A 72,089-nucleotide genomic window follows, 5' to 3' on the forward strand; every position below is an offset into this window, starting at 1 on the left:
GGCTTATGCAATGTAGAAGAAAAGATATTTATGATAACACCATACTTAGCTCACAGTAGGAATTCAAAAAGATTGGCTACAAGGGTATGTTTTTTAGCAAATGTCTGTTAGTTTATGTTTTAAATTTTCTCTCCAACATTGTGATTATCATAATCCCATGTTTTACAAAAAGAGGAAAATGCTTATGTGTGGAAGGACACACTGTGGAGGCCAGACACTGGTGACAAGTGTCTTCCTTGGTGAACTCCTTAGATTTTGATGCAATGTCTCTCATTAAATCCAGGCCTCTTGGGTTTAGTTAGTCTGAGTGGCCTGTAGGTCCCTGGGATTATTCTATCTTTACCTCCATAGTATTGGAATTACAAAGCAGGCAAGTATGAATATGCTTAGTTTATTTTTTAACAGGAGTGCTAGGGATCCAAATTCACTCCCTCACTGGTACATAGGAAAGAAACAATTCACTGAACTGACAGAACCATCTCACCAGCCCTAAAAATGCTTCTTTATGTGCTACTATATAGAAGGCTGACCTGAAGCTTTTTTTCTTTTTCATTTAAAAAGCCTGTTGTAAAACCTGCAGTGGAACAATACATAGGCCTTTGGTTCAATTTGCACCACTGCAGAAACAATTGTTTTCAAATAATTTTAGACAGAGAAAACGTGCAAAGTGGAGTTCATGTGCCCTTGACAGGGTTTTCCCTTATGTTAACATCCTGAAGAACCATAAGCAACCATCAAAGCAGAGATATCAATTCCCTACAATATTCTTCATTGACATTCCTCTAGATTTATGCTAATGTTCTTGTTCTGCCTCCGGATCTAATAACGTAAGATCACTTCTTGGATTCAGCGGTCACGTCTTGTTAGAATCTTCCCATCTATACCAATTTCTCCTTTCCTTCATGACACTCACACACTGTGGAATACAGCATTCCTTCTCGACTCCAGGGAATACATTCCAAGGTGTTCTACAGATGTCTAAAATCACTAATCTGTTTATATATGCTCATCTCACCTACTCACACCTGTGATAAGGTTTTTTTTTTTTTTTCTGAGACAGTGTTTCTCTGTAGCTTTGGAGCCTGTCCTAGAACTAGCTCTTGTAGATCAGGCTGGGCTTGAACTCACAGAGATCTGCCTGTCTCTGCCTCCTGAGTGCTAGGGTTAAAGGCATGTGCCACCAATGCCTGGCAAGGTTTTTTTTTTTTTAATAAATAAAGGCACACTAAGAAGTAACAACCAAACTTAGCAATGAAATAGAATAATAATAGTATATACCATAATCAAAGGACTTAAAACTTGTAAATTTTGTGTTTTCTAGAATTTATGCTTAATATTTTTGTACTGTGGCTGCCAATGGGTAATTGAATCCAGAAATAGCTCTATGACAGAAAAGGGAGGACTTTGTCACGGTAAGTTGTTGTATAGAAAACTCCCTCATTAGTGTTTCCAGATGCTTGCCAATTCTTACATTGAAGAGATACAGCATCAGAAAAGACCATGGAGGTACCACATGTATTTCCTGATGTCTGATCAATGGTACCTATTGCCTTCCAGTGATTTATGTAATGTGGTATCTGCCAGGGTACTCTACTACAGTGTCATTATTTTCCCTTTGTAATGATAAAATCTTTCGGGGGAGACCTTTGAAACTATGCAAATATTGCTTCTGCTTTAAAGTTTAAACTTGCACTCACTAATTGTAGCATCCATTAGGGTTTTTAGCTGATAGCAAGCAGCTGTGTGCACGCTAAATGTGACTTGTTAGCCCTCCGCCTTGTTTTTATACTGATTAACTGGATTTCTTTTCTGAAGAGAGGGTGACATTTTTGTGTTTGTCTGCACATGTTCATGTATGTGCCTCTATGTATAGAGAGCAGAAGACAGTCTCAACGTCCCTCAGAACACCTGCCATCATTTTTATTAGATGGTTCTCGCATTGGCCTGGAACTTAATAAGCAAGCAAAGCAGGCTGGCAGCGAGCCCCAACCTCTTTCCAATCCCCCAGCAATGGTATTAGAGGTGCATTTCACTATGTACAGGGCCTTTATTTGTTATTTTTGGGGAGACCAAAATTGGGTTCCATGGTTCATAAGACAAGCTCTGTACCAACTGAACCATCACCCCAGTTCCTATTTTTCCAGTTTTCTTCATTTTCTTATGTGGATCAGTTAGGGCTAATGAATACATATTCTTCTCCCTGACTGATGGTCTAGTAGTGTCTCCTATGATTGTTTATTATTTTGTTAGAAAGGATCCAACTTTAGGCTCTCTTATCCAGGTGGACCGGTCTCTGGTACCCTCAGTGCATCCCCCATTCTTTTTTTTTTTTTTTACTTTTTGAGGTGATGACTACTACTTTACTCCCTGGCATTTCAAAACCCTCCAGATTCATCCTGCTTTTTTGCTGTCTGGGTCCTGGGATGCAGTAAATTGCCAATGTGCCCTCTACTGGAGAACATTGTTTAGAAAGGTACCCCTAAAGTGTCCCAAACTTATTGTTTTAATTTTTTTCTTTACTGAATCATGACATCAGTAGTCTCCAATCCTAATAACCACCCTCTCACTTGTCAAACCAAACCAGATGTGAGCCCCAAGCAGCAATAACACATTGACATGTAGTCCTGCTTTAGGGGCCTAATTCTTTTAATTGGGAATCATTAGCAAATAGATAACAAGCTGTCAAATTAAGTGCTATTCTTTAACCATCGGCCAGGGTCCTCAACAGGCACTGACAATCAGGAGATACCAAGGAAGAACAAGTGTAAAAAGGAAGGAGGGTCTGATGAGGGAAGCTATGGTGTCCTGGGTAAGTATAAGGAGGAAGGAGGGTCTGATGAGGGAGGCTATGGTGCCCTGGGCCCTTGAGACAGGCACTCAGGAGTGTGAAACAAAACTGTAATTCCTCACAGAAAGGACATTGGCTGCAAGCACTGAGAGACACACATGTACCTTCCCGCAGAACCTCAGACCAGTTCTTGCTACTTTATATCACCCATTTACTATAGTAGAGCTGGTTCTACTCCTTAGTTACAGCCGATTTATGTGATTTGACCTTCCACTAGAACACCAGGATGGTAGAGTCACTGGAAGAGCCTCTGAATCCTATTTCCCCAGGATTGAATAATACTTGCTCAGAGAGTTCACCTCCTAGAAGCTGTTTCCTGATTTGAGAAGGAAAGTGGAAGTAGATGCTACATCACAAACGTCATATACAGTGCAAAACACTCAGCATCACTCCTGGTGCATGGTAGATATTCATAAAATGACAGCTAATCTGCAGCTAAAAGTAATACAAAAGGTTAAAATAAATGCTAGCTGTTATTTACCTATCTTTGCAATTTTCTCCCCTGCCTTCCATTGAGCTGGCACGCTTTCACAGAAATCAGTCTATGAAAGGGGAGAGTTCCTGGTATTTTGAAAAATGAGAGTCGCACAATAAGATGGAGAATTCCTCTTCAGTTATTAATTACCAGGTATATTTGACATAACTAATCAACTTTGCATGGGGTGCTAAGATAATGACATTTTCTGTTCTGTCTTTATGAAACCAGCAATAGTAATGGCGTAGGGAAAATTCAATCTCTGTTAGCATGAATAAGTAGGGTATTATTTATTTTTAAGGCTCCAGACACCTTTGGGACCACGTTTAGACTTGCATCACCTGTAATTAGATGCATAAACTACTGGGACTAAAACTAATCTTGGTGACAATTTAGCTTAATAAATTTGATTTGCATAAAAGAAAGCCAAAGAAAATCAACTGTTTTTCAATAAATTATCTCCTCACAGATAGTTAACTTTCATTTCTTAGAAGCAAAAATTTTGCCTCAATTACTCTGGTCATTTTTATACTAAAAAATTGATTAAAATTTTATTATAAAGAATGTCCAAATAAAATAGAAAAACATCATGGACAAAATTAACTAGACCAAAGTACATACATCTCAGTGAACTTCTATTCATTTAAAATAGCCATGCTAAAGCTGTAGGGTTTCACATTCACCTTTATAATTTTATTATTAAATATATTTTATGCATTTATCCACCAACAGAAAAAATACTCATAACATAGTTGAAACAGAAAAACCCAACAGCTTTACACCTGCCCTTGTGACTTGTGTTCACTGTTTTAAAAAGATTACTTTATTTTTATTTTATGAGTATGACTGTTTGGCCTGCACATATGTTTCTGTGTCAGGTAAATGTCTGGCTCCCTCAAAGGCCAGAAGAAGCTGTCCAATACCCTGGAACTGTACTTACTCCCTATGGATATTGGGAACTCTCTGAATGAGTAAGCAAATATTGTTAACTGTGGAGTCACATCTCTAGCTCCAATGACAGTATCCTTTAAGCTTTAAGCAGCTTCTAGATTGCCAGATACCAGGTGGTTGTATAATAAAAAGAAGTCAAGAAAAACTATAGAAGGGGAGGAGAAAGGCAGGGAGGGGAGCAGAGAAAAATGTAGATCTCAATAAAAAAAAGAAAAAGAAAAGAAAAATATAGCGACTCAAAAAGAATAAAAAAAGAGGAAAAGCTATATGTAAGTACCGGTATGTGTGAATGTTCGTATGTGCTACAGTATGCATGTGAAAGTCAGAGGACAACTTTAAGCACTGGTACTCACTTTCCACCTTTTTGGACAGAGGGACTTTGGTTTTGCTGCTGTGCACCTCAGACTAGCTGACCTGAGAGTTTCTGGGGTGTGGTGAGGGGCTCACCTGCCTCCATCTCCCATCCCACTGCAGGAGGGCCAGGGTTAAAACCATGTACTGCGAAGTCTGGCTTTTCATGGGTTTTTGACAATTTGTACTCAGATCCTCCCACTTGTGCAACAAGCCCTTTCCCTCACTAAACCCTTTCCCCACATAGATTCCTAACCATGGTCACAATGCCCTTGGAGTTTTCAGAAACACTCACTGTCTCCAGTCGCTGTGCATGGCCACTGGGAAGAGAAGAAAACTTTGGCTCTAGGTTATGAGTCTAAAGTGGTTGGATCCTTTAGTAGCAGTCAAGGAAGACATAGTGAAAGAAGTGATGTCCAAGCCAGGAGTCAAAAAACAATGTACTTTACTCATTGGTCCAGACCAAGAAGGGTAGAGATCCTAGATGACAGAGGTGACAAGACAAAACCCACCGGTTCTGTTTATTGGGGTGCTCATTATTACTCTCCCTACTTGTCCTTTGACTTTGTAGATTAAACTCTGCAAAAGGGAGCCCACGGAAGAGACACTTTCGAGGACTTACCACATGGCTAATGAGCAAGGATAGTATACATTTTGTGGTTATAGCCTTAACTAATTGGCAGAAGAGGAAATCAAATTTTATCTCCAAGTGACCATAAAACAGCATCGCCATACTGTAATGATTAGCATAATCATTAAAAAAACAGTTTAGTTAAGTTTAAGAAAACCTAGGCACATGAATATACAGCACCTTCATCAAAGCAAGTCAAGTCTAGATCAAACAACCCTCCACAATGCACTCTGATGCTTCGAAATAAAATCCTTGAAGCACCAATTACCACGGACTCTGAAAAGCAATTATTATCAGCCGCTCCTTTTCCTCCGTGAATTCTAATTTAATTACAGCTTCTAGGTTTAAAATGGAGCTCTGCGCTGTGAGAGAGGGAGAAAGGAGTGCATGTTCATGGGGAAATAGTGGTTTTTTTTTTTAACATATTGAGGGTAGTTAGTCATGGCCATTCTGTTTCTAAGAGAGACATAGGATTATGAATTCATCAGCTGTTAGTGGCCATCAGGACAAAGTAATTCTAGTTTTTGTTTGGGGGGAATATGCACCTAGATAGACTGGAAAGAAGAAAGACCTGAGTTCTTATGTTCACCATCCCCCCTTCTCAGCTCCTTAGTGCATTCCTGGGAGCCTGTTCTGTTCCCAGCTAGATCAAGTTTACAGATTTGTTTTATCGATTGTGAATATTTAACCGTGATGTTTGGCTTGAGTGCCTGTTGATGAAGCAGCCATTCACACAGTTTCTCAAGACCTTTCTGTGTCTGTAGTACAAAAGTGGACACGTCTGTGTCTGGCAGGAAGCCAAGCTGTATTGACTTCTTACAGAAAAGGCCTTTCCTGTCATTCTCACACCATGTCATTTATCCGGCAGCACGAAGATTCCTTCTGTTTCTAAACATGCTGTCCCTGTGGATATGCCTGACAGATTGACCAGGGCCTGTCCCAGTGGTTAGTGTCCTGTGTTCATAGGTCTTCTGGCTTATTTTACAAGATGAGGAGATCCACGGGAACAATTTTAAAAAGACTCCCTCAGGGCCACCAAGATTTCAGGAAGAGCAGGGGCAAAATTGAAGACCACCTGCCTTCCACTTCCACGGAGACAAGGAATATTCCAAAAAATCAGGGTTATCTCCATCCCACATCATTTATTTCTGTAATTATTCATTATTTACTCATCAGTGTACTTAATAACCTTGGTCACTCCCTGCTACCCCAAGCCTCCATAAAAATGCATCAAATTATCTTTGTGAATATTCTTTTTAATTTTTTTTAAATTGAAATATAATTACATGATTTTCTCTCTTCCTTCTTCTCCCTCTAACTCCTCCTATGTTCCTTGGCCCTGTCCCTCTTGAACTCATGCCCTCTTTTTTTTTTTTAATCTTTCTCAGCCTGCTTAGCATTACTTGTATGTATTTTAAGTGATGACCACTGGGGATTCAATAAGAATATTGAGGCTCGTCTCTAGAGATCATTCCTGCCACTCTCAGCATTCCTTAGTTGTTGACAATTGTTTGTCTAGGTGTGGAGCCCTGTGACATATGTCCCCCGTGTTAATATGTTTATTGGTGGTGTATTTCTTCAGCTCTCGTTTGGGTAACCATATTGTTGAAGTATCATGGGTGAAACTTCCCTGTCATTTTGGGGAGACAGCAGATTTGGTAAATATTCCTTAATATAGGTTTCACTTATATCTTCTGGACTCTATTCAATGTGTTAGGTCGTAATGTATCGCCTACAGTAAGGATTAAAACAGCTACTCTCCCTCAATAACACTCAGGAGAAGGCTCTAAGACATTAGAGTGTTATCAAGGAATCTTACTTGAACTACAGGATCTTAGCCCTCATCAAAGAAGCAAAGGGTTTTCACCAGGCATCCTATCAGAAGGAACTGCCATTCCCGTGGACTTGTTGTTCTAAAGAGCATTAGAAATATGCTGCACATGGTAACATATGCCTGTAACTGTAGCACTCAAGAAGTAGAGGCAGGCAGATAGTAGCTTTAAGGACAGCCTGGAAAGAATAGGACATTCCAAAGCATAGAGGAAACTTGTGTCATCACAAAAACATCAGGGTAACTACTCTACAGCTGAAATAAATGGCTTGTGTGTACGTATTTTTAGCTACTTCTACTACATGGTGATCTGAAGCGATGATTAGATAAGAAAGAGTAGATCAAATTAGGATGAATAGTGAGTTCTCTTTTAAAGAACAACATGGAAAGCTGAAGTTCCAGAAACCTCCTAAGTCAAAACACATAGCAGATTTCTGAGCTTCCCAGGAGCCAGTGCAAAAGACGATGTGAAGTGTGGTGAGTTCATGGCTGTGTAAAGGAGGCTTAAGGTTTTTTTGATAGGCAGGAAATTTGCGGTGATTTTAATGAGACTTTATGTATTGAACAACACTAGAGCTATATCTATCCCCACGGCCTTGGAGAAGATCTAAAAGGAATGTTTGTATTGTTAATCTAGTCTATGTCAAGTATCCAGACAAAGCAGTAAGATTTGAGCCCTGCATTGTGTGCATTTCATTGTGAGTCATGAGTAAAGGAGAAGCAGAGGAAGAAAGGACATATTGTGGGTGGAATGACACCTAGCAGAGCCTGTGTCACACAGATAAGAATGGTCCAAGGGAATCAGTTGCCAGGCTTTGGAATTGGGGAGCTTCTATGTCACAGCTAGTGATCCTTCTGGGGATCCTGTCCAGGGGGCTTTGTGAAGCCCTTCACCATTGCCACCACAGGAATGGACTGGAGTGTTCAGGGCCATCCCAACTGTGTCAGCATGAAAACCAAACTATACTCCCTTTGTTGAAAACAGAGTGACTTGTGATCCTATCAAAATGCTATAGAATATTTTTTAAAGTTATAAAAGAATAAAACAATATCAACAAAATGACTTATTTACAGGTCACTACTTCTTTGGAGATCACAAAAGATGATTTGGATTTTGTCGTTGATGATTTCAAGGACGTTTTGTGAGAAAGAGTCACAGGTAAGTCCATACTCCTCAAACTCCTCCCCATGGAGAACCTTGAACTTCTGATTTTCTTACTTCCATCTCCCAAGTTCTAGAATCATAGGCCAGCACCACCATGCTTAGTTTTATGAGGAGCTAGGTACTGAATCCAGGGTTTCCCACATGTTAGGCAAGCTCTACTAAGTGAGCTACATCAGAAGCCCTGATTATTGTTGTTTGTTGTAGTTGTAAAGGAAAAGCCTATTTAAAATAGAATCCCTGATCTTAAATAATGTTACACATGTCTTCAATCCCAGCACTTCATAGGCAGAGGCAGAAGCAGGAGCAGGAGCATTTCTATGAGTTCGAGGCCTGCTTGATCCATGAGTTCCAGATCAGTCAGAGCTACCTAGTGAAACCTTATCTCCAAACTAAGTAAATAAATCACATGCCATGGTCTTTAATTTATCCGACATTCTTCAAATGGTATGTAAGAACTCCTAAAAGTAGTCAGATCATCTTCTTGAAGAATTACCTGCCTAAGTGATGTGAGTAAGGGGGTTTTAAGAAAGTTTGCATTCACCAAGACAAATTGGCCTTTTGTAATTTTATCAGAATATAGTGACTTTGCTGTATGTTTTTAGAATCTGTGTGATAACTTGGAACCTGTCACACCAACACTATCAGACATCAATAGCATCACCTCCCAAGGAGGAGGCAGCCTTAGAGACAGCGGATTTGTTTGTGCTGCCTTGAGCTTGAGAAAAGGGAAATGTCAGTCCTTCAGTGAGGGAATTTCCGTTTGTCCCATGACACACATTGCCAACTGCTCCTGTGCCTAATTCTCAAGCCGAGCTTAAAATCATTGAAGGGGAGCTTCAGGAGATTACTCCTCTTTAACCAACTTGCTACTTGAATTAAGGATTAAATATTTTTAGTCCCCATGCTTTCTGTCTCTTCTTTTCCAGGGCTGTGTGTGCTGGACGAGCCTTCTATCAACTGAGCTCCATCGTTAGCTCTCCACTTTCCTCTTTCTGTTGGTCTCTAGAGATTCTCTCTTCTGCTCTTGCATCTCTTCTAAAGACTGGCTTTCTCTGTCAGTTTCAGCGAGAAACAGTGGTGCATTTTCATTAGAATGCACAACTGGTAGCTTTCACTGAGCTCTGCTACTTCCCCCTGCACTGGACTGAGCAGAGAACTGCAGGACTGACCGTGGGATGCTGTCAGAACCTTTGAAGGACTGATGGAAGACAGTACGCCTGTAACGATGGAGACAAAAATCTTGCTCCAGTCAACCTCCCCTGAATCCCTGTTAACTGAACAGTTGCTCTATTACCACCTCCACGCTTGGTGGCATGACTCAGCTTCCACCTGCAAGTTGTGAGATGGTGTAGGGTAATAATGGAAATCTGTGTGCAAGGCCAGAACCATAAAATGCAGAGAGCAGCACTATGTGAGCACACAGGCACCCCGAAGATAACAAGAGGGCAAACCCAAGGAAAAACATATAGTTATCCTCCTGGCTATGGGAAATAGACAAGATTGCCGGGCAAAAAATTGGAATCTTGGGGGTAGGGTGGGATGGGGGTAAGGGGAGATGGAGAGAGAAAAGTGTGAAGGAGAGGATGAGGGAAACTTGGGGAAACGGGATGATTGGGGATATAGGAAGGTTGGATAGGGAGCAGGGAAACTCATATCTTCGTTAAAGAAACCACCTAAGGGTTGGCAAGAGACTTGAACTTGGGGTGGCTACCAGATGCCCAGGGCAATGTCCCCAGTTAGTTCCTTGGGCACCTGAGGATAGGAAACCTGAAATGAACCTATCCTATAGCCATACTGATGAATATCTTGCATATCACCATAGAACCTTCATCTAGCGATGGATGGAGATAGAGACAGAGACCCACAGTGGAGCACCGGACTGAGCTCCCAAGGTCCTAATGAGGAGGAGAAGGAGGGAGAACATGTACAACAAAGTCAGGACCACGAGGGGTGTACCCACCCACTGAGACAGTGGGGCCGATCTATTGGGAGCTCACCAAGGCCAGCTGGACTGTGACTGAAAAAGCATGGGATAAAACTGGACTCTCTGAACATGGCGGACAATGAGAGCTGATGAGACGCCAAGGACAATGGCACGGGGTTTTGATCCTACTTCAAGTTCTGGCTTTGTGGGAGCCTAGACAGTTTGGATGTTCAACTTCCTAGATCTGGATGGAGGGGGGAGGACCTTGGACTTTCCACAGGGCAGGGAACCCTGACTGCTCCTGGGACTGGAGAGGGAGGAGAAGAGGAGTGGGGGGGAGGGGGAGAGGGGCGGGCGGAGGGGGAGGGAAATGGGAGGCGGAAATTTTTTTTTTCAATAAAAAAAATGATTGAGAAGAAAAAGAAAAAATGATTAAGAATTTCAAGGTGGCAATGGCAAGACAGTAGACCAAATCCCAAGCTCTTCTCAGATTGGAGGACTGTTCATTGTGGGTAAAACCAACCTCATGTCCAGAGACTCTGCTGCCTCAGCAGTTTGGATCCTGAAAGGATCAGGATGGGCTTAGAACCTCAAGACCAAGTTCTCAGCACATCAAAGATGTACGTGCTCCAGGAATACAAAGGACAGGGAATAAGAGACAAAGACAGAGCCAGGCGGTGGTGGTGCATGCCTTTAATGCCGGCACTTGGGAGGCAGAGGCAGCTGGATCTCTGTGAGTTCAAGACCAGCATGGTCTATAAGAGCTTGTTCCAGGACAGACTCCAATGCTGCAGAGAATCTTTCACATTTAGGAGAGTGGGAGAAATGCTTAAGATACTCAAAGAATGAGATATGGTCACATAGCTGGGAGGACTTCTTATCACCTTTCTAGCACCAGGATTCAGGGTTCAATGTTAGTATTTCCCAAGGTGGTGCTCCACAGACCACTGCCCCAGAGGCTACTAATATGACACAAAGATCAGAGTTGTTTTGTATCCAAGCATATTCTGGACACAGGATAATAAATACAGGCAGGTAACAAGAGTTTTTCATACCATAGCAGGAGATCTTGTAGGCCATTTGATTTCTTCTTTTCGTATCAATAATCATGGGTTTGTAGTTTGATAACTGGTCCAATTTCAAAGTAGTCAATAGAATATTTCAAAGTACGAGTTGTAGTCTTTTGCATCCTTGCTTCTCTCAGCTCTGCAGAGCTATGGATAATTAAAACCTGTAAATAATACAAGCATAAGGGAAGAGCCAGTTGCATACTCATTGGCAAAATCTACTTCAGACCCATACCTATTAAAATTAAATGGCAATATCATCTAATGGACTTAGTGGTTTCATATTCAAAGCTAAAACAAATGAGTCTGTGTGCTGGATAAGATAAGGGTATATCAGGAGAAGTCAGTCCTTCCTGGTTCATTGTATAAAAGGCAGTTTCCAGTAATTTCAAGTCATGGAATATCTGTGGTCTTCATTCCTCCAGCCTTTCCAAGTAGACTACATTAAATGTTCATGAATGTTATGGTTTAAATAAGATACTGCGGATTCCTGAGAAGCACAGTGGCAGAAATGCTGCAGGTCCCCAAGTGACAACTGTGGGCAGTGGGCCATGAGACCATGGCAGGCCATGAAGGCAGCCAGGTCCCAGACAGGAAGTCATGTTGCAAATGAGAGACCTCAGTGGGGCTCCCAGTCCCAAGAGGAGCCGCAGCCCTGGTGGGTAAGAGACAGATGGATAGGCATGTCATGCAGAGTGAGGTTGGATATTTATTTAGTGGGTTATGGAGGGGAAGGTGAGAAGGGAGAAGAAGGGAGAGACGGGGGGAGAAAGAGGAGAAGTGGGGAGAAGGGAGAGAGAGATGGAAAGGAAGGGGCTCAGCCTGGAAGCAGAAGGAAGATCCTCCTGCTTCAGCAGTGAATGGCATAGGGTGGCTTGTCTCTTAAAGGGACAGGACAGACCATTACAATGAACAGTGAGTGTACTTTCTTAGAAAAGAACTTTAGAGCAATGAGAAATAATCCTAAGAATTAACAAGTGGTATGTATGATGGAAGAAGGGTGCAGGGATTGTGATGGCTATTCATTTGTCAACTAGACTGTATCTGGAATGAACTATAATCCAGAAATGGAGGGCACACAATCTAATCCAGACCTTGAGGCAAGAAAACTACATGCCCAAAGCAGCTTCTTTATTAATGGTAAAAATCACATTCAAAACATACAAAGGGGAACCTCACATCACCTCCCCATTTCTGCCTGAATAAAAAGGAAGGCTTTAATTTTAACATAGTAAAATTACGTATAACAAAACTAACAATAAATGTTGGATGGAAATGTAAACTTGTGTAGCCATCACAAAAACTAGTGCATGGGATGTACTCACTCATAATCGGTTTCTAGCCATTAAATAAAAAACATTAAGCATATAATGTGTGATCCTATAGAAGTTAAATAAGAAAGTGAACCCAAAGAAAATCATATAGTCATCCACATGGAGAGGGGGAAGTAGACAAGATTGCAGGGCAAAAACTGGGAACTTGCAGGTGAGGTGGCATGGGGCAAAGGGGAAATGGGATGAGAAACATGAGAAGGGGAGGATGGGAGGAGCTCGGGGGATTGGGATGGTTGGGATATAGGAAGGATGGATACGGGAGCAGCGAAGTATATATCCTATCTAAGGGAGCCATCTTAGGGTTGGCAAGAGACTTGACTCTTGAGGGGTTCGCAGGTGTCCAGGATTATGTCCCCAGCTGGTACCTTGGGCAACTAAGGAGAGGGAACCTGAAATGACCCTATCCTATACTGATGAATATCTTGCATATCACCTTAGAACCTTCATCTGGCGATGGATCGAGGTAGAGACAGAGTCTCAATTTGGAGCAATGGTCTGAGCTCTTAAGGTCCAAATGAGGAGCAGAAGGAGGGAGAACATGAGCAAAAAATCAGGACCACGAGGGATGCACCCACCCACTGTGACAGTGGAACCGATTTATTGGGAGCCCACCAAGGCCAGCTGGTCTGGGACTGAATAAGCATGGGTTGATTCCGGACTCTCTGAGCATGGCAGTCAATGAAGGCTGATGAGAAGCCAAGGACAATGGCACTAGGTTTCGATCCTAATACATGAACTGGCTTTGTGGGAGCTTAGCCTGTTTGGACGCTCACCTTTCTGGACGTAGATAGAAGGACCTTGGTCTTCCCGCAGGGCACGGAATTTGGACTGCTCTTCAGTATCGAGAGGGAGGGGGAATGGAGTTGGGGGAGGAGAAGAGGAGTGGGGATAGGGGGAGGGAAGTGGGGGGAGGGGGCAATATTTGGGAGGAGGGGAGGGAAATGGGAAACGGGGAGCAGGTGGAAATTTTAATTAAAAAAGAAATAAATAAAAAATATAAAAGAAAAAAAAAAAAAACAAATGAGAGTAGAGCAATCACAGCTCTACCCTCTTGGATGTATACCAAAAGGGATGTAAGCAAACTACAGAGGTATTTGCATATCTGTGTTTATTACTGCATATCTGCAACAGCCAAGATATGGAACCAGCCTAGATGTCCATGATTTGCTGAAGGAATTAGGAAAATATGAAATATACACACAATGGAACTTTGTCTAGACATAAGGAAAAATGCAATTATAGTATTTGCAAAAAAATGGATAGAGCTGAACAGTATTATATTAAGTAAAATAATCTAGTCCAAATTCAGAAAAATAAATATTGTTTTTTATCATGAGTGGTATTTAGATTTGTATGTGCTATCTCTTTCTCTTTTTCTCTCTCTTTCTCTCTCTCTCTCTTTCTCTCTCTCTCTCTTGTATATGTGTGTGTTAAAGTAGAAAAGAGACTATGAGAGGAATAGAAAGATTCTGAAAGGAGGGAATGAGCATAAGAAAAAAACTATGATAATATTTATATGAAAGTGTCATAATTGAAACTATTACTATGTATGCTAACTAAAAACCAAAGTAATACTAGTAAAAGATCCACATAAACATCCAAAAAGCTTGTTATTCACACATGTGATTTCTGTTCTATCTAGCCTCTTGTGCTTTGATTTTTTTCTTAAGTTATCTCCCCTGATGCCCACCTGAGCTGTTCTTACAACTGATATGGATTTCTAAGGCTTTTCTATTATTGAAGGTACCAGGACAGGCTAAAGTCATTGGGCCAGGTGGATGGGTGATTGAGAGTCCTTCATACTACCTAGGTGTGGAGTAGCAATCATCAATACTACATTAACCAAAAGGATCAATGAGAATAATCCTTCCTACAAGAAGAAATTGTTTGCAGGTGCAAATAAGCATGAAATAGAATTCTGCTAATGAGTATCCATTACCAGCTAAAATGCATAATCAGATTATTTGGGCTTTCCTGTGGCAGTTACAAATCAATTATTAGTCATAAATCCTATCATGTGCATGGACCATCTTCGTATTGTCTGACTTGGTCTATAATGAATAAATAATTGGATTCTAATAAAAGTGTGTAATTATTAGCACATAGGTAATGAAAAATCAAAAACAGCTGAATAGTTCTGAGGTAATAAGATCCAAGGCAGCAGGAACAATTTTCTTCAAGAACTTTCATTTAAAAAAGAAATAAGCAAAGACAAATTACAATAATTTTTAATAAAAGGCTTAAATAATGGGATGTCTGGGTGCCCATACATGCTTAATGAAAAATGCATTGTAAATGAAACATAAAATAATAAATAATTTTAATTGATAACTGTGGTAGTTTGAATGTAATTGCCCCCCCAATCTCATAGAGAATGACTATGAGAAGGGGTGGCTTTGTTGGAGTGGATATGGCCTTGTTGGAGAAAGCTGGTCACTGTGGGTATGGGATTTAAGGTTTCTTACGCTCAGGATACCTCTCAGTCAACTTCCTGTTGCCTGAAAGATCCTAGGACTCTCAGCTCCTTCACCAGCACCATGTCTGCCTGCACATTACCATAGTCCCCACCATGAGGATCATGGGCTGAACTTCTGAGCCGTAAACCACCACCAATTAAATGTTTTCCTTTGCAACCCTTGCCGTGGTCATGGTGTCTCTTCACAGCAATAGAAACCCTAACTAAGACAATAACTAAAACAAAAATGATCGCTTCAAATAAATATTTAGGAATAAAAGCCGTAACTTGGAGAAATTGTTTGAAGAATACATATCCAGACTTCTCAGCAGCCCTCATTGTCCGCTATGTTCAGTGAGTCCGGTTTTATCCCATGCTTTTTTTAGACCCAGTCCAGCTGGTCTTGGTGAGTTCCCGATAGAGCATCCCCATTGTCTCAGTGTGCGGGTGCACCCCTCACGGTCCTGAGTTCCTTACTCGTGCTCTCTCTCCTTCTGCTCCTCATTTGGGCCTTGGGAGAAGTCAAGAACAATGGCACTGGGTTTTGATCGTACTGCACGTACTGGCTTTGTGGGAGCCTAGGCTGTTTGGATGCTCACCTTACTAGACCTGGAAGGAGGTGGGAGATCCTTGGACTTCCCACAAGGCAGGGAACCCTGACTGCTCTTCGGGCTGCTGAGGGAGGGGGAGTTGATTGGGAGAGGGGGAGGGAAATGGGAGGCAGTGGCGGGGAGGAGGCAGAAATCTTTAATAAATAAATAAAAGAAAAAGAAAAAAGAATACATATCTAATAAAGGACTTCCATGGAAAACAGAAAGACCTCTCAAGTTCTATAAGAAAGCACATTTTTAAAATAAACTTGTAAGAGAGGCAGAAAAGTCAATATGCTAGATGGTTTTATATCAATTTGACAAAAGCTAAAGTCACCTGAAAGAATGGAACCTCAGTTCAGAACATGCCTCCACAAAATCCAGCTGTAAGGCATTTTTTTAGTGATTGGTGGGAAGGACCCAGTCACTGGGCTGGTGGTCCTATGTCTATAAAAAGCAGGCTGAGCAAGCTATGGGAAGCAAGCCAGTAAGCAGCATTGCTCCATGGCTTCTTCATGAGCCCCTGCCTCCAGGTCCCTGCCCTATTTGAATTCCTGTTCTAATTTCTTTCCAAGAAGAGTCTGACCCCCAAGGGACATGAAGCAACTCTTTGGGGTGATAGTACTGTAGCTTGCTTGTTGTATCATGTACTTTATGTTGCTGTTTTAAAATATCACAACCAAAAGCATATTATAGAGGAAAGGGTTATTCTCCCCTATGGTCTCAGAAATCTAACATGCATAATGTCAGAGATTGCATGGCAGCAAGTAGCAGGAGCAGAAAGTGTTCCATTTGCATGCAGGGAACAGATCTCTCTGCACGTGTGCCTATGTGATGATAGGCTTAAACACTTGGTCTATTTTCTGTTCTGCCAGCTGGTGTGGCAAACCAGGTGTTCAAACTCTTATTTGATCCAAACGACATATAGTCTTAGTCATTCATTAGATTTCAGAGTCTTTCCTATGAAATCTCTTTGATATTTTTTTCATAAACAAATAGGTTGGTGGCTGCTGTGGCTGGGACTGTGTATATGTGTTGTGTCTCCCCTGTGTATCATGATTAATAAAAACTCAGAGACAGAAATTAGGGCTCTACCTGCAGGTCAGAAAAGAAAACAGCCAGCCACTGGCTCTTATCTCAGTCCAAAACAGCGATCCTGCCTCCAGGAATCTCAGAATGAGACTGAGCCTGATAACTGTCTCCTCCTGGCTTATTATCCTCTCTGGTTCTGGGAATAAATGCATGCACCACTACCACCTGATTTCTATGGCAAGCTAGAACGGCTACTGGGATGAAAGGTGTGTGCTATTTCTCTCTTGTCTATAGGGCTGACTAGTGTCACCGTTTTACTTTTCTGATCCTAAGGCAAGTTTTATTTATTAAAATACAAATGAAATGCCACCACACCTCTATGTGGAGAGAAGTCTCTCACATGGCATGAGGGTGGGGATTCTAGATTCTATTCCTATTTCCCTAATAACAGCATAATTTGCCTCTTCTCATATGGCTTTAGGTAGTGATATTTTTGAACCCCACAGAGGTCAGTTCATTTGCACTAATTGACAGTGCCAACTTGTGATTGAAACAGCTCTTCTGACTCCTGGTCAGTTGTGACCTCCTCAACACAAGGCCAAATGAAAGTACACATCCCCATTAAGCATTATTTATTTACAATGTTTTTCTCAACCCATCTAAGACAGTTGGGTTTTGTTGTTGTTGATGATGATTTTTATTGAGCTCTACATTTTTCTCTGTTCCCATCCCTCTCTCTCCCCTCCCCATTTCAACCCTCCTGTAAGGTCCCCATGCTCCCAATTAACCCAGGAGATCTTGTATTTTTCTACTTTCTACTTCCCATGTAGATTAAATATATGTAAGTCTCTCTTAGTGTCTTCATTGCTGTCTAAATTCTCTGGGATTGTGGTTTGTAGTCTGGTTTTCTTTGCTTTGTGTTTAAAAACCACCTGTGAGTGAGTACATATGATAATTGTCTTTCTATGTCTGGGTTACCTCACTCAAAATAATGTTTTTTAGCTCCATCCATTTTCCTGAAAACTTTAAGGTGTCATTATTTTTTCTGTTGTGTAGTACTCCATTGTGTAAATGTACCACATTTTTTAATTTATTAGATTAAAAAAAATACCAATCCAAATTCCCACTCCCTCACCTCCTCCCATTACCTCCACACACCTTCCCACCCCACCACTATCTAATCCTAAGAGAGGATAAGGCACATTGCTTTGTGGAAAGTCCAAGTCCCTCCCTACTATATCTAGGCTTAGCAAGGTATTCATCCAAAGAGAATAGGATACCAAAAAGCCAGCATGGGGGCAGGGGAAGAAGGGAAGGTAGAAGGGAAAGAAGAGGGGAGAAGGGGAGGGTTGAGGAGAACTTGAGGGAATGGAAAAGTTAAGATGGAGGGAGGACAGAGATGAGAACAAGGAAAGATATCTTAATTGATTGAGCCATCATAGGGTTAGCAGAAACCTGACTCTAGAGAAATTCCCAGGAATCCACAAGGATGACCCCACCTAAGACCCTAAGCAATAGAGGAGAGGGGGCCCGATCTTGACTTGCCCTGTAGTCAGATTGACAATTATCTTAACTATCACCATAGAACCTTCATCCAACAACAGATGAAAACAGAGGCAGAGACCCACTTTGGAGCACTGGACTAAGCTCCCAAGGTCTAGTTGAACAATGGAAGGAATGAGAATATGAGCAAAGAGGTCAAGACCATGATGGGTTCATCCACTGAAACAGTTTACCTGAGCTAATAGGAGCTCACCAACTCCAGCTGGACTGGGAAGAAACAAGCATAAGACAAAACTAGTCCCTCTGAATGTGGTCGACAGTTGCGTGGCTGGGGTAGACTGCGGAGCCACTGGCAGTGGCACCGGAATTTATCTCTACTACATGTACTGGACTTCTAAAACAGTGTTTAATTGAAAACCTAATATATTGCATGGGCTTTCATCCATTTGTGCCTTACTTTACAATTTTTAACATAAAGGTTATTCAATTCAAAAGGCGGTCAGTCAGAGTTGTACACATCTGCAATTCTGGCACTGTAGTTGGAGCTGCGGGCTATGTTCCTGCTGCCCCAGCTCCTGGTCGCCTGGCTAGCTTATGCCCCGAAATAACAACACACAAACTGTATTCTTTTAAACACTGCTTGGCCCATTATATCTAGCCTCTTCTCGGCTAACTCTCGCACCTAGACTAGCCCATTTCTAATAATGTGTGTAGCACCCCAAGGTGCGCTTACCGGGAAGATTCTAGCCTACGTCCATCCTGGGTCAGAGCTTCATCGCATCTGCCCTGGCGATGAGCTGCATTGTGTCTGTCTCTGAGAGGAGCTGCCCTGCATCTGAGCTCACTTCCTCTTCCTCCCAGCATTCTGTTCTGTTTACTCCACCCACCTATATTCTAACCTATGAGGGCCAAGCAGTTTCTTTTTTAATTAACCAATGACCTTCCTCCATCATGGCACTTGGTGGGAGCTGCCATAGGACTACATTTCAACCAGATTGAAAACAAGACCCTGTCTCGGGAAAATAAATAATAATAGAGATAATATAAGCAAGAAGTCAAAACAACAGGAGGCAAATTAGGATAATTATTGTTGTTGCTTATTCTCAGGGATAGAGAGATAGCTCAGCATTGAACAACACTTGCTGCTCTTGCAGTAGACTCAAGTTTGATTTATAGTACCCATGTGGGTGACTCCTGTCTGCCTAACTCCAACTACAGGAAATCCACCGCCCTGTTCTAGGTTTGTGGATATCTGTACATTGGATGCACAATACCTTCTAAAGATGCACACACACTTGCTATTTAAAAGTAAAATAAAGAATATAAAGCATTTTTACTTGACCACCTCTTATAAAATCTGGACTCATTATCCTCTTTCTTTGAGACAGGGTCTTAGTATGCAGCCCTTGCTATTCTGGAACTCACTATATAGACCAGGCTATCCTTGAACTCACAGAGATCAGCCTGTCTATGCCTTCTGAGTGCTAGGATTAAAAGCTTGTGCTGCCACATCCAGCAAGGCCATTTCTTTTCAGCAGTGTTTAGTACTTGTTTTATAAGCCATGCACCCTGAATCAACTCTTGCAAGGGCTAGCATGGCACAGACAATATTTCCTTCCTCTCCCCATCACCTTGCTGATGCAGACTCTCTGTTTCCTATCGGTCAGTATTATGTGTATCATTTCATCTGAGAGCAACAGCATGGCAGACCCAGTTGGGAACAAAGGCCTCACTGATCTTCTTTCCTGGAACTCCCAGGAAAAGACTATAGTGGCCAATAAAAGCAATGTAGAATCACTCAGAATTCAATACAGTAAGTGCACATAGTCACACAGTAGACAGGAGCAAACGATCCTCACACTGCCTCAGTACAGAGAATAGGAAGAAAGCTTAGTGGTTTTAAGGTGCTTTCAATAGAAGTGGGTACACATATCTTCCATCTATTAAATACAGGTCTTATTCTTTTTGCTATGCTACTTTCTGGTCCACGTTCGCATGTTATGCTCAGTAAGCACAGACTATGTAGTGTGTGAACATTCCCTTCATTATCCACGGAGCAATTGTTCAATTGTTTGCATTTCTTAGCTTATGTTTTCCTACAGAACACTCCTGAGTGGTGATCATAGCTGTTCTGGTTTTTGCCGTTTTATTTATAAATTATGTGTTTGTGGGAATGGGGTGGGAGTGTGAATACCTAGGAGTGCTGGTGCCTATGGAAACCAGAGGTGTCAGAACTCCCTCAAGACGGAGTTACAAGCAGCCAATATGGATACGGATGCTGGAAACTGAGCTGAATAGAGGATATGCTTGTAGAGGATCCAAGTTCAGTTCCCAGCCAGAGCCATCTCTCCAGCTTTCTGCTATCTCATTTGACAGGCGTTAAGTTACACAAACTCAGACATCTCCTAAAATCTGAATTTCAACCTAGAGCTTTTTGTTCTGTATCACATGTTTCTCGTGAGCCCAATTGTTGTTAGATATTTGGGTAAGATTAACACCTTTGTCACCCAGTCTTGAACATTTCTGTTATTTCAAGGCAGTCTCAAATGTAGAATTTTGTTGGGAAATGACATTGAAGATTCATTAACATCCACAGAGTAAAATCGGAAAGAACTTAGAGATTATATAGTCTAACTCTTATTTCGTGGATTCATTGCTTATTCAATGCTTTCTACGAACCTGCTATGTGTTGGGCAATTCTGAGACTACTCAAACCTCTGTGCCTTCAGGAGATTTCATTGCAGTGTAATAAATGATAAGAAAATAGGTCTTCCCTTGACCCCATAATTTACCCTTCCTGTCTACCCTGTCTCAAATCCATCCATTCTCTGTGCTAGTTAACTTTTTGTCAGCTTGCCACAAGCTAGAGTTATCTGGGAAGAAGAACTTCAGTTGAGAGAATTCTTCCAACAGATTGCCTGTAGACAAGTATGTAGGGCATTTTTTTGATTAATGATTGGTGTGGGTGGGCTCTGACCAGTGGGAATTGTATATAATCATCATAAGACACTCTTATTTACACAAAAATTTACACGTTTAGTTTTTATTATTTTGAATTTTTATACAATCTATTTTTATTATAGTCACTTAATTTATTTTGATTTTATGTGTATTGGTGCTTTACCTACTTCTGTGTAGTGTACACATATGCTGCATGTTCATACACTATATGTACCATGTGTATGCAATGCACACGGAGGCCAGATGAGGGCATCAAGAGGGCATCCTGGAAGTGGAGTCAATAGCCAGTTGCAAGCTGCAAAATGTGTGCCAGGAACTGAACCCAGGTCCTCTCCAAGGACTGAGCCATTTTTCTAGTCCCATAAGTTTACATTTTACTTGTCTTCAGAATGGACTTTTTTTTCTCTCTTTTTTTTTATTTTATTCTTTTTAAATAAAAATTTCTGCCTCCTCCCGGTTTCCCATTTCCCTCCCCCTCCTCCCACACATCGCCCCTCCCCCCACTCCCCTCCCCCTTTCCCCACTCCTCTTCCCCTCCCCCCACTCCATTCCCCCTCCCTCTAGGTACTGAAGAGCAGTCCAAATTCCCTGCCCTACGGGAAGTCCAAGGTCCTCCTACTTCTATCTAGGTCCAGGAAGGTGAGCATCCAAACAGGCTAGGCTCCCACAAAGCCAGTTCATGTATTAGGATCGAAATCTAGTGCCATTGTCCTTGGCTTCTCATCAGCCTTCATTGTCCGCCATGTTAGGAGAGTCCGGTTTCATCCCATTCTTATTCAGTCCCAGTCCAGCTGGCCTTGGTGAGCTCCCGATAGATCATTCCACTGTCACACTGGGTGGGTGCACCTCTCGTGGTCCTTACTTCCTTGCTCATGTTCTCCCTCCTTCTGCTCCTCATTTGGACCTTAAGAGCTCAGTACTTTGCTCCAAATTGGGTCTCTGTCTCTATCTCGATCCATCGCCAGATGAAGGTTCTAAGGTGATATGCAAGATATTCATCAGTATGGCTATAGGATAGGGTTATTTCAGGTTCCCTTTCCTCAGTTGCACAAGGAACTAGCTGGGGACATCTCCCTGGACACCTGCGAGCCCCTCTAGAGTCAAGTCTCTTGCCAACCCTAAAATGGCTCTCTTAACTAGGATATATATTTCTCTGCTCCCGTATCCACCCTTCCTATATCCCAACCATCCTATTCCCTCAAGCTCCCCCCATCCTCCCCTTCTCACGTTTCTCACCCCATTTCCCCTTAGCCCAATGCCACCTCACCCGCAAGTTCCCAGCTTTTGCCCGGCAATCTTGTCTACTCAACTTACCCCAAGATCCAGTAATACCACTCTTGGGATTATACCCAAGAGATGCCCTATCATATGACAAAAGCATTTGTTCAACTATGTTCATAGCAGCATTGTTTGTAAAGCCAGAACCTGGAAACAACCTAGATGCCCTTCAGTGGAAGAATGGATGAAGAAAGTGTGGAATATATACATATTAGAGTACCACTCAGCGGTAAAAAACAATGACATTGTGAATTTTGCATGCAAATGGATGGAAATAGAAAACACTATCCTGAGTGAGATATCCCAGACCCAAAAAGATGAACATGGGATGTACTCACTCATAATTGATTTCTAGCCATAAATAAAGGACGTTGAGCATATAATTTGTGATCTTAGAGAAGCTAAATAAGAAGGTGAACCCAAAGAAAAACGTATAGTCATCCAGAATGGACTTTTATTCAATCTGAGAGTTTTTAAACTCTCAAACCTGGGTAATGTGAGAAGTTATAGTTGCAGATTCAAATTGTATGCATTTCCTATCTTTATCTCAACACCCACAATGGGAACTCAGTTGAAAGCTGTGCTCTGTCTGTGAGGCTATCCTCTTCCCTCTTCTCTAACCCTGCTGTGTTTCTGACAGTGCTTTCCCCTCATCTTAACAGGAAGTGCTGTTTGCACGGCTTGTTGAGTTTACCTCAAAGAATTATTAAACACAAGGAGAAGTGTAAAAATCAAATTGAGGTGGCTCTGAAGCCAGGCCATGCTGTATCAAGGTGTGATAGCAGAGCTAAATCAAATAGCAACTGATAAGTTGTGAATTGTGAGGTAGCGACAACAATGAAGAATAGTGTAAAAACAGAAACTTGACAGAAACCACGTAAAGAACCTAGCAATGTTCGTCAGCAGGGCTGATTCGGGGGCAGCTTTAAGGCTGGCTATGTTTTACAAGATCCAAAGCAGATGCTGAGATGCAACAGTAGGCTTAATGTGTAGAGAAAGCGATCATTAAGGAGTGAATCAGTTTCCTGAACTGTGATTCAGTGAATGCCGAGCATTTTATTAAATACAAAATTAAATTTAGGTTCATGGCTGCTGTTGCTGCACTCAATGTAACTGACATTTTCAGATCATCATTTTTACGTTCCTTACCTCAGATATTTTATTAAGAAAAAATTAGCCTGAGTGGGAAAGTTTAGAGCCAATCTCCTTGGGTTTTTTTTTTTTTTTGCATTTTCTCATAATTATTTCAGTCTCTACCCATCTATTCTTTATGTTGGTATCACAGAGAGAGCACAGCAAGTATACAACACTGTATCACAGTGAAGATAAGGCAGAAATAGAAAGGTATTTTTGAATGATGATTATCTTTTGCAGTGATTTGAATAAGAATGGTTCCCATAGGCTCATAAATTTGAATGTTTGGTCAACAGTGGGTGGTACTGTTTGAAAGGATTAGGAGGCCTGACTTTATTGGAGCAGATGTAGCCTTCTTGGATGAGGTGTGTCACTGGGGATGGGCTTTGAGGTTTCAGAAGCCCAAACAGGCCCGGTGGGCTTTCTTACTTCCTGCTGTCAACAAATCAGAATGTACAACTCTCAGATACTTTTCCAGCACCATGACTGTATGCTGCCACGCTCCCTGCCAGGATGTCAATGGACTAAAACTATAAGCAAGCTCCAATTAAATGCATTCCTTTATAAGAATTGCTGTGGTCATGTTGTCTCATTACTGCAATAGACATTTTTTTATTAAATGCAGCAAGTTATTAACATTAAAAAAATATTTTCTCATGATCCATGGTTCAGAAAGCTAGAGAAATTGTCCAGAGAAAGGCATGTTGGTTGTCTGTTCCTTAGGGATTGTCTCCAAGAAAGGTGAGCAGCAGTTGTATATGAATATGTGAGCAGGAAGATAGATGTAATGATGACCAGAGAATAGCCCACAGTCTCTGTGGTGATTTGAAAGAAAATGGCCCCCATAAGGAGTGACACTATTAGGAGGTGTGGCCTTATTGGAGTAAGTATGTTCTTGTTGGAGAAAGTGTGCCACTGTGGGGCTGGGCTTTGAGGTCTTCTGTGTTCAAGCAATGCCCAGTGTAACACAATTGCTTCTTCTGCTTCCAGACCAAAAGGTAGAACTTTCACCTCCTTCTCCAGCACCATGTCTGCCTTTATACTGCCATCATTCCCACCATGATGATAATGGACTAAACTTCTGAAAATGGAAGCTAGCTCCAATTAAATGTTTTCCATTAGAAGAGTTTCCGTGGTCATGGTGCCTCTTCACAGCAATAGAAGCCCTAGCTAAGACAGTCCTTGATAGTGAGATGTCATGCTTGTCAACTTGGGGATATCTTGTCTTGCTGATCGTTGTTATGGTTCTTGTCAACTTGGCAGGATCTAGGTCACCTAGGAGAAAAATTTGTAGGCATGTCTGTGAGGGAGTTTCTAGACTTAGTTAATTGGAGTGGGGAGATATATCCTAAATATGGGTGGAACCTTCGTATGGGCTGGGATTCCAGACTGAGGAAAATGACAAAGGCATTTATTGCTTTCTTCTTCCTGACAGTGGATACTGTATGACCAGCTTCCTCAAGTTACTGCTCCCATGCCTTCCTTGCCACAATGCACTACGTCCTCAGAATTGTGAGCCAATACACACAATTTCTTTAAAATTCTGTCTCTTTTTTTCAGCCCTGAATAAATTAGATAGCATCCCACTGCAAAGTTGTACCACTTAGAGGGAAAGCCCAAAGTTTCACCTCTTGATAGGAAAAGATAATAGCAAGTTTTTTTTTAAAAAGAAGACCCTGAAACATGAGTATGTCATGGATGTAGAGATGTCTGCAGAGACTTGGGGGGAAAAGTAATATGCCTACTTGGAGACTCCACAGCTGGGTGATTTCTCTTTCCAGAGTCTTCTGTGAGGACCTCAGCCACAGCTCAGAACTGACAGAAATTCCCTAGACATCACATTTCCACCCCCACCCCCGAATGGAGGCAGACCCGTGTGCATACCTGACTAGCCTAGTCGTAAACATCCTAGGACAAATATTAAAAAGGATAGGGCATGAAAGACACTGCTCTTACTGACTTTTTCAGATTTTTATATGACATGTTCATGACAGGTTTGCTTTATCCATGGTACCATGAATAAAGCATCAAGGCTCCATGTCTCGACTCTATCCTGGAATACCTACAGGCCTTCCAGTTGGGTAAAGTTGAAGTCCTTACCATTTCAAGGTCATCTTGTCTTCTGACTGTAATAGCCCTCCTGTGCTCCAGGAGGTAGGGGATGAGTTGGAACTTAAGACACCTTGCACTAGAGGGTTTAGTAAGCAGAGGTGAAACAACTATACTGGCTGGTCTAGATGGTTATATAAGAAATCTGTGCCCAGCTATGTCCTCTGTTCCATATAGTTCTCTGCTAATTTGCATGATGCCAGGACAAATGAACCCATATACCAGGGAAAGGGGATGCATAAACAAGATAAAGATAAATTCAATGCATGTTTGCTAACTTTAGACCCAGATTATAACCCCATTTAAGATTAGGAAGTAGGTTAATCAGACTTCAATCACTGTAAAAAAAAAAATACATAGCATAAACAACTTAAAGGTAGATTATTTTGTATCAATTTTATTCCATGGTCACTTGTCTTTCTGTTTCTAGATCTACAGTTAGTCAGAAGATCCTGAGTTTATGAAAGAGGCTCTGACACCTCAAGATGGACAACGAGAAAAGATAGACACAGAAAGCACATAAGCTGAAAGTCCAGACCTGTTTACCTGTTTCTTCCAGTTATATCTGATCTCTTAGAATTAGAATTGCTCTTGCCTCCTGTGGTAGTTTGAAAGAATGTGACCTTCAAAGGGAGTGGCACCATTAGGAGGTGTGACTTTGTGGGAGTAGTTGTGACCTTATTGAAGAAAGCAAAGCACTGTGGAGGTGGACTCTGAGTTCTCCTATGCTCAAGCTACTGCCTGCAGATCAAACTGTAAAACTCTCACCCCCTTCTTCAATACCAAGTCTGTCTGCATCCTGTCATGCCATCCCCTAAGATTATAGGGACTAAACCTCTGAACTGTAAGCTAGTCCCAATTTAAACAATCTTATTTTACATACTAATCCCAGTTCCCTCTCCCTCCAGTCCTGCCACTCCCCATGTCTTCTCCTCACCCCACCCCATCCACTCTTTAGAGAGGGTGAGGCCTCCCACGAGGAGTCAATAAAATCTGTCATCATTTGAGGCAGGACCAAGGCCCTCTTCTGTGTATCTAGGGTGGGAAAGGTATACCTCTATAGGAAATGGGCTCCAAAGAGCCAGTTCCTGCACTAGGGATAAACACCAGTCCCACTGCTAGTGACCCTACAAACTTTCCAAGCCACACAACTGTCACCCACATTTAGAGGGCCTTGTTCAATACTATACAGGTTCCCCAACTGTCAGTCTGGAGTCCGTGAGTTTCCCGTAGCTCGAGTCAGCTGTTTCTAGGAATTTCTCCATCATTCTTGTTTCCTTTTACTAGAGTTGCTATGGTCAGGATGTCTCTTCACAGGAATGGAGATGCTAAGACACCTTCTAGAATAGTGCTTCCGGTAGGGACCTCAGCTTTAACACATTAGCCTTTGGAATACGTTTCATATTCAAACCACAAGAGGTGGCTTCTCTTGGTCCTCCTAATGCAGAAGTTTGATGGCAGTTCCTCCTAAACTAATGGTATCCTTAAGCCACTGATGGCCCCAGTGATTACTTCTCAAGAACCCTAGGGTGCTGGGGAGGAGCTTCATTCCACAAATAGATCAAGGTTGAGTGCCACTACCAACCCTCAAGGCAAATCAGGAGTTTCCTGACATCGTTGGAGTTGGTGGAGGCAGGATTGTCTCCATTGGTATCTATAATAAATTTTAACAGTTCAGGTGATCCTCTGAGTGGGATGGATGGAATAATATGTGTGAATGATGCATTTTAGTGGATGAACATGGGAAAGGATACTGAGAATTTACTTGCTTTCTCCTGAGTTGTGTGCTGTCACAGTTCTGAAGGTTTTATGACTCATAAGTGGGGAGGTGCTGAATGTCATAAAAGACACCTATGTAAGTGTACTCATTTCTTAGCATTGCAATAATGTATTACCACAAACTCAGGGACTCAAAATAGAGGAAGTCTATTCTCCCTAGTCTGGTTGGTTTTTGTTTGTTTGTTCTGTTATTATTGTTGTTTGTTGTTGGTTTGTATTAAACACAAGCTGCAATTGTCTGGAAAGGGTATCAATTGAGGAAATACAACCATCAGAAGTCTGTAGGGCATTTTCTTGATTAATGATTGATGTGGAAGTGCCCTGCCAACTGTGGGTGGCACTGCCCCATGGCAAGTGGTTCTGAGTTGTCTAAGGAAGTACACTGAGCAAGCCACGAGCTAGTAAATCATGAACAAGCAAGCCATTATGCAGTTTCTTTCCATAGCTTCTGCTTCAGTTCCTGCCTCCAAGTTCCTGCCTTGAGTTCTACTGTGGGTGGAGTCTAGTGGTTAGATATCCTCAGGGTAGAGCCTGGCCACTCACACATCTTGAGGGGCTTACAAGTGGGACACTGTGATTGCACAGAAGAGTATGGTGATGGAAAAATAGAGAACTCTGATTAGGCATTGGGACACTGTGATGAGACAGGGGACCACTTTGAGAGGACAGTACATTGTGATATGGACTGTAACTTGAGACAGATGAGCCAAATAAACCTTTATTCCACAAGTTGCTTTTTGATCTTTGTGGTTTTTTTTTTTTGCTTTGTTAATATTTATTAAGTATTTATTTTCTGCTACCTACTCTTGTGTCTTCCACTGGTCCATTCTTTCACACAAGAAGTCCATATTGCCTTGTCTGCAAGGTCCTTAGCTGTGGAACAGTTTCCTGCCATTTCACTAAGGCTACCAACCCAGAGCAGTGAGTCCCTGACTAGAGGGCAGGCCTCAAGGTCCCCGCCAGGGAAAGCGGGCCCCTGCTGCTGGGTCTGCAGTCTCTGCTGTGATCTGCTGGACCTGCTCTGCCTGCGCCCTACTTCCCTTAGTCCCTGGCTCATTGGGGCATCCAGGAGTTCCTGTGTAGGTGCCGAGAAGTTTCATCGGGACGGGTGAGTGTGTGCTATCCTGGGGCGGACTGTCCCGGTAGAGAGCACAAACACCCCTCCCCCAGTACCTGCTGTAGGGCTTTCTCTCCTACACACCCGCCCCCACCCCCACCCCCAAGCCTGCCTTGTCTGCAAGGTCCTTAGCTGTGGAGCAGTTTCCTGCCATTTCACTAAGGCTACCAACCCAGAGCAGTGAGTCCCTGACTAGAGGGCAGGCCTCAAGGTCCCCGCCAGGGAAAGTGGGCCCCCGCTGCTGGGGCTGCAGTCTCTGCTGTGATCTGCTGGACCTGCTCTGCCTGCGCCCTACTTCCCTTAGTCCCTGGCTCATTGGGGCATCCAGGAGTTCCTGTGTAGGTGCCGAGAAGTTTCATCGGGACGGGTGAGTGTGTGCTATCTTGTGGCGGACTGTCCCGGTAGAGAGCACAAACGCCCCTACACTAAGGCTACCCAACCAGAGCAGTGAGTGCCTGCCTAGCTGGCAGGCCTCAGCAACCCCCGAAAGGGAGCAGAGGCACCTCCAGCTTGTACTGCAGTGTCGCCTGTGTTCTACTGGACCCCGCCAGACCCCTTGCATCCGGCCTTCTTTACGCGGGTCATTGGAATACCACGCATCCATGTTTTGGTGTTGAGGAGTTCATCTGGAAGGGAACGGTTCCTGCCCCTACACTGAGGAGATACACCTAGAGAGTTAGTCCCAGCAAAGACTGGTCCAAGACATCAGGCCTCTCCTGCCTCCATTTGAAGGAAAAGATGGGCAGGCGCCAATGCAAGAATTCCCCCAACAACTTGAAAGGCAACGTGACATCACCAGGATCCAGGAATCCCGAAATGAGAAGTCTACACCCTAATTCAGAAGAATTAGAAGAATTCGACTCAAAAGTGAATTTTATGAAAATAATAGAGGACCTTAAACAGGAGGTGAAAAACTGCCACAACCAATTAGAGATTACAAACAAAAAGGTAGAGGAAATGAATAAATATCTCAAAGATACCCAAGAAAACCAAGAGAAACAAGAAAAAGTAATCAAACAGGTAAGGGAAACGGTTCAAGACTTGAAGAATGAAGTGGAAGTAATAAAGAAAACACAAACCGAGGGAAGGATGGAGATGGAAAATTTGAATAAACGAACAGGAACTACAGAGACAAGTACCACCAACAGATTACAAGAGATAGAAGAAAGAATCTCAGACACTGAAGATACCATAGAGAAAATAAACACTCTCATCAAAGAAAACAGCATAACCAACAAATTCTCATCACAAAACATTCAGGAAATCTGGGACACAATAAAAAGACCAAACCTAAGAATAATAGGGATAGAAGAAGGAGAAGAAGTACAACTCAATGGTCCAGAAAATATATTTAATAAAATTATAGAAGAAAACTTTCCCAACCTTAAGAAAGATATTCCTTTGAAGGTCCAAGAAGCATACAGAACACCAAATCGACTGGATCAAAAAAAAACATCTCCTCGTCATATAATAATCAAAACACAAAACATACAGAATAAAGAAAGAATATTAAGAGCCGCAAAGGAAAAAGGTCAAGTTACCTATAAAGGTAAACCTATCAGACTTACACCTGATTTCTCTATGGAAACCATGAAAGCCAGAAGGTCCTGGATAGATATACTGCAGAAACTACGAGACCATGGATGCAAGCCCAGACTACTATACCCAGCCAAGCTTTCGTTCACTATAAATGGAGAAAACAAAGTTTTCCAGGATAAAAACAAATTTAAACAATACGTAGCTACAAATCCAGCCCTTCAGAAAGTAATTGAAGGAAAATCACAAACCAAGGAATCCAACAATGCCCACAATAACTCAGACATCTAATGACCCTTCACCAGCACAACTTGAAGAAGGGAAACACACAAACTCTACTACCAAAGGAAAGAAAGAAAGAAAGGAAAAATGACCGGAGTTAACAACCACTGGTCATTAATATCACTTAACATCAATGGACTCAACTCACCTATAAAGAGGCACAGGCTAAGAGATTGGATACGAAAACAGGATCCAACATTCTGCTGCTTACAAGAAACACACCTCAACCACAAAGACAGACATCTACTCAGAGTAAAGGGCTGGGAAAAGGTTTATCAAGCAAACGGACCTAAGAAACAAGCAGGTGTGGCCATACTAATTTCTAAGAAAGTTGACTTCAAACTAAAATCAATCAAAAGAGATGGAGATGGACATTTTTTACTCATAACAGGAACAATTCACCAGGATGAAATCTCAATCCTGAATATATATGCCCCTAATATAAAAGCACCCACTTATGTAAAAGAAACGTTACTAAAACTCAAGGCAGTCATCAAACCACACACACTAATAGTAGGAGATTTCAACACTCCTCTCTCACCAATGGACAGGTCAATCAGACAGAAACCTAACAGAGAAATAAGAGGATTAAGGGAGGTAATGAATCAAATGGACTTAACAGACATCTATAGAACATTCCACCCAAATAGGAAAGAATATACCTTCTTCTCTGCAGCTCATGGAACCTTCTCGAAAATAGACCACATACTCGGTAACAAAGCAAACTTACACAGTTACAAAAAAATATCGGTAACCACCTGTGTCTTATCAGATCACCATGGATTAAAGTTAGAATTCAACAACAATGCTATCCCCAGAAAGCCTATGAACTCATGGAAACTGGACAGTCAACTACTGAACCACACCTGGATCAAGGAAGAAATAAAGAAAGAAATTAAAGTCTTTCTTGAATTCAATGAAAACGAAGACTCAACATACTCAAACCTATGGGACACTATGAAAGCAGTGCTAAGAGGAAAATTCATAGCATTAAGTGCCCACTTAAAGAAAACGGAGAAAGCACACATTGGAGACTTAATAGCCCACCTGAAAGCTTTAGAAAAAAAAGAAGCAGACTCACCTAGGAGAAGTAGAAGACTGGAAATAATCAAATTGAGGGCTGAAATCAACAAAATAGAAACACAGAAAACAATCCAAAGAATCAATGAAACAAAAAGCTGGTTCATGGAGAAAATCAATAAGATTGATAAACCCCTATCCAAACTAATCAAACGGCGGAGAGAGAATACGCAAATTAACAAAATTAGAAATGAAAAGGGAGACATAACCACAGACTCAGAGGAAATTCAGAGAATCATTAGATCTTACTACAAAAACCTGTATGCCACAAAATTGGAAAATGTTATAGAAATGGACACTTTTTTAGATAAGTACCATATACCAAAGTTAAACCAGGACCAGGTGAACAATCTAAATAGACCTGTTAGTCGCGAAGAATTAGAAGTTGTTATAAAAAACCTCCCCACCAAAAAAAGCCCAGGTCCAGACGGCTTCAATGCAGAATTCTACCAGAACTTCCAAGAAGACCTAATACCTATACTCCTTAATGTATTTCACAATATTGAAACAGAGAAGTCATTGCCAAATTCCTTTTATGAAGCTGAAGTTACTCTGATACCAAAACCACACAAAGACACAACCAAGAAAGAGAACTACAGGCCAATCTCACTCATGAACATCGACGCAAAAATACTCAATAAAATACTGGCAAACCGAATCCAAGAACACATTAGAAAAATTATCCATTATGATCAAGTAGGCTTCATCCCAGAGATGCAGGGCTGGTTCAACATACGAAAATCTATCAATGTAATCCATCATATAAATAAACTGAAAGTAAAAAACCATATGATCATTTCATTAGATGCTGAAAAAGCATTTGACAAAATTCAACATCCCTTTATGATAAAGGTCTTAGAGAGATTAGGAATACAAGGGTCGTTCCTAACTATAATAAAAGCTATTTATAGCAAGCCGTCAGCTAACATCAAATTAAATGGAGAGAAACTGAAAGCTATTCCACTAAAATCAGGAACACGACAAGGTTGTCCACTCTCTCCATACCTCTTTAATATAGTGCTTGAAATTCTAGCAATAGCAATAAGACAACATAAGGGGATCAAAGGGATTCAAATCGGAAAGGAAGAAGTTAAACTTTCATTATTTGCAGACGATATGATAGTGTACATAAGCGACCCCAAAAACTCCAGCAAAGAACTCCTTCAGCTGATAAACACCTTTAGTAGCGTTGCAGGATACAAGATCAATTCCAAAAAATCAGTTGCCCTCCTATACACAAAGGATAAGGAAGCAGAGATGGAAATCAGAGAAGCATCACCATTCACGATAGCCACAAATAGCATAAAATATCTTGGGGTAACCCTAACCAAGGAAGTAAAGGATCTATTTGACAAGAACTTTAAGTCAATGAAGAAAGAAATTGAGGAGGATACCAGAAAATGGAAGGATCTCCCTTGCTCTTGGATAGGGAGGATCAACATAGTAAAAATGGCAATTCTACCAAGGGCAATTTATAGATTCAATGCAATCCCCATTAAAATCCCATCAAAATTCTTCACAGATCTTGAGAGGACAATAATCAACTTTATATGGAGAAACAAAAAACCCAGGATAGCCAAAACAATCTTATATAATAAAGGATCGTCTGGAGGCATTACCATCCCTGACCTCAAACTCTATTACAGAGCCTCAGTATTGAAAACAGCTTGGTATTGGCATAAAAACAGAGAAGTCGATCAATGGAACCGAGTAGAAGACCCTGATTTTAACCCACAAACTTATGAACACCTAATTTTTGATAAAGGAGCTAAAAGTATTCAATGGAAAAAAGAGAGCATCTTCAACAAATGGTTCTGGCAGAACTGGTTGTCAACGTGTAGAAGAATGAAAATAGATCCATATCTATCACCATGCACAAAACTCAAGTCCAAATGGATTAAATACCTCAATATTAGTCTGAACACACTGAACCTGATAGAAGAAAAAGTTGGAAGTACTCTACAACATATGGGTACAGGAGATCACTTCCTACGTTTATCCCCAGCAGCACAGACATTAAGGACAACATTGAATAAATGGGACCTCCTGAAACTGAGTAGCTTCTGTAAAGCAAAGGACACTGTCACTAAGACAAAAAGGCAACCCACTGACTGGGAGAAGATCTTCACCAACCCTGCAACAGACAAAGGTCTGATCACCAAAATATATAAAGAACTCAAGAAACTAAACTTTAAAATGCTAATGAACCCAATAAAAAAATGGGGCACTGATCTGAACAGAGAATTCTCAACAGAAGAAATTCAAATGGCCAAAAGACACTTAAGGTCATGCTCAACCTCCTTAGCGATAAGGGAAATGCAAATTAAAACAACTTTGAGATACCATCTTACACCTGTCAGAATGGCTAAAATCAAAAACACCAATGATAGCCTTTGCTGGCGAGGTTGTGGAGAAAGAGGCACACTCATTCATTGCTGGTGGGAATGCAAACTTGTGCAACCACTCTGGAAATCAGTGTGGCGATTTCTCAGGAAATTTGGGATCAACCTACCCCAAGATCCAGTAATACCACTATTGGGAATATACCCAAGAGATGCCCCATCAAATGATAAAAGTATCTGTTCAACTATGTTCATAGCAGCATTGTTTGTAATAGCCAAAACCTGGAAACAACCTAGATGCCCTTCAATGGAGGAATGGATGAAGAAAGTGTGGAATATATACATATTAGAGTACTACTCAGCAGTAAAAAACAATGACTTCTCGAATTTTGCGTGCAAATGGATGGAAATAGAAAACACTATCCTGAGTGAGGTATCCCAGACCCAAAAAGAGGAACATGGGATGTACTCACTCATAATCGGTTTCTAGCCATAAATAAAAGACATTAAGCATATAATTTGTGATCCTATAGAAGTTAAATAAGAAAGTGAACCCAAAGAAAATCATATAGTCATCCGCATGGAGAGGGGGAAGTAGACAAGATTGCAGGGCAAAAACTGGGAACTTGCGGGTGAGGTGGCATGGGGCAAAGGGGAAATGGGATGAGAAACATGAGAAGGGGAGGATGGGAGGAGCTCGGGGGATTGGGATGGTTGGGATATAGAAGGATTGATACGGGAGCAGCGAAGTATATACCCTATCTAAGGGAGCCATCTTAGGGTTGGCAAGAGACTTGACTCTTGAGGGGTTCGCAGGTGTCCAGGAATATGTCCCCAGCTGGTACCTTGGGCAACTAAGGAGAGGGAACCTGAAATGACCCTATCCTATACTGATGAATATCTTGCATATCTCCTTAGAACCTTCATCTGGCGATGGATCGAGGTAGAGACAGAGTCTCAATTTGGAGCAACGGTCTGAGCTCTTAAGGTCCAAATGAGGAGCAGAAGGAAGGAGAACATGAGCAAAAAATCAGGACCACGAGGGATGCACCCACCCACTGTGACAGTGGAACTGATTTATTGGGAGCCCACCAAGGCCAGCTGGTCTGGGACTGAATAAGCATGGGTTGATTCCGGACTCTCTGAGCATGGCGGACAATGAAGGCAGATGAGAAGCCAAGGACAATGGCACTAGGTTTCGATCCTAATACATGAACCGGCTTTGTGGGAGCTTAGCCTGTTTAGATGCTCACCTTCCTGGAAGTAGACAGAAGACCTTCGTCTTCCCGCAGGGCAGAGAATTTGGACTGCTCTTCAGTATCAAGAGGGAGGGGGAATGGTGTGGGGGGAGGAGAAGAGGAGTGGGGATAGGGGGAGGGAAGTGGGGGGAGGGGGCAATATTTGGGAGGAGGGGAGGGAAATGGGAAACGGGGAGCAGGTGGAAATTTTAATTAAAAAAGAATAAAAAAAAAATAAAAAAAATAAAAAAAAAAAAAAGAAGTCCATATTTAACTTTCCTGTAATTTGTAAGCAGGTACATACACACATATATACATTGATCTTTGTTTTTATCACAACATGAGGAAGCAGACTTAGACACTCTACCATATCTGGCTGCCACAAGTATTCCCGAACCTCTCAGTAGGACAACATTCTGGAGGCACTGGGAAAGAATTCATTTTGTGCCTATTTTAGCCTTAGGGTAACTTTAGGCATTCCTTAGCTTTGTATATATCATTCCATTTTTTCCCCTCTGTCTTAACATTACCTTTTCCTCTGATGTCTGCCTTATATCTATTTTATATGCAAACATCTACAGAGATACTTTTGTCCAAACAAGACATCATTTACACAATTCAGGTATATTTACTTTGGGTTCCACAGGGAAATAGAATCAGCACAATGGAAGAGAAAGTAAAGGAAGTGAGGGAAGGTAAGGGGATTGAAATTAATGATTTCAAGGAATTGACTTATGCAGGTAGAGGTTTAGATAATCTAAAACATGATAGAGGAGACCACTGGGCTTGTGACACTGGAAAGATTTGCAGGTGAAGTGCAAAGTCTATATTCTAGCAGATTCCTTCTTGCTCAGAGGAGCCCAGCTCTTTTTTATATTAACCCTTTAACAGGATGAGATGGTGTACAAGTAATATAGTAACAAGTACTTTGCTGTACTCAAAACCTACATGTTTAAGTGTTAATCTCATCCCAAAATAACCGCAACGCCAAAGTATATAGAATAATGTTTCACCAAATATCTGTCACTCTGTGGCCAAGACAAATTTGACACACAAAATTAACCATGACACAAGGATTAAATTTTAATGTATTTGGGGAGGCTTTATCAGCCTGCCAGAACAAGTAATAAATTCTAGGCACTTTGCTGCCCTTTTACATATATTAAATCATTTAATATTCCCAGTGTCTTTGAGAGTAGGAGTACTGTTATTCTCTCTGTGTGACAAAGGACAAGGTGAAACAAAGATGAGACATGTGACTAAAGTCACACAGCTGAATAGTGACAGAACTAGGGGTTAGAAGAGCTTTCGTCCAATTAAGCCCCAAATAAGATTCCTATTTCTGATACATCTCCATCTTCATTGTCTCATTAGAGTCAGCATTTGGTACCAAGGACTAAATAATGATACCTACTATAAAGGGAGGGTAGTTTCTGTACTGATTTCTCCTTCTCCTCTTCTCTCTTTTCTTCCTGTCTGATTGCTTTAAACTGTGTTATGAATTTTAAATACATACCTCAGCTTGTGTCCTCTGTCTTCTTTTGGCATTTGGCATTTCTTTGGAGCCTGTCTCATGCCAGCTCCTATTCTCAGGTCTAGGTCCCATGCTGTATCTCAGTACTCACAGCTTCCGGAGAACCTACCTGCTCTGTCGTTATCTTCCCTGAGCAGATGCTAGAAATTGGCTCCGAGTGCTTAAGAGGAAGTTTGTCCTCTGGCTCCTGTCCAGGGGTTACAGAGAGGAATGTGTGAGATATTTTAATACATACTGATTGTGGGAGAAGATAGCACCAGTGTTAAGGCAAATGTCATCATTCAAGCTTTTCCTTATCTCAAAAGCTGGATATGGCCATGAAATCTAGCACAGCATAAAGATGATCCAGATGTACACAAAGGTACATGGAAGGCTTTAGTGCCTTTGTGTTTGGTTCACTCCCAGACTCTCAGCACAGCAGAGAGGGTCTCCATCTTCTAAAAATGACATATTGTGAAACCAGAGATTTCATGTCTGTCTTTCTTTCTTTAAGCAATTCACATTAACAATTTATAGGCTCAAATTTGAATAGCTAAATATTTTCCGTGTGTTTCCAGTAATCACTGAAATTTAATAAGAATCGTTTTTGTTTTTATTTGAAGAGGAAAGTTCTTTCAATACAGTCATATTAGAGACCTGGTTCAAGTCTCCATCACCACTGTGAAACAGACGGGAATGGATCGGTGAATCCTCTGTAGATAAAGCAGCTCAAGGACATACAAACCCCAACATATCACATAAGTGGTAAATTGGAACTTTCCCATTAAATGTTTAGGTGTTCCCTTATGATATGAGTAGAGAGAGAGGGCATCGTGTTAAGAAGACCACACATAATCCCTCATTCTTCCAGCCAGTATGAACAACTGCCTCCCCATTTTATAAAAGTAAAAATTTTCTTGTAGTCATAAATAATTTTAAATCTGGGTAGGTCTTAAATGTTCCTTGAATAACATGAGTGTATGGAAAATAACTAATTAGCTGTCTCTTAAGATGTATGCTAAGGATATGTTTTATTGCCATTGGTTAATAAACAAGCCGTTTTTTGCCAATGGCTTAAGAGAGTAAAGCCAGGCAGAAAATCCAAACAGAGATGTACAGACAGAGTAGGAGGAGTCAGAGATGATGCCATGTAGCTGCCAAAGGAGACAGATGCCTGGGGAACATTATTGGTATACCACAAGCCTAATGGTAAAATATAAAATAATAGAAATGGGTTAATTTAAGATGTAAGAGTTAGTTCATAAGAAACTTAAGCTACTTGCCAAACACTATTGCAATTATTATAGTTTCTGTGTGATTATTTCAGGTCTGGGTGGCTGGGAAATGAATGAGCAGTCTCCTACTACACCTGCAGCCTTTGACAAGTTGTATAATCTCACTAAGAGTTGTCTTTGTTATCCAGAGAAATGAAATATGTAAGTGCTATGCCATGGACTTTTTTTTTATTGAAAAAAAAATTTTCCGCCTCCTCCCCGCCTCCCATTTCCCTCCCCCTCCTCCCGCCCCTCTCCCCCTCCCCCCCACTCCTCTTCTCCTCCCTCTCCAGTCCCAGGAGCAGTCAGGGTTCCTTGCCCTGTGGAAAGTCCAAGGTCCTCCCCCCTCCATCCAGATCTAGGAAGTTGAACATCCAAACTGTCTAGGCTCCCACAAAGCCAGAACCTGAAGTAGGATCAACACCCCGTGCCATTGTCCTTGGCCTCTTGTCAGCTCTCATTGTCTGCCATGTTCAGAGAGTCCGGTTTTATCCCATGCTTTTTCAGTCACAGTCCAGCTGGCCTTGGTGAGCTCCCCATAGATCGGTCCGACTGTCTCAGTGGGTGGGTGCACCCCTCGAAACAATCTGGTAGCTAACCTCTGAAAAATGCAATTTCACCCAATCTAAAGTCAGAACACAATGCATACTGTCTGTCAGGACAATCTCATTTCCCTGAAATGGTTTAGATAAAGAGATAAAATAGAAAGGATATATAAAATAAAACACAGGATGAAAAAATTCCAAGAATCCTTTATACTGATTTTCTCTGCTCCTATAACATACTATCACCAATTTAATGGCTTAAAATAAAGATACCATTTTTGAAGTCAAAAATGAGTTTCACTGTGATATCAGCAGGGTGTCCTCCAAACATCTCTTCTAATGGCTCTGGAGAGACTCCATTCCCTTGCCTATTCCAGATTCTAGACTGACTCATTCCTCCATCTTCAATATCAGCAACAAAGGGTTGCTCAAGCCTTGAACTGTATTATCATTTTCTGGAATCAAATATCCTTCTGCCTCTTCCTTATAAGGATTCTTTGATATTGTTGAGTTCATCCTCATAACTTATTAATCTCAAGTTCTTATTTAAGTTCCTTTGCAAAGTTAGTTTTGCTGTGTAAGAGAACATGGAGTCTTGGGATTAGAGTGTGGCCCTCTTTGAAGCAATGGCTATTATTAAGATTGCTACATTACCTCACATACAAGCCATGAAAAGTGGCAGATATTGAACTTTAACCATTTCAAGAACTCAACTCAGAACCCATTTCCTCTTAATTTTCGGTGTTATTATAATGAACTTGGTTCCCTTTGTCCTAGTAGCCTATAGCCAATTAGAAATAGATAGTCATAGCCAGCATAGGAAAGGCCTGGAGATTCTGGAATGCCTTCTGCACAGAGTCTATTAGACAAAAGGTGGTTGTATTTCTACCCTTTCCCACAGCTAGATGGAATTTCAGAGAGATCTGTTTATGACAAAAAGAAAGAGAGAGAGAGAGAGAGAGAGAGAGAGAGAGAGAGAGAGAGAGAGACAGAGAGAGAGAGAGACAGATGGGTGAGAAAAGAAGAGAAGGGAAGAGAAAAGGTAAGATCATAAATTTTAACAAGTGTCTATGCCATTGTTTGGTTGATATAATCCAGTGAGATAAATGCAGGAGAGTCTCATAGGATATTAAAAGAAAAATAATTCTGAGAAGGAAAAGGAGATAAACTTCAACTTCATAGTTTCCTGAGGACCTGTAGGAGAAAGAGCAAAGTCATAGACAAGGCCTTAGCATTTGGTGGCACTTCCTTCATCTGGCCTGATTTAAAGAAGTCTGAATGTAGAATGAGACTTATTCCCCAAAGAGGTCAGAATTATCATACAGTTGCTCAGACTACTTTGTGGGAGCTGAGAAGGGACCTACGTCTGGTACAGAGAAAACCATTCTTCAGTTTGGTGAGGACAAGAAATACCCAGAAGATCCCTTATCCTTGCCAAAGTGAAGAAATACTAACAATACTATCTTAAATGAAGGAAACTATTTTTCTGTTTCATTTTCTATAGCTAAGTGTAGATGCCTCTTTGTGTCTGTAGAGGACTCTGTGGTATCCAAAAGGGGTTAAGTCTCTTCTATTAAGTTTTATGAAACTTAGGCAGATCTTCCTGTATACCTTAATCATGCATGAGTTACTCATAACACCCAAAATAATGTAAATGTTAATTAAATATTTTAGCTGTTCTATTCCAAATGGACTAAGAATAAAAACAAAATCTACCCATGTCACTAGAAACATTTTTTAAAATGTATTTTCCCAGGAGAGTTGGTCCAGTCCACAGTTTCAGAATCTAAAACCTGGCTTGGCGTCCAAGTGTACTAGGTATTGAAAACAGAAAGAAATTATCAGGGTGCAAACCGGACTCAAAGGGTGGACCGAGTCTCCAAAACATGTCGAAAGACTTTCCAAGTCCAGGTGAGTTTTCTGTCTTTCCCTTTCTCATCACAAACTGCTCTGTATTTCTAGTGGCGTTGCTCTCTTCCCATTCTTTTTCAATTTGTTTTAGATGAGGTTGGAGTATCAGGTCGTCTTTTCTCTGAGTTTGGGGAATAGAAAAACTAAACTTGAATGCAGAATTGCCATCAAGTTCCTTGGAGCAACTTGGTAAAATAAAACAATCGCTTGGTGAGGAAAGGACAAGTCAGCATTTCTCAAGAAAACAAAAGCACAGCCTAGGTCATAAATTATAAAACCTTGTGTAAACCTGGCAGCATGATGATATTTTCTACACCGTCCTTTCCCATTGTCCTAAACAACCATGCAGATATTCACTATCCATTGGCAGGAGAAATTGTGGTATCTGGTTGAATTCATGCAGCTGAAGTAATGAAATTGGAGCACCTGGGAGGCATTTGCCCCACTCTTTTAAAATTTGTTTATTTGACTTTCAAGGGACTAGGAGATTTGAAGTCTCAGAACCTATCTTAACCTGAAAGTAAATCAGCAACTGGATGTACAAACCTAACTCTCTGTCCCTGGGCTTGCAGCTTCTGCCTTGAATGTTTAGAGGATACACCCTGAGTAACAGTTGCCTACTGCCAAACTAAGTGGACTAAATAAGATTGCTGGTTTTGAAACCCTACTTTGGAATTTATTTTTTATTGGTCAGGTATAGGGGCTCCTACCTGTAATCCTAACATAGGATGCTGAGGCAGGAGTTAAATTTTCAAAGCCAACCTGAGCTACATAGAGAATTCAAGGTTAATCTGGACTACATAACAACACCTTATCTCAAAAAAAGGATAAAAAATTGAGGCGAGAGAGCTGGAGAGATGGCTCAGAGATTAAGAGTAATGACTTCTCTTCAGGTTAAGTTCTCAGTGTCTAGCTTAAGATGCTCACAACCTTCCTAAATCTAGGGAATCCAGCACACTCCTCTGGCCTCCATAGGCACTGCGTATACCCACACATAGTTAAAAATAAAATATTTTAAAAATAAAACAGAATTACTTTTCTACAGAGTGGAGTCCATGAAATATAAATGAATTGCTCGAGTTCTATACCACAGCATCATTGAAAGTCTAGTTGGGTAAATTTCCCCTTTTGTTGCAACTTCTCACTTCTTTTGTGTGTGTGTACATGGGTGTGCACGTGTATGGGTGTGTGCACCTGTGTGTGTGTGTGTGTGTAATGAATGTTCATGTATCAATGCGGGTGTTCATGTGCCATGGTTATTTTAGGCGTCTTTCCTCGCCTTCCACATTGTGTGTGACTGTTGTGTACCCTAGAATAGGTGGTCTCTGAGCTTCCTGGGAATATCCTATCACTGCCTCCCATCTCTCCAGCGATACACTATGATCACAGAGCACACAACTGAGTTCTGCTTTACTTGGGTTCTGGGGATCTGAACTAAAATCCTTTACTTGGGTTGTTAAGTAACCATTTCATTTGTTTCAGGTTTTAAAATGAACCTCGTGCAAATCGGTCTGACCAATGACTTCTTTTTGACAGAGGCAGCATCCTTTTTATCTTGAAAAGGAACTAAAATCCATTTCACTGGCTGATCCCCTGTGGCTTTTATGTTTTAATTTATCCCTTTATTTTTAATTTATATTTTATTTTGAAAGTTCTTTCTCTAATGTGATACAGTGTCTCATGTGCCACTAGACACATTTGAAATCAATATTCTGAACCTTGGTTCTTACAAATGAAAAATACTCCATCAAAAACGTTGGTCCATGCATAAAAATTACATTTTTAGGCTAATTATATGCGTTCATTTCCTAGTCTCTTTCTTGTGAATATAAGCTTTAGAAAATGAACATTTATCATTGGAAAGATACAGATGCTCAGTGTCTCACTATAATGCTTATCCATTGTGTAAGTAATTCTAATTGGTACCACACAAACAGGGATGAATCGAGTATGACAACAAATTTATTGTTAGAAATTAAGGAATGTTTATTGCTTTCCACCCTACATTTATTTGAGAATAGTCCTATAGACTCAGTGGCTGTTTCTATTTTGGGGTGGCACCTTATGCGTTACATGTTTGGCAGCCTTGTGCTTTCTCAGTGCAAGACACTGTAAGTGTTGCGCTCATATTCAGGATTTTATAAAGCCTACAGGAGAGGTAGAAACCCAGTCAGATGCAACTCAGGTCTATTGTCACTGAATCCAGTAGAGCCAGATGATTAACAGTTGGGAGAAAACCATGCAAGGGTGATTATAAGGTAAATGCCTCAGAAGAGAAAGATTTGAATACGAAAGAGGAGGAGAGGCACTTGGCAAAACAATGTCAACCTTCATGGACTTTTGTTTGTCAGCAGTGTCTATCTTGATTACTATACTGGAAAATTCAAACATGAAATAATGGATAGTGTATCCTCTACCAGTTCAATTAGCCAGAAGAAGCTTATGCTTGCCCCCAAGTCAATTGCTGCTTGGTTTCTGCTGAGTACATTCTTACATTCTATGCAGCGGCATCTATAACTGAGTGTTGATAATTTTGGAATAATTTTTTATAACTTTTGTCTCATTTTTCAAGCTAAATCTCCACTCACACATTTCCCTGCTTGCCATGAATCCTTTTTCCCTCTTTTAATTTTGAATTTTTTTTCCAGTGCTCACCCTACCTTCAATAATAAGACATCTATCATTTCCAGTAATATGTTGGAAGAAATTACAGAAGCCATCAAATTCACGAAATTTTTGCAAGTAAGAAAATAATAATCAAATGACATTGTTACCTGTCCTGAGGTTACAAACGACACATAGCATTTTAGTGGTGTGTAAACTCACTCTGTGCCCAAACAAAATGGATGGCTCGTCTGAAGTTACCTGACGGGGCTTCTGAATTTGAAACCACTGCTTCAAATAAGAGCAGTAAGTTTCCTGTCTTGTCCCACACTACCTTGGTCACCCTTATGTTCTCAGAGGAAGAATCTGAGAACAGGGTTTCTGAATTTCTTATCCTCCAGATTGTCATTCTCCGTGTACCCCACCAATCTCTTCCAGCTCAGTGTTTACTTTCATTTTCTCTTTCACTTACTGTAATCTGTGGTGGATCAGTATGTAATTAATTCAAATTGCCAACATGTCATTATAATAATCTTCCCAAGGATCCTGCAGGGGCGCTGATTTGACACATTCACTGTGCGTACACAGGAAACTGCCTGGTTTCGTTGGGTTCCTTCAAGCTTTGTGAATGATCAAATGAATCAAACTCTGTCATTCTCCCCTCTCTCTCCACTTTGGACTCCTGTCACTCCATGTAGTGCTTCAGCCTTCCTGTTTAGCCCACACCAGTTAGCCAGACAAGGACTACAAATGTCTTCCATGCAAACCTATGTGCTTCTAAAAAAAAAAAAAAAAAAAAAAAAAAAAAAAAAAAAAAAGAATTGACCTTTTAAAAAGTGGGTTGCTTACTTATAAATCCAAACTTCTAGTTTTTCTTGAAAAAAGGGGATGGGGTTGGCTGACTCAGTGGGTAAAATGCTTGTTACACAAGTGTGAAGAGTTATAATCTCCATATAAGGGTCATGCAGGCATGGTTGCCTGTTTGTAATACGAGCTCTATAGGCAGAGACAGGATATCCCCAGAACAAGCTGGCTAGGTAAACTTGCTTAAACACAGGTCTAATGGAGAGATCCTGCCTCAGTGAGTAAGGTGGAAAGCAATGGAGAAAACCTGTCGTTAGCCTTGGAACTACACACACACACATGCACAGTCACACACACACACACACACACACACACACAAACACATACTGCATGAAATGAAAAAAAGAAATTTATGCACTAGCAATGCTGAAGCATGCATGGGCAGCTCGTAAATGTGGTTCTGTTGAACTTGTCTATATTGGGTTTCATGTTCTAAGTTGATGAAGACAGCTGATCGGGTCTCTTCCTCAAGAGGACACCAGATCTTATTACAGATGGTTGTGAGCCATTATGTGGTTGCTGGGAATTCAACTCAGAACCTTTGGAAGATCAGGCAGTGTATCTGCATACATACATACAAATGTATATATGTATGTCAGTCATACACATAAATACAGATTTTAAAAAATGGATAAATCTTGCCATTGCTTTTCCATCTTTGCCATCCAGTTAAGGTTTAGTAACAACCACACCCTTTCCCCTTCATATTTATTTATTTATTTGGTCTTTTGGGACAGGATTTCCCTGTAGACCCGACTGACCTTGAACTCACTGAAACCCATCTGCCTGTGCCTCCCAAGTGCTGGGATTAAAGGCACGTGCCATCACCGCACGGCAACCACATCCCTTTTATTGGATGTCTAGTGTTTGTAATTTTTAGGATTCACTGAGAATCAGAACCAGAGATAAAGAGAGTCAGTGAGAAAAGGAAAAATCTGGGGAATAGATTTACCATACTATCCTGGGAATGCAGATTGTGAGAGTTCCCAAGATCTGCCACCTACAACCAGGTGTCATAGTCCCAACCTGAGTCCTAAGACATGAGACTTGGAGAACCAATGCCACAATTACAAGTTTTAACCTCACGGCCTGACAATCAGGGACACAGAGAAGAGGCAAAGGATAATATCCCAACTCTTACAGTCAGGCAGCAAGAAAGAATAAATCTGACTGTCTCTTATTCCACTTTTGTTTGTGTCCCCAGTGAATTAGATGATGCCCACCCATGTCATTGACAGCTGTGGACTTTATTCAATCTACCAATTCAAATGCTAATTTCTTCTAAATACACCTTAATAAGCTCTCCCTAGAGCAATGTCTAACAAACTAGCTGTGCACTCTGTAGTGTAGTCCAGATGAGGCACAAAATTAAATACAACTCTATTCTTATAGAAATTCCAAACTATTAATCTATAAAATAATGTAGCAGAAAATTCATGTATGCTTTGTACATTGAAATAATATATTGACAGATATATTATTTCCACATTTGGAAGTATAAGAAAACACCAATAATTCTAAAACAAAAAAATTGTTTTACACACACATACCACAATCGTGTGCCTTTTTAACATATAGGAATTTTGGATCTGCTAAACTTTACATGAAAAGATGACATACAGTGTAGCTGGGCCCTAACATCTCCCTCAGGGGAGGCTTAGGATCAATGACATAGACACTGGGAGTCAGGTGAAAAGCAAACAGCAGACTCATTTATTTAGCAACAGGGAAAAACCTTTTAATCCAGCACCCAGGTGTTCTGATCCATTGACAGACATGGTTGTCCCTCATGGGCTAGGTACAATCAGGACCTCTAAAAGCATCAGGCAGACTCCAGGTTGGCTCCTCTTGACCTGGTAGCCCTTAACTTCCTACAATAGAGTATAAGGGTCTCCTATATTTTGTACCTATAAATTACCCTAAAACAGTGAGAATGTGTCTCAGTAGAGTGCTGGCTTGCATACTCAGGTCCTTCGCATGTGTACACATACACACATGCAGTCAACACATGCAAATGTTCACACATGTGATTATCTATAAATGTTTACTTTCAGCATCACTCTTCTTTCTTTATGCTTCACACTAGCATCACGAGGAGATTCCAAACCTTCTGAAACTGATTTAATCCTAATAGAAACATTTTACCGGCTTTATCTTGATAAGAGCAGCCTAATGTTTTTTCCTTTCCCTAGTAGTGAAATCTGTAGAATGTGTAATTGTATTGATAGTTGGGACCAGTTAAAATGTTGGAAGAATTTTCATTGTTGTTGTTTTTAATAATCTACCTTGGGACTATATTGAAAATCCCATAGGTCAAGTCCCTCATCAAGGCTTTAGTGAAATAATTTTTTTAAAAAACCAGTACACCAATATAACAGCCACAAGAGAGTTAAAAGCTCTTCAGTGTGCTTATCGCTGACCTTCATCTATTATCTTCAAGGGAAGGTAATGAAACTTAAGCTTCAGAGAGATGATATTATCTACTTCTTGATAAATCTGGTTAATGAATAAGTAATGAGCAAAATTCTTAAAGAAAATGAAACTCCTGGGAAGTCTTAGGGAAAAAATTTAACATTGCAATTTAGGAATTTGTTTACCTCATAACTATGAGAATGATAATTAGCCCACAGTTTCTGAGCTAGTTTTCTTCATTACTAAATAATTTAATATAAAGAAAACCTCCACCATAAAAGCCTGCAATGACCAGCATGGTCTCAGTATGAATCCCTAAAACCTTAGCTGTGGTGATGTGAATGAGAATGTCCCACATAGGCTCATTTGCGTAAATGCTGGCTCCCAGTTGGAACTGTTTGGGAAGGATTAGGTGGTGTAGGAGGTCCTTCTGACTATGTGTTGATTTTACTGGTTGAATAAAGCAACTGCCTTGGCCTTTTGATGAGGCAGAACTTAGATGGGTGGAGTAGACCAAACTGGATGTTGGGAAGAAGGGCAGTGTGACAGATGCCATGAAGCTCCTACCTGAGACTGACACTGGTTAGAATTCTTTCCTGGTAAGCCACGACCTCTTGGTGAACACAGATGAATAGAAATGGGTTAGATCAAGATGTGAGAGTTGGCCAATGGGAAATTAGAGCTAATGGGCCAGGCAGTAATTTAATTAATACAATTTCTGTGTGGTTATTTCAGGGGCTAAGCTAGCCAGGCAGAAGGACACAGCCCACTTGCCTCATACAACAATTAGGAAGCATGCTCTTGTTGGAGGAGGTATGTCACTGGGGGTGGGCTTTAAAGTTCCAAAACACAGGCTATTCCAAGTTAGCTCCCTCTGCCCCTGCTGTGGATCAGCTGTAAACTTTTAGGTATTACTCCACTGCCATGTCTGTGCACCTGCTGCCATGCTCCATACCATGATGATCACGAATTCTAACCCTTGGGAACCATGAGCCCCAAAATAAGTGCTTCTTTTTTTAGTTTGCCTTGGTCATGGTGTTTTGTCATGGCAATAGAAATGTAACTAAGACACTTGCTTTACCTGACCACTGGGATACTCATGTCACAATATCAAACAATAAGGAACACACTAGGAAAGAAGGGTGTTATAGAAAGGAACCAAGCAGAAATATTAGACATCTCTTCATTCAAAATGATGTGTGGAGTGATGAAAATGATAGATGGTATTATCCCCAGTAACAGAGTCTAGTTTTTATGTGTGAACCTGCTATTGCTTATGGAGAACAGAGATCAAATAAGAACGCGTACTAACCCCATGCTTCAAGTTTATTAGAATGTCTTGTACCTCCCCTAACCATTGCTTACTCCTGAAGTATAGAATTTTTTTATTACTTGGTTCCTATTAGGGTGTGTGTATTTATGTGTGTGTGCATGTCTATGTCTGTGTCTGTGCATGCCACAGTGTGATGATCAGAGGACAACTTTCAGGAATCTGTCCTCTGAGTCCACCTTGAGTCCTTGGAATTTGACTCACTTTACAAGGCTGGGGTGCCAAGCTCTTCTGCTTGTTGAGCCAACTCACCAGAACCAGAAATGTGGGATTCTTCTAGAACACAAGGCCCAGTCACCACCCAGACTTCACAGCTTTACTTTGAATGGGTTTTCAACCATTCCCCGCAGGATGGAGTAAATATTAAAGGCTAAGGGGATGCATTCAATTCCTAGTTCTACCATTAACTGTGTGGCTGTGGATAGAGTAATGAAATTTATTTTAAACTCAATTTCTTTGCCACTATAAGGGGGCTCCATTCACTATAGATTTTAAGAAAGATGAAGCGAAACTTGGGTCAGTGCCTGGCATGCAGTAGGCATATGTAAAAGTAAAAGGAAGGTAGACTGGAGGTGTGCGGCTGTGATTTTCCCTCCATGGCTCCTGCTGTCAGCTAGTAAGTGACTCCCACGCTCATCAGTAGGATCTCTGCTAGAATAGCATTGCTCTGTGTAAACAGTGTCCCTGTGTTTACACAGACAATGCACAGGTAACTTTCTGTGTGCTAAAACACATAATAGACTCTGATGAAATTGACACTTCACCTCCTTGCTGTTTCTGTGAACTATTTTGATGTTGTCTCAGAATATGTTAAAGGGAGAACCACTGGAAGGCTAGTGTTTGAAGGGATGGAACATCTTAGGGCTCATACACTGTAAAACGAGGACACTAGCACTCCCCTACCTCTGGTTTCCAGCCTTAGAAATCAGGGAATTAATTCTCGCTGTGATGCTTGCTTATAATCCAGGGTTCTTATTTTCCTCCATTCTGTAACTGCTGTGTCTATTATATCTGAAAAGTAGATTTGAGGGATTTCTGTCTATTTTAAGACATCCTGTTGCATACAATTCAATAATCTTCTTCCAGAGCTATCTCTGCTTGTAATTTTCATGGTTTGACATTTAAACCTGAAAGAGAGGTCCCAATAAAGAAAGTTAAGGCTGGGGCATTGCTGGGAACAATAGGAGTTATTCTGGCTTCTCCTTCCAGAACTTGTCATAATAATATTTGTGTCGATATCACATACTACTTGAGGCTAGGTAATGAATAAAGAAAAGAGGAGCCTTTTAGCTTGCAGATCTGATGTTAGGGAAGGCCAAACAGGGATGGTTGCATCTGATAGAGCATCATGCTACATTATAGTATGACAGGTGGCCACATGAGGACAATTCATGACAGAGAGGTCTCACACCTGCAGAAGTGGGAGCAGAGAAACATCAGGAATGACATGATTTAGGGAATCCTGCTCATATTCACTCAAGAAGTACTCTAACTTCCTCAAAACACATTCATCCTCTTAAAAACCCCACTACCCTACATGACTCCAAATTTCAAAACTAGGACAAACCATGTCCAAACCACAGCATCTGTGGACTAGAATTCTCTGGACCAATTACACAGGCAAGACAGTTGCTCAGAATATATGACTTCTTGGGGTTAGGGATTTCTCCTAATTCCAAAAGTGACCTCTGTTTTGGGAAGGTCATAGATCATTGCGAGACCCAACATACAAAGGTATTAGATATTTGTTATGCAACAACACCAAATATATCTAACACTACTAGACTGTACTCTTAAAAATAAATAGGGTGGTTAAAAAGTGGTGTACATATCTAAACAGAACTCTCAACAAAAGAATTTCAAATAGCCAAGAAACATTTAAAGAAATGTTGAACAATTTTAGCCATCGGGGAAATGCAAATCAAAAGGACTCCAAGATTTCATCTTACACCTGTCAGAATGGCTTAGATCAAAAATACAAGTGACAGTTCATGTTAGAAAGAATGTGGACCAAGAAGGACACTCTTTCATTACTGGTCAGAGTTCAAACTTGCACAGTCACTTTGGAAATCAATATGAGAGTATCTCAGAAAATAGGGAATTGATCTACCCCAAGCCCCGGCTATACCATTCTTTGGCATATACCCAAAGGATGCTCAATCATACTACAAGGACACTTGCTCAACTATGTTCATAGCAACTTTATCTGTAATAGCCAGAACTTGAACAAAACCTAGATGCCCCTCAACTGAAGAATGGATAATGAAAATGTGCTACATTTATGTGATGAAGTATTACTCAGTTGTTAAAAACAATGACATAATGAAATTTGCGGGCAAATGGATGAAACTAGAAAAATAAATCATCCTGAATGAGGTAACCTAGACCTGGAAAGACAAGCATGGTTTTTGTTCACTTATAAGTGGGTATTTGCTATAAAATAAAAGATAACCCTGCTACAATCCGCAGATCCAGAAAAGCCAGGTAACAAGTAGGGCTCAGGGAGGATGCTTGTGCAGCGCACCTTGCCCATCGGTGCTCTATGTGCCACCATACCATTCATGAACCAGGCAAGGGGCTGGAGATTGAAACACACAGAGACTCACAGAGAGAGACACGGGTTATCCTTGATGCCAAAATGCCCCAACAATGCCCCCTTTATTGTGTCCAGGGGCAGCTTATATAGGGATAGTCACACCCCAGCCAAATGCACCAGAAACCATTCCCCTGCCATCGGGAACTCCTGAGGGTCTCATGCTCAGAGCAGCTGTAGGCATTCAGATCAGGGGAAAACAAGTTGTTTATAAGAAATTCAGGATCTGGGGGGTTTAACAGCTCCCAACATGCTTAAATCTTCCTGGGAAGGGGAAATAGCTAAATTTCAAGGATGGCCTAGGGGTGGGTAAGGATTGTAACATGAGGAATCAGTTGAGGTGGATGGAGAGAGAGAGAGAGTAGTGAAAGAAATGACTGGAAAAGGAGGGTATTTCAAGTGAAGTAGGAACCAGTGCAAGGGAAACTCTCAGGAATCACAAGGATGACCCAATGTTAGACTCCTAGAAATAGGAGATATGAAGCCCCAACTGGCCACCTCCTTGTCTAGACAAGACTTCCAGTAGAGGGATTGGGACACCAACCCAGCAACATAATCTTCAGCCTACAGTCTATCCTGCCTATAGGTTGTGCTGGGGTAAAGGTAGGACAGAGATTATGAGAGTGACAAACGGATAACGAGTCCAGCTTGAGACCCAAGCCATGAGAGTGAGCCCACCTCTGACACTACCTGGAGCTCCAGGAGCCAGAGGCTGGATGGATGGCCCAGGAGACCTAGGATGGAATCAAACATGACTGATGGGGAAAAGACTGTCAATGTAATGATACTTAAAGATTTTCTGCTGTAGGTATAGAATACTCATATATTGGTGTCTAGTCCAGTTGTCATCAGAGAGACTATCCAGCAACTGATGGAAACAGATGCAGAGACTCACAACCAAACATGAGGTAGAGCTTGGGAACCCTGCAGAAGATGGGGAGGAAGGATTGTAAGAGCCAGAGTGTTCAGGGACAGCACAAGAAAACCCACAGAATCAACTCCTAAGGGCTCACAGAGACTGATCCAACTGCCAGGACCATGCATGGAACTGACTTAGGCCCTCTGCATATATGTGACAGTTGGGCAGTGCGCTCCTCTTGTGGAAGCCCTAACACTGGGAGCAAGGGCCGTCTCTGACACATTTGTTGACTTTTGGCCTTTTCCTCACACTGGGTTGCCTTGTTCAGTCTTAATAGGAGGGGAGGTGCCTAATCTTATTGCAGTTTAATATGACATGTTTTGTTGCTATCTATTTGAAGCCTGCCTTTTTCTGAATAGAAATGGAGGAGGAGTGGGGGAGGGGGGGCGGTGGCACAGAGAGGAGGTCGGGAGAAGTGCTAGGAGGAGAGAAGGGAGGGAAAACTGCAGCCAGGATATAAATAAATAAAAAAAATTAAAGCATAGTAGATAGATAGACAGACAGACAGACAGACAGACAGACAGATAGGATGGGAACTGGGGTGACTCAGTGGGTAGGAACTTTTACTGCCCATGTATTAAGAATTCTCACTCACATTGTAGCATAGTGGTGGCTTAAATAAGAATGGCCCCCATAGGCTCATATATTTAAATGCTTAGTGTGGTTGTTTGAAAAAGGGAATGGCACTATTAGGAAGTATGACTTTGTTGGAGTAGGTGTGGTTTTGTTGGAGGAAATGTGTCACTGTGGAGACAGTCTTTAAGGTTTCTGCTCAAGTCAAGCTACACCCAGTGAGATAGTTCACTTCCATTTGCCTTTGGATTAAGATATAAGGACTCTCAGCTCTAGCATCATGGCTGCTTGTATGCTTTCTTGCCTGCTACCAAGACAACAATGTAAAAAACCTCTGAACTGTAAGCAAGCCACCACAATTCAATGTTTACGTCTATACGATGTTTATGTTTTATAAATTTTTATAAAGTTTTGTAAATGTTTTTCTTTATAAGTTGCCATGGTCACAATGTTTCCTCACAACAATAGAAACCCTAACTAAGACACTTAGTCATCAGGAAGTGGCACTGTTTGAAAGGATTAGGAGGTGTGGCCTTATTAGAAGAAGTGTGTCACTGGAGATGGTTTTTGAGGTTTTCAAAACAAGCCCAAGCCAGGCCCAGTGGCTCCTTCATCCTGCTGCTTGCAGATCTGGATGTAGAACTCTCAGCTACTTCTCCATCATTCATGTCTGCTTGCATGTCACCAGGTTCCCCTCCCTGGTGAAAATAGACTAAACCTCTGAAATTGCAAGCACACCTCAAATTAATGCTTTCTTTGTAAGAGTTGCTATGGCCATAGTATCTCTTCACAACAATAGAACACTAAGACAAGCACCCACATAACAAAGCTAGGCATGGACATGAGTGTTCTTATAACACTAGAATGGGGCGGCAGACAGGAGGGCTGGGGACTGTTAGAAGCTAGCCTAGTAACAGTAACAGACTCTGTTTCCATGGAGGAAGCTGTAGAGTGTTAGAGCAGAATGTGCACTGCACACACATACACCACAACACAAACACACACAGTTGTCAATATGAGTCAGACAGAGTAGCATATGCCTGAAATCCCAGTGCTTAGGCGATTGAGGCAGGGGCATTTTGAATTTGAGGCCATCCTGGGATACTCAGTAAGTTTGAGATCAACTACATGGCAAGGCCCTGTTTCAGGAAACCCGAGAGGAAATAGTAGTTAATTTTATATTGTGTGTGTTATATCAGAATTTTTTTAAAGTCTGAGTATTATTTAGAGATAGATCCAAGGACCTCTTCATAAGAGGTACACTAAGCCTCCTCGAAAAAGTACTCATGGGAGCTTTATAAGCTTCATGGCCTATAAAGATTTTGGATTTCAGATTCAAAGTCTTGGAAATGGCTACCTCAGTTCCCTTTCAACTCTCACACTCTATGACTTAACTGGATATATCTGAGAGGGGAAAGGGTAACAGCAGTAGGAAGAAGATGGAACCTATGAGCTCAGTGCTCTGAAAACCTGCCCCTCACCCCAGAGCTGTCAGCCTCTGCTTTTCATCAGCAATAAAACTTACCCAGAGACATTTTTATCATGTCCTGCTGGAACAGATCAAAAACGTATATATCAGGTGGATTTACTCCCATATATTTTCAATGAGTTGACAGTCTCTTCTTAACTGAAATATGGCTGTGGTGATTTCATCACGGTTGTAATGCAGCCCACTTTGTGCATCCGAGTGATAGATGGCTGATCTGCACGTTGGTAAATAAGGAAACAGACATCAGCTGCACCACGTAGTTAGTGGGAATCAGTTTTATGTGATGTGCCGTACTTCTTAGAGCTTAGAAAAAGGTTATGGCACGTCTTGGTTACACTGCCGGCTCCTGTGGGTGTTTAAGCTCTTGTGCTGCCTGCTATTTGTCTGTCTATTAGGAAAATGGTTCTCAGGTCATTGTGCTAAAGAGTTATTCTCCGGGAAACTCAGACATCTGGTTCTATCCCTTAGATAGCATTTGTGGAGGCATTGGTTAGCCTTGTTGTAGTCTAGGTGGCTATTTGAGATCACCATTTCAAACTAATCACTTTACAAATGTCTGCAGTGGGTTTTATGGATTCCATAAGAGTTAGATTCATTGAATTGTTAATCCTGGAATTTGAAAACATCCAAGGCTATGCCCACCTGCAATGTCTTTTTTTTTTTTTTTTTTTTTTGAGGATTTGTGTGTCCTCTTTTAAATAGACAAAATAAACTGAGTATCATTCTGAGACAGTCATTGTCAACTTGACCCTCCTGGGAAGAAGGACCATGAAAAGAAGAATTACCTCTATCAGACTGGCCTGTGGCCATTTCTGTGGGGGCATTTTCTTAATTGGTAATTGATTTAAGCATGGCTAGCCCACTGCAAGTCACAGCATCTCAAGGCATGTAAAATTAGCTGAATGCGAGCCTGGAAGCAGGCCATGATATCATTCCTCCTTGATTCCTGCTTCAATTCCTACCTCCACGTTCCTGCCTCGAGTTTCTGACATGGTTTTCCTGGAACATGTGATGTGGGAGTGATTTCTCTCTAATCTGTTGCTTTCATTGGTTAATTAATAAAGAAACTGCCTTGGCCCATTTCATAGGTCAACCCTTAGGTGGGCGGAGTAGACAGAACAGAATGCTGGGAAAAAGAAGCCCAGTCAGGCAGTCGCCATGATTCTCCAGCCGGACACAGATGCAGGTTAAGATCCTCCCTGGTAAGCCACCAGCTTGTGGTGCTACACAGAATATTAGAAATGGGTTAGATCAATATGTAAGAGCTAGCCAATAAGAGACTGGAACTAAACACTGGGCCAGGCAGTGTTTAAAAGAATACAGTTTCCGTGTAATTATTTCGGCATAAAGCTAGCTGTGTGTGCGGCTGGGTGCCGTGCCTATTACAACAGATCATGGACAACAATCTCTAAGTCAAATAACCCCTTTCTTTTTGCTAAAGTTTGTTTTGCTTCATATTAAGGTGTGTATTATGGTATTACTTAATACATAGAAATCACTTTCTCAATCCAGTGTAGAAACAAACAAAGCCCATGGTAAACTTGTCTCTTAAAATCTTCAAAAAAAGATTGGGGACATAAGGAAAACTGAGATTTCTTCCTCAAAATGTCCACCATTACCAGTTTTTCTACAAATTGAGCTGGATCATGGTCACGACTTTGACCAAGCACTGTTAAAATTGGCAGGTTTTTTTTGTTTTCTTCTTTGGCCAGGTCGAGGAAAATGAAACTGAGTAAGGCAGCCCTTATGACCATGTCTCGCATAGGAGCTATACTAGGTTGAGTCCAAGCTGTACCTGCCTTTGTAGTCTAGTTTCACCATGGAGCATTTCTGTAAACACTAGTGTTTAAAGACTTACACGTATACTGCAGCATGTCCTAGGAGCACACCCTACAGGCTGGCATCAATAAAAGGGCTAAGAGATCATTTTTATCTTCATCATGGGTTCCTCCAGAGCACATGCTCATTGAATAGAGTAGCAGATAGGGAAGCCTACTGTATATAAATTTAAGATAGTTTGTTGATATTTCTTGTTTTATCATTTGCTAAATACATTGTCTTTTTTAAATTTAAATAGCTTTCTTTTGGGTTTTACTCCATGCAAAGAAGTACATGTCAGGTTGGACTGTGAAACTGCTATCAATGGCCCGGGGGGGTGGGGGGGCGGGTGTCCTACTCCTTTCCCAGTGAGTTGGCTCATTGGGAAAATAGAAATTGAATAGGGCCTGGAGGAAGGTGAGGATTAAATATTCAAAGACTGAAAGACCTCTGCCAGAGGAAAGGACAAGAAAAGGCTTGCTAGTGGCTATGAGTTGCATGCATCCAATAACACACACAGCCTGTCTGTAAGCAAAGGTACAAATGTTTGGAGTAGATAATCGCAAGATTTGATGACCACACTGGGTTTGTTTTTTAAAATTATCTTGAAGAGAATACATGAAGTTTCCCTTGGGTTTTCAAGTGAAAGGGACATGAGAAATGTAAGAGCTTCTAAATCTCAATCATAATCGGTTTCTAGCCATAAATAAAGGACATTGAGCATATAATTTGTGATCCTAGAAAAGCTAAATAAGAAAGTGAACCCAAAGAAAATCATATAGTCATCCGCCTGGAGAGGGGAAGTAGACAAGATTGCAGGGCAGAGCCAAGAGCTAGTTCCGGGACAGGCTCCAAAGCTACAGAGAAACCCTGCCTCGAAAAACCAAAAAAAAAAAAAAAAAAAAAAAAAACTTGCGGGTGAGGTGGCAAGGGGCAAAGGGGAAATGGGATGAGAAACATGAGAAGGGGAGGATGGGAGGAGCTCGGGGGATTGGAATGGCTGGGATATAGGAAGGGAGGATACGGGAGCAGCGAAGTATATATCCTAACTAAGGGAGCCATCTTAGGGTTGGCAAGAAACTTGACTCTAGAGGGGTTCACAGGTGTCCAGGGAGATGTCCCCAGCTGGTACCTTGGGCAACTGAGGAGAGGGAACCTGAAATGACCCTATCCTATACTGATAAATATCTTACATATCACCTTAGAACCTTCATCTGGCGATGGATCGAGGTAGAGACAGAGACTCAATTTGGAGCAATGGTCTGAGCTCTTAAGGTCCAAATGAGGAGCAGAAGGAGGGAGAACATGAGCAAGGAAATCAGGACCACGAGGGATGCACCCACCCACTGTGACAGTGGAACTGATTTATTGTGAGCCCACCAAGGCCAGCTGGTCTGGGACTGAATAAGCATGGGTTGAAACTGGACTCTCTGAGCATGGCGGACAATGAAGGCTAATGAGAAGCCAAGGACAATGGCACTAGGTTTCGATCCTAATACATGAACTGGCTTTGTGGGTGTTTAGCCTGTTTAGACACTCACCTTCCTGGACATAGATAGAAGACCTTCGTCTTCCCGCAGGGCAGAGAATTTGGACTGCTCTCCAGTATCAAGAGGGAGGGGGAATGGTGTGGGGGGAGGAGAAGAGGAGTGGGGATAGGGGGAGGGGACTGGGGGGAGGGGGCAATATTTGGGAGGAGGGGAGGGAAATGGGAAACGGGGAGCAGGTGGAAATTTTAATTAAAAAAGAATAAAAAAAAAAGAATAAAAAAAAAGAAACATTACCAAAGCTTAAAAAAAAAAAAAGCTTTAGAAATAGCAAGTCAAGGAGTCTGACAGACAAGAAGCACAAATCTGAGTTCATCAAAATGTAGAAAGTTGGGGTTGCTAGGGAGATGGATTAACAGTTAAGAGTGATTATTCAGTTCCCTGCACCAACATTGGGTAGCCCATGTACCTGCAACTCTAGCTACAGGGAATCTGATGCCCACTATGGATTCCAAGGGCACCTGCACTTGTGTGGCATGCATTCACATGCATATATATGAATAAAAATGATTTTTAAATAGATGTAAAAGAAGGAAAGCCAAAGAGGAAGAAAAGATATCCTCTGTAGACCAGATCTGCAAATTTAACAGCTAACTTCACCATAGGTTGGGCAGCTCATAAAGAATGGATTAAAACTTGGGTTCCTGTAAGTTTGTCTCCACAGCTAGATTCTTTGTGTCCCCAGAGAGAAGGGACTCTGCATTTCTGTCTCCTCAGGTGTCAATGTGCTCCTCAGATCAAATCAGAAGCTAAACAAATGCTTGCACTTTACCAACCTATTTCCCACCTACACATTAATTTTTTGTCTGTTGCCAAAAACTGCTGTTTAGAAGGTGGGAAGATGCTAGGTCAGCATGACCAAGAAATAGAAGACTTTTTCTTTCTGGGTCATATTAACATGGGTGACCAGTTAAACAGAAAAATGGAGAAGGACATTGCTAGCAGACTGGAAAATTGGTTTGCTGTGTAGGTAGCAGCTTGAAGGATTTCTATGCTTTGTTTTGCTTGGTTATTGCCTTTTAGTAGTTTGAAGAACAGAAAGCTCAGAAGTGGTCCTTTGATCCACCTTTTTTAATGTTCTAAGTCTCCTCACTGCTGTGGCTACATTTTCAGGCTCTTTGCTTATAGCTTTCTGAGGTCAGGGGATCACTGCTTTGACATGCTTGTACTGTTCTCACTGTTGAAAACTTCCACAGCTATTAGCTTTTTCTGTGTTTTCATTGTCACGCACACACATACACACACACACACACACACACGTACGCACACATACTCAGCCTATTTTCTGCCATCTTACGTTTATGAGCCTTTGAAAACCTGGGGTTACTTTAAAAATCAGAAACTTTTTAAAAATATCTTGGGAGATTTGATTAATGTGTCACCCACATACAGCAGGAATCACATCAAGGTAAAATCCAAGCCCAGAGATGGAAAACTTTCTACTCCTTTGTTTCCATCTTTCTTTCATTCTTCCTTCCCTTTTTTTGAGACAGATTCTAGATTCCTGAAACTTACAATCCTCCAGCTTCGGTCTCTAGAGCATTAGAATTATAAGGAGTGTGTCCTGTGCCTGGATTTCACATAAAACAGTAAGGTGAGATTTTATATTTGCAGTAGCTGTCCTCAGTCACCATGGCAATCCACACAGCAAAAGGGACATGGAAGAGTCGGGTTAAGGTGTCGTCTCATGCTTTGATGCTTCTAAGCTAATCACGCTAATGATTAATTCAGCTGGGTATTATTTGACAATCTGCTTTTTTTTGCTTACCTCTGGAGTCAGCATGAAAAATAACAGATATGTTCTAAACCATTTAGCTGACTCAATAAAAAGAGAACAATTATAAAAGCCACATTATAAATCTATGAATTCATGAAAAATGACTCTGGGTCTCATTGACATGGTCACTTCCTTGAGCAAATGGCCAGTGGTAGAGATACTACTCTCTGGTAGAAAACTTTCAATAATTCAGAGTTTGCTTTGAACAGTGGACCCTAGGATAGGATGCACCAAGTTATGCCATCTCGTGTGGTGATGGTCTGCAATTTCCCATAGTACTTCTTTTTTTCATTATTTATTTATTTAATTATTAAAGATTTCTGCCTCCTCCCCGCCACTGCCTTCCATTTTCCTCCCCCTCCCCCAATCAAGTCCCCCTCCCTCATCAGCCCCAAGAGCAGTCAGGGTTCCCTGCCCTGTGGGAAGTCCAAGGACCTCCCACCTCCTTCCAGGTCTAGTAAGGTGAGCATCCAAACTGCCTAGACTCCCACAAAGCCAGTACCTACAGTAGGATCAAAACCCAGTGCCATTGTTCTTGACTTCTCAGCAGCCCTCATTGTCCACTGTGTTCAGTGAGTACGGTTTTATCCCATGCTTTTTCAGACCCAGCCCAGCTGGCCTTGGTGAGTTCCCGATAGATCATCCCCATTGTCTCAGTATGTGGGTGCACCCCTCGCGGTCCTGAGTTCCTTGCTCGTGCTCTCTCTCCTTCTACTCCTGATTTGGACCTTGGGATTTCAGTCCATTGCTCCAATGTGGGTCACTGTCTCTGTCTCCTTTCATCGCCTGATGAAGGTTAATATCCAGGAGGATGACTATATGTTTTTCTTTGGATTCTCCTTCTTTTTTAGCTTCTCTAGGATCACGAATTCTAGGCTCAATGTCCTTTATTAATGACTAGAAACCAATTATGAGTGAGTACATCCCATGTTCCTCTTTTTGGATATGGCTTAACTCACTCAGGATAGTGTTTTCAATTTCCATCCATTTGCACGCAAAATTCAAGAAGTCATTGTTTTTTACTGCTGAGTAGTACTCTAATATGTACATATTCCATACTTTCTTCATCCATTCTTCCATTGAAGGGCATCTAGGTTGTTTCCAGGTTCTGGCTATTACAAACAATGCTGCTATGAACATAGTTGAGCATATACTTTTGTTGTATGATAGGGCATCTCTTGGGTATATTCCCAAGAGTGGTATTGCTGGGTCCAGGGGTAGGTTGATTCCGAATTTCCTGACCCATAGTACTTCTTTCCCGGCGTGAAGAAGTTACTCTCTTTCACAGCCTAGTCTTCTTTCACTTCCCTAAGGCTTTCATTGTTGGTCCATGCTTTCTCAGCTCATTCAAATAACCAGCTATTGGATGTATGAACATGATTGAGCATGGTCTCCAAGAGGCCAATGTCCCCACCTTGCCAGGTTTCCTAGATTGTTTGTCCCCTACCACTGTTCTCTACAAACCCTTCTTTGTCACAGTCCCTGTCAAGACAGGGTACTTGTTATTAAGCTAGCATTAGCATTAACTAATGATACCAGGACTTCTGGTGTGAGGTAAATATTGTGCTCTTATTAACACATTCAGAGAAACTGTTGGTTTGGATGAGCACAAGTTTCCTGGTCCATATATGCATGGTACATCTGTGCAGTTTTATCCTTTGGACTTCAGTGAGAGGCTTTAGGCACATCCCCAGCAAAAATTTATTTTAGTGCTGAGGACTCCTGAATGTTTTGTGGTTGTAAATACCAAAATCCTGTTGAAAGTTTTGAAGACGATGGAGTGAACAGCACAAGGTCCTGGGTCCAATCCCTGAATCTCTACCACCACAACAAAAAGTCCTTTCAGATGCCAGACCCAAGTATCTCATCAGAGGGCAGTCTTCTGGTGTGTCGAGGTGAGCTCATCCTGTAAGAGGGCACTTGCTATCCTCACTGAGATCTTCAGGAGACTCAACCACGAGTTCAGCACTGAGCAGAGCACCTGATCAATCTTTCCCTTTGTGGTGAGAGGTGGAACTTCATACCAGGGATTCAAATGTAACCATTCTGAACAATTCACACATATAAATCTAAATTCAGTCATAGAGCATGTCCTGATAGGCTTACTACCCGGTAGAATCAGCTCACAGGGTGCATGTCTCTGTGCCTGCTGTGGATGTCAGATCCCCTGAAGGGACCAGCATTTCTATAAGCTCATTCAAGGAATTTAGTGCTCCCGAAGTGGCTGTATTTTTCAAGCTTCCAAACTTGCCCCTGAGGTGCCTTAAAAGATTAAGCTGGCCTCATTCACAGGAAGTAGATTTCTTTTAAAATTCTCATTTCAAATGTATGTAATAAAGTATTCTGATCTGCCCCATGAGTACAAGAGAAACAAAGAGAATAGAAATCATGATACAGAAAATATTAAAAAGCAAAAATGCTTCTCCTCTGGTTGAGATGTGTCTCAACAATACCATATTGGTTGGGGGGGGGCGATTGTATGGTAATTATGTTTTCTTGATGTCTCCACAGTAGCCTGGCTCTTGCCAGACTTCAGAATTTTACCAGCATAAGGATCACTTTGGAAGAGATGAGTACCCATTATAACCAGAGAAGGAAGATTCCTGAAAAAAAATCAAATTCTGAAAATGCAAGGGGAATGTATTTTTCATTGCTAATTTATTTCATAGCTATCTTTACAAGAGAGAAAAAGGGAGTGTTGTTTCCAGGGGGAAAATTGAAAAATGCAAATCAGTTAATTTAGAAGCATTCTAAGATGCAAATCCCCCAAGTTCTGAACCTGTACTTGAGGTCGCTCACAGAACCTACAGACCCTAGGGATGGATGCATCTCTGTATCTGTTAGCAAAGTGTGCTCTTCATAGTGTTAATAAATGTCTGTGTTTTAAAACGTTCTTTTGGCAAGTAGATATATAAAATGCACTAAATTAAACAGCATTAAAATTTATACCTGTAGGGCCACTCCTGAACGTGCTAATAGGCAAAAGATTTTGCCTAAAGCCACATAGAGTTGGGAGATGGTTTAGTTCATAAAGTGCTTGCCTCGATCATGAAGACCCAGAATCCATGTTAAAATAATAGTAATAATAATAATAATAATAAAGGGCATGTTGGCGTACTTGCAATCCAAAAACTGGAAAGCTGAGAAGGTGGAGACAGTTGTCTTTCGGGAGCTCACTGATCATCTACCCCAGCTGAATCAACAAGTTCCTCATCAATAAGAGGATTTGTCTCAAAAAACGGGGTAGATAGTGTCTGAGGATTGACAGGCACTGGCCTTTCCCTACATACATGTGAGCACACACACACTAAAAGATTCAGAGGCAAACAGACAGACAGTTCCCAAATACTTTGAAATTAGAAACTTGCTTTCATGTCAACTCGTTTGGGAATGAGTCTTCTAAAGACATTGTCTAAGAGATTCTGCTTATGTGAATCCCTAATATTAGAATTCTACAGCTAAGGAGAAATGTTCTGTTCTTCTGAGGTCAGTCAGGTAACTCAAAGTTGAAATTGCAGATAATTTTTTGTGAGGAATGCAGCTCTCCCCTCCCCAGTGCACATTTATTCCCTGTTTTGTAGACACTCCTGTGAGAAGGGAACCTTTGAAAAAGTCCACTGTTTGAAATACTCCGAAAATTTTCTATGGGGCCCAAGAGATATGTAATAGCCTAGCTTATACTTCCCATCTCCTACATGAATATTACAGTGTTAGAGTGCTTATTACTTGCAGACATCAATACACCCCCATTTAGTATGATTCAACTCAATGATTTTCCTGTCTTAGAAATGGTGATATGCATTCAGTAGACACTATAGCTGAAATGTTAAAGTTTGAGCCTTTCCCAAGCTAGCAATATGTGGTTAATACTCTCTTGAGATACTGGGCAATAACAACCAGCTGCAGCACTTAGTAAGTCATGTGATATATGCAGTCCACTGTATGCTGTTTGCTGGGAAACTTGAATACGAGGTTAAATGAGTCTGTTGAATAGACTGGCTTTCTGATATTTTCAACTTCTAGTGATTTTAATGGGAACCAACTCTCTGATAAGTTAAAAGTACCTCGAACTACATAAGTCAATGTGACAGAGCCCTCAATCCTGATTGTTTCAAGGTTCAGAAGGTAATGTCATGTTAAGTTTTGCTAAAGTTTTGTGAAAACCTTGGTCCTTTGTTGCTAGTTCTGGTGTTTCATTTTAAATAAAACCATTAAGTTAAAATTTTGTCAATCAGTTCTGCGGGCAGAATGCAGCCTGTGGACAGCCCATCTGAAACTGCTTGGTGTTTGGTAGTTGGCTTGGTTTTCTTTATTTATTTCTGTGAGTCATAGTGGTGAAAATCCTCCACATTTCCTCAGAACAGTCAGACAGATTCAAGAGACCGGGATAGTTTCTGACCCAGTTTTCCCTTCACCAAGTGAGTAAATGATAGAAAAGAAGGAAGCTGAAGATGTGAAAGAGAAAGAGATGGAGTAAGATCAGAAAAGATCCTGGATGCCTCCTGCTCAGTGTTTTCCTGTCTTTCAATTTTTAGTGTACATCCATAGATGTTCTGAGGGAACTTAGTGTTCACAGAAAAGTTTAATGGCAAATACAGGAATTCCCTTTGGTCAGTGCACATCATGTGCCCACTGTTAAATATCATTCAGATTAGTTCTATACCCCTGAAAACTCTCTGTGTCTGGTCAAGTTCTCTCTCGGATATCCATCTATGTTTCTGATGGATCAAGAGCTTTATTTTTATAAAAATAAAATTTCACCACCGGGCGGTGGTGGCGCACGCCTTTAATCCCAGCACTCGGGAGGCAGAGGCAGGTGGATCTCTGGGAGTTCGAGGCCAGCCTGGTCTACAAGAGCTAGTTCCAGGACAGGCTCCAAAGCTACAGAGAAACCCTGTCTCGAAAAACCAAAAAAAATAAAATAAAATAAAATAAAATTTCATATCACTACAACTAAACAGTATTTGTATTTGACCTTTCACAGTGTGAATTTAGAATTTCCCTCAAAAGTCCACCTGTTCCTTGACAGTTTGGTAATCTAAGAAAATGGTGAAACCCTTAAGAGATGAAAGCTAGAGCCAGGCGGTGGTGGTGCATGCCTTTAATCCCAGCACTTCGGAAGCAGACACAGGAGGATTTCTGTGATTTTGAGGCCAGCCTGGTCTACAGAGCAAGTTCCAGAAGTTCCAGGACAGACCCGAAAACTACACAGATAAACCCTGTCTCAAAAAAAAAAAAAAAAATGAAGTCTAGCTAGGTGTAGTGGTGCATGCCTAAAATCTCAGCACTTGGGAAGCAGAAGAAAGAGGATCAAGAGTTTGCGGCCAACATGGGCTATACAAGAGTCTGTCTTGATAAGATAGAGAAAAGCAAAGAAAAGGAAGGAAGAAATGAAGAGGGAGAAGGAGAGGAGAGAAGAGGAGAGCTCGGTGTCTTACATGTAGAATTCAGGCTCCCAGCTCAGCTCTGCTCTAAGCTTTTTTAGTTTTGCTGATATCTACACAGAGAATGACAAGAGCTCTATAGGTGGATTCTCGATCTCTTGATTCCCCACCAGTTTGGTTGCAGGACCTGCAAGGTTAAAGGTGAGAACAGACTCCAGAAAGTTGTCCTTTGACTTAAACTCATACACACACACACACACACACACACACAAAAAAAAAAACCATGTGATAGAATGTCTGTTCTGCACCTCAGCTTCCTATGTTAATAAATGTAATTAAGCATTGTTCTCTTAATTTTGATAATTTAATATTGTTCAAATCACATACATTCTGTAAACTTAATTTTATTTATCTCTAAAATGGCCTAACTCATCACGGGGTTTTCAAAAATATCGATAAAAAGACAATGTGAACAACCATGAGATTGTTTGAGCTCTAGTTCATTCTCCTTGCTAAACTAACAGTTATCTGTTGAGCAACTCTATGCCCTGGGTGCTATCAATCCATAGACTGCTGCTAACATCACCATTAAAGAACTGGATCAACTTCAGTATTTCTTCTAGATATTTTATTGTTGGAATCAAATTTATTACCCATGCATGATTTGTGTTGGTCTGTAGTAAAAAAAGACAACTAAAGCATCCCTACCTAGAAATACTCTCTGTGACAGGCACATTCAGTGTCTTTTCTAGTGCAGCCCAACCTCCACACCAAATGTAGTGTGGATATATACATTCAATTTCATTTTATTTATTTACTTACTTACTTATTAACTGAGTCCCTAATACAAACTTACCTTGAAATCCATATGTAGATGAAGATGATCTTGAACCTCTGATCCTGCTGCCCCTGTATCCCAAGTGTTAGGTTTAAAGGCATGTACCACCACACCTGGTTTATGCTGCACTGGGAATCAGAATGTGGTACATGCTAGACACAGACTCAAACAAGAGCTACATCCCAGTCTTGACATTCAGCTTCATATTTTACATTTAAGTGACCATCCTTAGTCAGTTCATGCAGAGCTTCCAACATCCTGAGAATAAGGTAGAACAGGCAGGGAAAGAAATGCAGGCCCTGAAGTTTTACTGAAGAGATGACTTTGCAACTCCGTACCAGCATGTATTTGACTGCACATGTTGTCTTTCTGTAGTTAACCTTGGAAGTTGGTAATTCCAGGCTAATGTAACAAAAGCTTTGTCCTAAAATGAAATGGGGAATAGTATCAAAGCCCTGAGTTCTTACAGAGTGTAATTATGTGTGCTTTGCAAATAATGAAAAGCAAAAATTTGTTAGAAATATTTAGTTTATTAGTGCTTAAATTTTTCAGTGTGTGTGTGTGTAAATATGTGTGCTATGGTACATGTGTGAAGGTCAAAGGATAATGTGTGGTAATCATTTTTTTTCCTGATGTGGTCACAGGAATTAAATTCAGGTGGTCAAACTTGATAGCAGATGATTTTACCTATTTATGCTCCTTGTGGCCACTCATTAGTTTTGAAAATGGTAAGAATTTAAGAGTATTAAATAAAACAAATATGTTTCCTTCCAAGTGCTTCAATAATTAGTTATAATGGTGATTTATTGGATAACAATGTATTTGGTGCCTTAAGTCCTATAAAGTCTTTACAGCAAAAATTGCTAAACGAAGCTACAGAGAGCAGGTCAGAGCCTAGGCCTGGTGTGTTCAAGTTCTTGGCCTCTTATTCAAGAATAAAGTAAAAGCCCACACAGATTTCAAAGTACCAAGGAAACTTTATTTAAAGCAGAACAAAAGAACAGCTCAGAATACCCTGCAAGAAAACAGTGTCCTCATGAGTGAAGATACTCAAGGGTTTTTTTTTTGTTTTTTTTTTTTTTTTTTATTGTTTGGGGCTTCCTTCCATGAGGGCTAAAGGAAGGGGGATGGGTATGAAAAAGTTTGGTTTGGACGGTTCTCTATTTCTGATGAACACATTAGGTTATATAATCATTCCTCTATGTATCTGCACATATCTGAATTTTGATTGTATGCCTTCCTAATGATGTCTATGCATAAGATGGTAAATAGGGAATTTACCATCTTGACTCCATTGTTGACTCCATTGTTCTGAGTGGAGTGTGTGTGCAGCTCAGTGCAGGTGCGGCCACCTGTAAATGTGCATGCAGCTGGTATACGTACTGCCACCTGTATATATGTGTGCAGCCCGCTACAGATGCTGTCATCTATACATGTGTGTGCAGTCTGATATGGTCACATGCTACCAAGGGTATTATTAGAGGATGTGTGTGCATAGCCCAAGCCAAGTAGAGTCTCAGGTGGCTAAACTATTCCCTATGCCCATTGCCTCAGAAAGTTTGACTGTCTTCCTGAGACCGCACACTCTGAAGACCCTGGTATAACTACATGGGATCTGAACTTCACATCCACTCTTATGCCAATCCTAAGCAACCTGTACCTTGTAGGAAAATGGATGAAATTCCTTTCCTATTAAAATGAAGTGGCTCAAGTAAGAGATGTCAGTCTATTTAAGAGGTCTGCCACAATTTGAAGCCTGGTTTACCATTTACCTGTCTGTCTTTGGGAAAAATGCATCTCTGCCTCAGTTTTCCTTTTGTCTCTCTAAAGTGTGGTACTTGGGCTTTTGGGAACCTTTGCACAGAGAAGTGCATAAAGCTTTCAGAGAGTAAGGGCACACAGCACGCTACCTAATGCCTTGTGACAAAACGGGAAAACAAATGAAGTAAGTACAGTCCTGGGGAAGATTCCACCAGCTTAGAGTGACAACTGCTCACAGGGACAACTCAATTTCAGGACTTTCCAAGTCTTCTAATGAAGAGGTTTCAGGCCATCCCAGCCTCTCAAACTAACAAAGCCAGAAGAAGCAAGAAAGCAGATTCTCTCCTCCAGTTTCTTGCCATTTGTCCAGACATTTTGCATTCCTTGTTTCGTGGTCCCTTTTTCACATCACATCAGCCATGTGTCTGTTGTTGCTTCTCCATTCATTCATATTGGCACCCATACTTCTGTTTTAGGAAGCCCTTGTGATTGTATTGGTCCACACATGGAGTCCTTAGATACTTTCCATTTCAAGATACTTACACCTCTGCAAAGTGCCCATTGCCATATGATCTATACACTCACAGGGCTTGAAAACTGGAGCTTTCTATCACAGAATGACCAGATATTAACAAATAGTATGAATGGTAGAGGGTATGGGATCAGACCTGCCTGCATTATTCAGAGTGAAGGTTATTACGGAGCCAGCAATTCAGAACATGCATGATCTGGTAACTTGGAAAAATGTAAGTACTTAAACTTGAATGTGCAGGATGGGAAGCAGTCTTGGCAACAATACCATTGCAAAGCTCTTGGGTAAGACTTAAAGATTGCAGAAGACAGGGGTATACAAAGGCTGTTCCCTTCATGCTCTTGAGAGCAGCTTTCTTGCATTTATTCTTTGTCCAAGAGAAATGTCACTAAGAGACCTATCCATTCTTTGAAGGTTAAATTATCATTTTTAATATCACTCTGTATTTAACTTGTTTGGTCTTACCAGTCTTCTAAATGGGACTAAAAGACAACTTGAAAAAGTCACTATGCCACCTATACAGGATTTAAAAGATAAGGTGCTACTCCTAATTTTATTAAACCTAGGTAATTTTTGCAGAAAGGGGAAGACACAGAATTTGTAGAAGTGGAACTAAAGGCTCATTCCTAGCCTCTTAGCCAACCACCCTACCCTTTAACTTCCTTACTAACACACAAGATCATCCCTGTACATATTAGTTAGAAGTCAACAAAATCAATACTGGAAGAGGTTTTGCAAAGCACATATCACCCAGTCACAGGATTATAAAAAAAAAAAAAAAAAAAAAAAAAGAGGCAAAGTGATCTCTAAGAGCAGACTCCAGTGTGTTCCTTTTCTAGGGGACTCAGAGGTCCTGGAAGGTCACCCACATCCGAGAGTATTACACTCCACCATGCCTAGTAGGAAATATTAACTGTTCTCAGCCCCAAATGATGAAACCTGACTGCAACACGGTGAATCTCCCCTGATCTCCTTTCATTAAGGTTCCACAGTGTGAGGTGAATCGGTTAGCCAAATGTGAAGATTGAGTTATTCACGCCTATGCTCGGGTGGAATGGAATGGAAATGTAGGTGATGTATGTGCAGCGCCAGGATAACCGTGAGAATATCTGTAGCTCTGTAGGAATGACAATCCGCTGAAGACCGAAGTCATAATTTAAAAATAAAAAAAACCAAGACCAATATTGGCAATAAGCATTATGATAGCAATAGCTAGAGTAGAGATGTACTGGGAGTGAGATGGGGCACTCCACATAGAAAGGAAGGCCACCTAAAGGGAATGATTGAGAAACAATAAATAAGTCCATATATTGGATTTTAAAAGCAATTCCAAAAGTTCCAGAGAGTTACCTAGAGAAACAATTGGAAAAGAGATCAGAATGTCAAAGACATAAAGAGTGAAGAGCAGCGATTTCATCCCATTAATGAAAGGGTGACAATGAGGATGGTTCAGCAGGGAAATGTGTGGCAATGCAGGTGCATTTAGTGCATTACGGGGAAGGGGAGCCCAGAAGAGGTGAGATCAAAGCCATGTTAGTCATATTTTGAACCATAAAAAGGACATGCCGTTGGGCAGTGGTGGCAAACGCCTTTAATTGCTGCACTTCAGAGGCAGAGGCAGGCAGATCTTTGTGAGTTCAACGCTAGCCTGGTCTACAAGAGATAGTTTCAGGACAAGCCCCAAAGCTACAGAGAAACCCTGTCTCAAAACACCAAACTAACCAAACAAATAAGCAAAAAGGACATGCCACAAAGGGTAAGGCTACTGACTGAGGTCCAAGGTATTTTCCCTTTTCTGTTTGCTTATTACTTAATTGCTTAGTAATTTTATTAAAAAGAAAGGGGAAAGGTTAAACTAGTGGGAAATACATATAGAAATGGAGGAATCCATTTTATTAACATCATTACATGGAGTCAAATCTTCTAGCCGACCCAACACACACAGTCAACATTGGTTTTTATGTACAAATTTGGGGATGTTTTCTTTTTTAAATTTCCAATTGAGTATTTTTTTAAAAAATTTATTTCCGCATATACTTTCATTTTGTTCTTCCCTGAAAGAGTAAAGAGAGAAAGAAATATCGCAATTCTCAAAACATTACCACCACCACTGCCACCACTCCCACACACCTTTCTCTGTAAATATCAACTACGCCATCTTGTGGCTTATAGATCTTCGTGTTTCTGATTTCAGTCACATTTTTATCTGTACACACACTAAAATATCTCATTATCTTCGATCATTAAATAAATATAGATCCTGGTGTAATAAACATGGACTCTTTTGCGGTGTTAATGAACTAGATTCTCACTGTAAAATATTTATTGTGAAGTGAAGGGCAATTATAAAATACAAAACCTTATCCGACATTTATGCCTTTATATTGGCTTATGAACTGTGAAGCATCTCTGTGGTCACAGATATGAAGGCCTCTGTTTTATGTACAGACTAACGCCACTTACCTTCATCCTTCTCTGCATTGTCTCCTCTTTGCTTCTTTGTGATTATTTTTTACACGTTTTTATTAGTTTGTTTCCTCCTCTACTCTATTTCAGAATTTAATATACTCCTTGTGGGAAGAGATTTCATTTGTGTATTTCACCATTATATATCCACCACTTGACATAGCCCCTGGCACACTGTAGGCACTCAACAAGTATTTGTCAAATCATGATAACTAATAAAGAGAGCTTAATAACAAAACTTATCTTTTAAATAAAAATAAACAAGAACCATTGTAGAAAAGCACAAATTAGAAAAATCTCTGTGACTGTTGTGAACTGGTGTTTGCTCAAAGAATTTAATAAAACTGGATTGGATACATACCTCTGGTGCTTTCAAAAGATGCAGCAATTTAGGTCATGTTTCCGAAAGCAAGACTCAGGATAAGACATCCATTATTCAGTGATGTGTCATTAGTCATGAGAAGCCCTCTTACAAAAGCTGTGGTCTTTACCAATGAACTGGTACCTCTCCAAATCAACAGTCAAGTTGGAACAGCTGGGAAATTCACATTTTGATATTTGCCAGATTCTGTGGGGTTATTAAGTAACATTTAAATAACCGATTTAAGCCCTGCCACTGGGAGGCTCATTACCTGCTGAATAAGCGGATTTCCCTGCATAGAAAAAAAAGTGTTAGGAGTCTGTCTTCTTGAATATGAACTTAGGTCACATCAAATATGCCTTCAATGATACCTGATTTTATACTTTGAATTCTGATAAGTGTTGTTCACATACACACACACACACACACACACACACACACACAGGGTGGGGAACATAAAAAGAATCTATTTGTGATCAAGAGGACATGATAGAAAGGTAGAAACAGAATTGTACATGGGTTCAAATTTGGCATTCAATACATTTTCAGCTTGGCAGACTTCGTCGCGCTTAGAGAGCATGTTTATAGGCTCCCAGATGTTTATTAAGGGGAATGTTCACTTTATTAGAAGGCTGATAGCTTCCCCCAAAGAAACCAAAGCACAGACAATTGGAACGAAGCCTAGACATATGGAAGGGCGTGCCCTGAATGGCTGCTATTCACCTCCCTCCCTTCCCCAGCGCTTGCTTCAGATCCCAGAGTACGATGTGGAGGGCAGGAATATGGTGTCCACTAGCCAAACTGAGGTTATTTGTCACTTGACACTAATACACCATATGTTACTATTGTCTTGGGAGTCTGATAAATTGCAGAGGTCAAGGTTCCTTCTTCCTACCTCTGTAGATGTGCAAGAGCAAGGAGCCTGACATTCCAGGTGCACGTGAGATCCAGGGCACACTTTTGAATGTCTTGCTGTACTACTTTTAATCCTGGAAGAGCAAGCGCTGAGTTGTGCTCATCAGTGTATCATAGGTCCTCCTGACACACTGTATGGTGACTGTAGGTGTGGATGACAGATGAAAGGGTACAAATTCACACACTTAAAGGGTGGACAAGAGCAGAAGACAGATCCTTAAAGGTTCCAAGGTCCAAGGATCCTCGGTATTTCTTAAGTTTCTGGTACATCATATTTTGAGCCCCTTAATTTTGTGTGACCTTTTTTTGAAATACCATCTCCCTTTGGCAACTGAGTAATTTTGTCACTTGGGATTAAAAATGATTCTTTTGTAAAATGGCAAACCATCCTGACATTTCATCTTCAAGCCTTTTAACAAATTTCTGTTCTTGTACAAGGCTATTCATCCAGCAGAACAGAGATGTCTATCTGGTTTTATAAAACAAAGCACAATTTTTTTATTGTGAGTATCCAAGCAGAAGAGCCACAGAGGAGGAAGGTTTATCAAGAAGCTGTGTGACTTAGCAACTTTGAACAAGTAGTACACTTGACTGGGGCCCTATTTTCCCCTTCTGAAGAGGTGCATTCCATGGCCCCTTGGGCTCTTCATATTATTTATCATTGAAGTTTTAAACTTCCCTCCCATACCTCACATTTTGGTGTAAAAAGAAGGCTGTTGTACAGGACTCCACTCATATTGTTGGGTAACAGTTTACCCAAAAGTGTCTTCATTCTGATCCACATCATCTATGAACTAGCTTCTCTCCTGACGTGGCACAGGCAACTTCATACACTTGGTGAGGTCAGTTCTCATCACAGTCTAGTTACAAAATAAGAAAACTGTTCCCAGCTGCAGCTACAGGAAGATGAACATATGAGGATGGGAGAAGGGTCAGAGAGAGGCAACATTGGGCACCCTAAACATGGAGAAGGAAGACAATGGTCCAAAGAATGTGAACAGCCTCTCTAAGCTAGAAAAGCCAAGGTCCTTTTTTTAATTTTTTAAAAAATTAAAATTTAAGTTTAATTTTTTAAATTTTAATTAAAATTAAGAATTTAAAACAATCTTATTTTACATATCAATCCCAATTCCCTCTCCCTCCTGCCCTCCCAGTCCTCTGCACTTCTCCCCACCCCAACCCCTATTCACTCCTCAGAGAGGGTGGGGCCTCCCAGGGAGGCAAGATCAAGGTCAAGGTCCTCCCTCCTGTATCTAGGCTGAGCAAGGTATCCTGAAGCACAACTAATAAAAATCAGAAAGAGAAATTGGTCTTCAATCTGAAGATCTGAAAAGCAAAACAGCCAGCCACTGGCTCTTACCTAAACCTCAGTCTGAAATGGCTATCCTGCCTCCAGGAATCTCTGAATGAGACAGTCCCTGAGAGCTGTCTTCCAGGTCCTACATTCCTCTCCAGGGCTGGGACCAAAGGTGTACACCACTGGGATTAAAGGCACACACCACCTGATTTCCATGGCAACTAGAATGTTCACTTGAATTAAAGGTGCTTTTCATTATAGCTACTGAGATTAACAGTACGTCTTACCATAATCCGGTCTGTAAGGCTGAGCAGTGGGGATGCTGCACTCTCAGATCTTCAGTCAGTCTTCCT

The sequence above is a fragment of the Chionomys nivalis genome, chromosome 1 (assembly GCF_950005125.1).
Source record: "Chionomys nivalis chromosome 1, mChiNiv1.1, whole genome shotgun sequence".
NCBI lineage: Eukaryota > Metazoa > Chordata > Mammalia > Rodentia > Cricetidae > Chionomys > Chionomys nivalis.